This window comes from Oncorhynchus tshawytscha, linkage group LG09 (genome assembly GCF_018296145.1).
Source record: "Oncorhynchus tshawytscha isolate Ot180627B linkage group LG09, Otsh_v2.0, whole genome shotgun sequence".
Lineage (NCBI taxonomy): Eukaryota > Metazoa > Chordata > Actinopteri > Salmoniformes > Salmonidae > Oncorhynchus > Oncorhynchus tshawytscha.
Window position 1 is genome coordinate 60,313,031 of NC_056437.1, and position 72,089 is coordinate 60,385,119.

Below are 72,089 nucleotides of genomic sequence, written 5' to 3' on the forward strand. Positions count from 1 at the left end.
GCTGAGCAGCCAGCCTGTGTAATCAGATTTACACAGTGTGCTCCACAATGCACATAGAGGGCAAATGGCTGCTGCCTCCTCACAATTGCCTGTGCACCTGTGTATTTTCCTGCCATGTTTGAGGCACCATCGTAACTCTGCCCACGTAAGCCAGACATGGGCAAATTGAACCTCCACAACACATCAGTTGCCACTTTCGCAATGCCCTCTCCTGTTGTCTCCGGCACCCTGTTTAGCCCAATAAACTCCTCGTGAGGGACAAGGTCATGGTCAACATAACGCAGACAGACACTCTCCTGTTCCGCACCAGAGACATCATGAGTACAATCAACAATTACTGAAAATTGTACAATCGGAAGAGACCTAATCTCAGCTGCAATGCCTCGAATGACTGTATTGGCCATGATGTTTAGAATTTCATTCTGTGCTTTGGGGCCTGTGTACATTGTGGTACGCTCTATTAACCACTTCGGTAAAATGGGATCATCCTCTTCTGCCCTAAGTTTCAAAAGCTGGTATAAATTCCCACTGTCATCCATGTGGCCTCTAAAGGCTTGTCCCTGTCAAAATACATGCCGCACGGAACTAACCATTTTCATCAAGTAATTCCGTTTCTGTGGTGTTTGCTATAATCTTTGCTACCTGGTTAAATAAAGGTTAAATGCATTTTTTAAAGTTCCCTAGCAACAATTTAGCTTTTGCAACGAGACCATTAAATATATTTAAGACAATGGTAGAAGAGTGTAGTTCTGTCCAGTTTGGACTTCAGTTTATCGCTAACCTTATCACAGGGACTTTGAAGCACCACAGCTGCAAACGAAGCGGTCTACTGGTCAGGCTCCGGAGACGGGCACATCGCGCACCACTCCCTAGCATACTACTCGCCAATGTCCAGTCTCTTGACAACAAGGTTGATGAAATCCGAGCAAGGGTAGCATTCCAGAGAGACATCAGAGACTGTAACGTTCTTTGCTTCACGGAAACATGGCTCACTCGAGAGACGCTATCGGAGTCGGTGCAGCCAGCTGGTTTCTTCATGCATCGCGCTGACAGAAACAAGCATCTTTCTGATAAGAAGAGGGGTGGTGGGGGGGGGTATGCCTTATGATTAATGAGACGTGGTGTGATCATAACAACATACAGGAACTCAAGTCCTTCTGTTCACCTGACTTAGAATTCCTCACAATCAAATGTCGACCACATTATCTACCAAGAGAGTTCTCTTCGATTCTAATCACAGCCGTATACATTCCCCCCCAAGCATACACATCGATGACCCTGAACAAACTTTATTTGACTCTATGTCACGTCCTGACCTTAGCTCCTTTTTTATGTCTCTGTTTTAGTTTGGTCAGGGCGTGAGTTGGGGTGGGCATTCTATGTTTTTGTTCTCTGTTTTTCTGTGTTTGGCCTGGTATGGTTCCCAATCAGAGGCAGCTGTCTATCATTGTCTCTGATTGAGAACCATACTTAGGTAGCCTGTTCCCACCTGGTGTTTGTGGGTAGTTATTTTCTGTTTAGTGTATGTTGCACCTGACGGAGCTGTTTCGGTTGTGCCTTTTGTTACTTTGTATTTAGTGTTCATTTATATTTAATGAAATGCCGAACACGTACCACGCTGCACCTTGGTCTGATCCTTCCTACTCCTCCTCAGAAGAGGAGGAAAATCGTTACACTCTATGCAAACTGGAAACCACATATCCTGAGGCTGCAGGGCTGGTAAAACCCTGGATCATTGTTATTCTAACTTCTGCTACGCATATAAGGCCCTCCCACGCCCTCCTTTCGGAAGGCTGACCACGACTCCATTTTGTTGCTTCCAGCCTACAGACAGAAACTAAAACAGGAAGCTCCCGTGCTCAGGTCTGTTCAACGCTGGTCCGACCAATCTGATTCCACGCTTCAAGACTGCTTCGATCACGTGGATTGGGATATGTTCCGTATTGCGTCCAACAACAACATTGACGAATACGCTGATTCGGTGAGCGAGTTCATTAGAAAATGCATCGGCGATGTCGTACCCACAGCAACTATTAAAACATTCCCAAACCAGAAACCGTGGATTGATGGAAACATTCGCACGAACCGCTGCTTTTAACCAGGGCAAGGTTATGCCCAGGAATCCACCGGAAAGAGCGGTCACGACAATGCAGACAAAAATTCCAAATTATATCCATAATGTCCACAGAAACATGTCAAACGTTTTTTATAATCAATCCTCAGGGTGTTTTTCAAATATCTATTCGATAATATATCAACCGGGACAGTTGGCTTTTCACTAGGACAGGGAGTAACAATGGCCGCCTTTCTCTTTTGCGCACAACTCACTCTGAGAGCCCCCACCTATCCACTTACGCAATGTGGTCGTTCGCGCTCATTCTTCAAAATAAAAGCCTGAAACTATGTCTAAAGGCTGTTGACACCTAAGGGAAGCCATAGAAAAAGGAATCTAGTTGATATCCCTTTAAATGGGCAATAGGGATGCATAAGAACAGAGAGATTTCAAAAACAGGGGCACTTCCTGATTGGATTTTCCTTAGGTTTTAGCCTGCAATATCAAATATATATAACAATATTATTATTATCATAATATTTATTATTATTATTATGTTACAGGTGAGACATACCCAGAAATGTCAACGTCTTGTCAAGTACTCAAATCTGTACAACAGCCCCATATAATCACGTACAGTAGCTCCAACTTACAAGAATGTGTTTACAAGGCAGTGATGAAAACAGTTTATGAGCGCTAATTCAAACAGACAATGATATATATATCTGTTACAATTACAGTTTAAAATGTGTTGTTACAAAATCACTTCTCATTGTGTACATTTCAAGGTTTCACAAACATAAAACAACTATCTAGTTAATGTTTCTCAGACTAACACAATGTTGAGTTTCCTATTGACTAAATAACGATCATTAAGACAAAACACAAAGAGTTGTAATATAATCTGTGTACATGTCATTCTATACTGAAAACAGGTACATTCTGAAAGATGTTGATGTGATAACACATTTTTTATTAATGTCTCAATTTAGGAAAAAAGGCTAAATAATGAAAAATAACTGAATAATATAATACATAATATGCAATTATCTATTGACTTTTTTATTTGTAAATCATTATTACAACATAAATGAAACCTAGAGTTTGGCTTTTATAGTGAATGAAAAAAAGTTGTATATGTATTAGGTTGTGAAGATCTTAGATTACTTGTAAAAAAAAACAACTCAATGTTGAACTAAATCAAAATATGTATTTGTGTTATAAACTCTGAAGAACATGTCTACAACTCACAAATATTATTAAAAAAGTGTAAGAAATTGAAAGACAGTATATGTACCCCATCTCAATATTCACAAGAGACATATTCTGAACTAATGCTACTTTCACATAACAAAATACAATGGCAGTGTCAGTGTATGCATCCTTAAATGCTGTGGGGACTGTGTTATATCTTGTACATGTCCCCCCCCCCCCATAGATATGCCTTAACATCCTAGATACTAGTACATTAGTAGTACATAACAGTGTACTAGTGAAGTACTACAGTACGAACCTGTCTTGACAGCCTCGTTTGGAACTATAAAGCTTCTTGTTTATTGTCGGAACGAGCCTTCTGGATTTGTGTTGTACCGTATATAAAACATCCGTGACTCTTTGATTCACCAAAGGTTGACCAGCACAGCCCAGTGCGGGCTATTCCACCTCACCGCACTGGCCTGGCTACGGGGAGCATTCAGCCAGGTAGGGTTGGGCAGGCTCGGTGCTCCAGACCTCCAGTGCGCTTTCACGGTCCGGTCTATCCGGTGCCACCTCCACGCACCAGCCCTCCGGTGGCAGCCCCCCACACCAGGCTGTCTCTCCGTCTCCTCCCTACAGGTGCTCCCGCCTGTACAGCGCTGCCAGAGTCTTCCTCCTGCTCAGAGTTGCCAGAGTCTCGAGTCTGTCCTGAGCTGCCAGAGTCTCGAGTCTGTCCTGAGCTGCCAGAGTCTCCCGTCTGTCCTGAGCTGCCAGAGTCTCCCGTCTGTCCTGAGCTGCCAGAGCCGTCCGTCAGCCAGGAGCTGCCAGAGCCGTCCGTCAGTCAGGAGCTGCCAGAATTGCCCGTCACTCCGGAGCTGCCGGGATCGCCCTTCACTCCGGAGCTGCTGGAATCTCCCGTCCATTTGGGACCCATTGCTAGGGTCCCCAGTCCGAGGTCGGCAGCGAGTTTCGCCGCTCGAAAGAGGCCACAGAGGTGGGTGAGGAGGCGGACAAAGACTGTGGTGGAGTGGGGTCCACATCCCGCGCCAGAGCCGCCACCGCGGACAGACACCCACCCAGACCCTCCCCTATAGGTTCAGGTTTTGCGGCCGGTGCCCGCACCTTTGGGGGGGGTACTGTCACGTTCTGACCTTAGTCCCTTTGATTTGTCTTTGTTTTAGTATGGTCAGGGCGTGAGTTGGGTGGGTTGTCTATGTTCCGTTTCCTATGTTGTGTTTGCGTTTGGCCTGGTATGGTTCTCAATCAGAGGCAGGTGTCGTTAGTTGTCTCTGATTGAGAATCATACTTAGGTAGCCTTTTCCCACTTGTGTTTCGTGGGTGTTTATTTTCCGTGTCAGTGTTGTGTTCCACACGGAAGTGTTTCGGTTTTGTTTTTTCATGTTGTCGTTTATTGTTTTGTTCAGTGTTCTGTATTCTTATTAAAAACCAAGATGAACACTTACCACGCTGCGTATTGGTCCGATCCTTGCTACTCCTCCTCAGAAGAGGAAGAGGAAAACCGTTACATCCATTATTTTGCAGAAAACCTTTATTGACCTTAAATTATTATTGAATATGTGTAAAACTAAGTATATGTTGTTTTCTAGAGTGCACACAAATATTGTAATGATTGAAGTGTATGTGCGTACCTAGTATGGTGTATCAGTATAGACGTTAAGTTTACTTTTTAAAACATCGTACACCTGGCGATCGTGTCAGCGTGCATTGCGCCCGGCCTGCCACAGGAGTCGCTAGAGCGTGATGGGACAAGAACATCCCTGCAGGCCAAACCCTCCCCTAAAAAGGACAGCACTGGGCCAATTGTGGATAACTTCAAGGCACGCTTTGATGACTTCACTGTTGGAAGAGAACTGCTGCTGCTCATCCATAAACCCCTTCTTGGTCACAAATGTGAGAAAGTTGTCAGGAGAAGCAAAACAGATCTTCAGATGGGTAGATGTTGCGTCACTGAAATTGTATATAACATGTTTTCTAAGTCGTAGACGACTACGTTTGTTACTATGCTGTACCAAAGCGCCGAAAAAGGAAGATATCCATCCGGACCTTTGCCACCTAGGAAATTTGTGTCACTGGACCCTCTCAATTAGTAGTTGAGTATCGCTGCACTACACTGTCTGTCCCTGCATGTCTGATAACCTATCCAGTGCATAGCCTACAGACCTCACTGTCAGACTGTTTTTGATATTTGTCTCAGAAGAGCATACATATTTTAAATATTCGTCCATGCACATTTATGTCCATGAATTTGCCCTTTGATATTACAATGTCCTTGAACGTGTTCGTAATTCTAACATTTGATTATTGTTGTTGTATTGTCAAGGATTGTTTAGTGGCACAAAATGAACACAGTTATTAATCATTTCTCTGTCACTGATTTAAAACAAAGCATTTCTCCACTTCTATATCCCTTAGATTTACTGTATGTTGAAAGCTACGTGTTACTGATGCTTAAAAGCTCATCTTTCATGCATTATGTGTTAGCCTAGTCATTTTACATCTAATGGAATGCTTGATAAGATATCACTTAAGATCTGCACAGGCTCGGTATGAAGGTCCTTTTGAGTTTAAGGGTTTTGTTTTACCAGTAAACGACTATATTATTGGGTAGACGTTTGCTACTGGTATTTTCTTCCTCCTTTTATTATTCTGATCTCAAAACTCTGTGTCCCGAAATGAAGACATCCGTTTGATTTCCATTATTGTTACGGAGCACAAAAAACATCAATATCGAACAGATGAAGTTTGCTACTTTTGTCAGTAGTTTATTACATTACATGATGATGCACATAAGCAACATGATAATAATGATAAGATGATATAGAAATCCTAATTAACATAAAGCTCTGAGTCTACACACTATGAAACTCGCTTTGTATAATATCTAAGATTCTAATATAAGATGGTAAAATAAAACCTAATGCTACACATGAAGCACTGCACACAAACTCTCATTGTACAATATATGGAGAGGAAATGTACATGTGGAGCAAGATTTCTACCTACGTGTTCTGTTGGAGACAATGTAAAGCAGAGTTTACAGTATGCAGTGAATAAGAGGTATCTTATTTTTCAGTTTCTATTCCAGGTGGGTATAGAGGTCTGCCTGGGGGCAACACCAGCAGAGCAGGCTGTGAAATATGAGCTGGTCTCCAAGCACTCCTCCGTGAGCTTAAGGCACACAAAGCAGAACTCTTTATTGCACCTTGGACAGAGAATATTCTTACAACCAGTCTTGTCGTGTTCCACCCGTTGGCCACAGGTGGGACAGGCGCGAATGGAGGGGCAGTCGGTGACACCTGCCACCTGAGGGAGAGACGTGGTTTCACAGTTCTTCAGCAGGTCCAGGTCCTGGTTGATACAGCCATTGTTGTCACAGCGGTCAGAGCGTGGCGCGGGACCTTTCCACTGCTTCAGGCACTGCCAGCAGAACTCATACCTCTGACCTTTGTCTGCAGTGCACACTGTGCAGAGGACACTGAGGTTGGTGAGGTCCTCTCTCTCTACAAAGGTTTCGCAGACAGGGCACTGTTATAAAAGAGGGTAGGGTAAGAGGGGGAGATTAGTAAATGCTATTACTGTCTGCATGCAGAGATTCATGATCATATAGCTGAATAAAACATGTGCAATTACTTTTTTTGGATAACACAGTAAAGAATCTCTGACCAAACCTATGTACTGTAGTTAAAACTTCTTATGGCTGAGGGGCCGTATTGAGTAGCTTAGATGAATAAGGTGCCCAAAGTAAACGGCCTGCTCCTCAGTCTCAGTTGCTAATATATGCATATTATTATTAGTATTGGATAGAAAACACTTTGAAGTTTCTAAAACTGTTTGAATGATGTCTGTGAGTATAACAGAACTCATATGGCAGGCAACAACCTGAGGCGAAATCAAAACAGGAAGTGAGAAATCTGAGGTTGGTATGTACTCAACACAGTTCCTATTGAAATCCACTTGAGATATTAATGAAGTTGCACTTCCTAGGGCTTCCACTAGATGTAAACCGTCTATAGAAATTTGAATGAGGCTTCTACTGCGTTGTGGGACTGAATGACAGCAGAATGAATCAGGTGTCTGGCAGTCAGCCATTTTCTGGTCACGCGCATTTCACATGATAGCGACCTGCGTTCCATGGATCCTGAAGACACAAAGGAATACTCCAGTTGGAACTTTATTGAAGATTAATGATTAAAACATCCTAATGATTGATTCAGTACTTAGTTTGAAATGTTTCTTCAACCTGTAATATAACTTTTTGAAGTTTTTGTCCGACGTAACGCTGACCAGAACGAGCGTTTGGATATGTATACCAAACGCGCTAACAAAAGTAGCTAATTGGACATAAATAACGGACATTATCGAACAAATCAAGCATTTATTGTGGACCTGGGATTCCTTGGAGTGCATTCTGATGAAGATCATCAAAGGTAAGGGAATATTTAGCATGTAATTTATGGTTTATGTTGACTACAACATGGTGGCTATTTTGACTTGATTGTTCTGAGCGCCGTCTCCGATTATTGCATGGTTTGCGTTTTCTGTAAAGTTATTTTGAAATCTGACGCATCGGTTGCATTAAGGACAGGTATATCTATAATTATATGTGTATAACTTGTATTATCAACTACATTTATGATGAGTATTTCTGTTGAATCGATGTGGCTCTGCAAAATCACTGGATGTTTTTGGAACTAGTGAATGTAACGCGCCAATGTAAACTCCGATTTTTTTATATAAATATGAACTTTATCAAACAAAGCATGCATGTATTGTGTAACATGAAGTCCTATGAGTGTCATCTGATGAAGATGATCAAGGGTTAGTGATTCATTTTATCTCTATTTGTGCTTTTTGTGACTCCTCTCTTTGGCTGGGAAAATGGCTGTGTTTTTCTGTGGCTTGGTGGTGACCTAACATAATCGCTTGTGGTGCTTTCGCCGTAAATCATATTTGAAATCGGACACTGTGGTGGGATTAACAATAAGAAAACCTTTAAAACGATATAAGATACATTTATGTTTGAGGAACTTTAATTATGAGATTTCTGTTGTTTTGAATTTGGCACCCTGCACTTTCACTGGCTGTTGTCATATCATCCCGTGAACGGGATTGCAGCCCAAAGAGGTTTTAAGAGGTGATCTGTCCCCACCCACCTGTTCATAGCTCTGTAGTTGTATGTATATTATGCCTTATTATTACTGCCACTCCATTAAAGCCATTAGATGCAGTTTATCACAGTGCACTGCACTTTATTACGCGCAAAAAGTTTAGTACTCATCACTGCATTCTCTACCAGAAAGTTGGTTGGCCCACTGATACATTGGTTGATACATTGCTATATTTTCATTTATAAAGCCCTTTTACAAAATGTCCCAATGTACCTAACATCTTTACTAAACTTTAGACATACGTGTTACCACACCCGGTCTCTGGGATGGTTAACGCTGTAAATTCCTTTGGTCTCAACTGAGTTAGGTAAATCAGCCTTTAGTTTTCTTGCACCTTATTTGTGGAACAATTTTCTAAATGTCCTTACCACACAAACGTGAGATGTCTGAGTTTGGTGTGGAGCCTGAAGTCAGAGATTGCTGAGTTTTGGAAAATGAAAGGAACATATGTGGATTTCCCTCAACTGCAAGATAAAGAATGGTTGGCTGATTTTGCCTTCACCATGGACATCATGGCCCTCATGAATGAACTGGATTCCAAACTACAAGGGAAGGGCCTTTTTACACATCAGATGTACAGCCTTGTCAAAGCCTTCAAGGGAAAATTATTCCTCCTGACCCGCCAAGTAGAAGCCCACAATCTCACCCACCTTTCTACACTACTAGTCTGTTCCTTATCAGATGACCAGCGGGAGAAGTATACATCACTGCTGTGTGCTTTGAACGGTGAGTTTCCTCGTCGTTTTGAGGATTTCAAAGTGTTGGAAAATGACATGCTTTAAGTTTCATCTCCTTTCACCTTCAATGTGGATAACGCTCCACTGACCTGCAACTTGAGCTTATCGATCTTCTGCAGTGATTGGAGAACTATTCAAAACAATGTCACTGACGAGGTTCTATGCATCTCTCGATGAACAAAACTTTCCCATGATTAGGAGTCATGCTCAGATGATGTTTGTACTGTTTGGGTCAACCTATGTATGTGAACAGACATTTCCAGTGATGAAATATAATAAGTCAAGGCAAAGATCATCTCTTACTGACTCTTACCTCTCAGCAGTCCTGTGCATAGCGACGTCAGAAACTATACCTGGCTTCACTGCTCTAGTCAATGCCCATCAGAGACTTCACTCCTCACACTTGAGTTGTTTAAATGTAATGTTGAGCTCTCTCTCTTTCTTGTGTTTTTGCGCATACCCGTTGACGAGTTCTGTCCGTGGTGCTGAATGCACAGTGTACTTTTCACTCAGTGTAGTTCATTGCATGTTTAATAATGAAAATACCTACCAAAAGGAGAACATGGATGGGGTTTATTTCTGTGCATGTCAAAAAAGGAAAATAAGTGGCATATCTGGATGTGATTTACAGTAGATATATCTGTCAACATAGTCATACACATGATGTATAATCCCGTAATATGATTCTGGCCCGCAATGGCCAAAATATATTGTAATGTGGCCCTCCATGGAGAAGAATTGCCCAGGCCTGTTCTAGGTTCAGAAAGCTGATTGAGGACATTATTACTGATGAATGTCTTTCTTTCTTTCTGCTTGCATTATGTATTTATATTGATGTGTGTATTTTCTGTCATTTATGTAATTCAGGGCTCATCTGTAAAAAGAGACCTTGGTCTCAGTATGACTCCCTGATAAAATATAGGTATAATAAATAAAATAATAATAATAATCTATACAGAAGTTTTAAAAAAAAAGCTTGCAAATAAATCATTTGAACAATGAGACATGCACTCACTGATTTGTATTCACAGTATGTGGCAGCAGCCAAAGCTGCCATGGTCTTCTCGAAGTGCTCCATCTCCTCAGTGGTCAGAACAGCCAGCCTACGTACCTCCTGGTAAGACCACTCAGCACCACACTTCACAAAGGTGCCATCCTCAAGTGCAGGGCACAAAAACTTGAACTGACTCTAGGAGGACAAAGAAGAAAAGTTTTCAAGGAAAATGGATGGACATTGGATATCAAAATAGTGCAATATATTTAATATGCATGATGTAATTCATATTAAAATATATCATTTGTTCGATTAATATGGTTAGTTCAGCTCTATGTCCACCTATTTAATATTAATTTATGATAAATGATAGGCCCTATATACCCACTGATTCTTAAAGGTGCAGTGCATGTATTTTTTATTATTATAATTCCACACTATGAGGTCATAAGGACACTTATGCTACTTATCTAAACAATGGAAGGTACACAATCCATGGCTACAAAGCTAGCTGGCTAGTTAGCTGTAGCTACTTTGTAAGCTAGCTTGACATACTAGAAAGTAATATGAACAAGTTAAGGCAAAAGGTAACTACACGAAACGTGGTTTATTATGTTCTGAAGCAATTTGGCTAACTTGTCTTGATTGTAGAAAATGAAGATGTTTTATGCAAAGGCGCCCTGACATGGAAAGTTTGAAGGTTGGAGAGAGACAGCTATAGTGTTACTAGAGACATTGGTTATGTAATTCTTTTCCAAACATGTGCCTTATTCCAGAGGAAGATTTGCATGGGGTTCATTTTTCTAAACTGCCCCCTGTAATTTAATATATATTTTTTAAATTCAATTGAGTCTATGATGGAAACCTGGTGGTTTTTATTCTAGGCGCGAAGATATTTTAACATCATGTCTAGACGATAAAAGGCTACAAGGATTACTCATGCTTGGCTGCCAAATGTATAGGTGTCTCCATTGGTCTAATATTTAAATTGAGGAAATGTGATTATAATCATTATTTTACCTATCCATGTCAGACATCCCACCTAATGAAAAGGCCCCACATCTTGCTGATGTGAACCGCTGGGCAGAGCACTTGCACTTGGCATGCGTTTATGGGTGAGAAAGTGAACCTGCCATTCCAAAAATGAGAATGTCCAACTTCAATTAATTGGTACAAAACGTGTGTCAGACAAAAGCATTTATGCATTGCACAGGTGGTGGTTGCCTAAATTCACTGTAGTAGGTTTGGCCTAATATATACGGAGTATACAAAACATTAAGGACACATGCTCTTTCCATGACATAGAGTACGTTTACATGCACCGAAGTGGAGGTCGGCTCATTTAAGATGAGGGGAGACGATAAAATGTTTTATGAGCATGGCCTTATTTCTATTACAGCATATTGGATGACTGTCATTCATAGTCCATTAACCTAGCTCAATGTAACATCGACAGGTTTAGGCTACTACCTGATACTCAAAATGTTCCCTGTACCCATCATGAGGTTGTTACAACCTAGCCAATTGAATGAAAGTTTACAACACAGGTCGAGAGAAATTTGAGGAATCAAGGTGACAGACATTAGCCCTATTCGGACAGGGTAACTTTTAATGGGGGAGCTCAGGTAATGTAATTATGTGCACGAGCACAAATGACCACATTTGTCATTTTAGTCCCATCTGAATCTGCCATGTCAGTCATCCCTGCGTTTTGAGGGATATTACAGAGTTTAACAGGTGCTGCACCCAGTTGGGGTAAGAACATGGGACCAAATTGACACTTAAAACAAAGCGCTATGCACATAGCCTACAGATGAAAGATCTGTTTTGTTACATATCAACAGTCCTAGTGCCGTACTTCTCTCTTAAAAAGATGAAGTGGACGATATTGTGCCAATGAATTGATAAATTGCGAAATATGTCAGTTCATTAAATGTCTGCATAGATTACAGTTCATGATTCTCATTGATATGCATTCTTATTTTGACTTTCTCAACTGAAGGCCATTAGGTCAACATTAGGCTATCCCTAGACACTTGGAATACCTTCACGCCTAGAAGAGCCTCCAGGCTTCCGTCATAACGGTCAATTTTGAATGATGGAAAAAAAATGATAACAGGGGCAGTTTAGTAAAACTAATCCCATCCGAATCTTGGTAAAACTGACATACTCTGGTAATTACATAAGCGAAGTTCTATAGTAATACTAGTCCGGTGCGAATAGGGCTATTGACATATTCAATATCGCCTTGCACAAGTTTGCCTGCATCTAGCTGATCTAGGGTGTAATCATTAGTCCAAAAGTTGCAAATTATAGTTTCTATTGGACAAACTCAGGTATGTTTATCCCTGTTTCGTTCCGTTTGCTTCCATTTAAGAAACGTTTTTCAACAGAATCGGCAGAATGAATACGTCCCCGATCACAAGCAAACACAGTTCACTTTCATAGTAACCATATACAAACAGCATGATAATTTTGCTCGTTGTATAATTCCTTCTTGCAGCTACACACTCTCCTCCTCTCACCTTTCCCTTCACTTGGGGACTTCAGTGCACAACACATGGGTCTGTGACCAGGCAAAAAAAACTTTCCAAGCTAAACCTTCGTATCATAACCGCTAACCGCTACACACAGCCTACATTGTTGTCACCATATTAGCTAACGTCAAGTCAACATAGCTACTAGAACTAACGCGTTAGTAAACATGCTACAATCATGTAGTACAGTGTACAGTTAGCAAGCAGTATAGTAGTTACACCGGTGGGCTCCAGTGACAATAAATAAATGAAACCAAAAGCTTTTGAATGATTAGGACACTTGAACACCTTAATTGGCATTTCAGCGGTGTATTTGATCTGCGCATGTGGTAGTGCCAGCCGAGCAAGCCTCCCACTTTATAGCGAATAAAGGGAATTCAGAACAACTGAATGTATGTGGGTTTTAGAAGTAGTTTTCACATACAAACTTTATATGTTCGAACTCAGAATCAAATATGCTTCCCAAAAATAACATGGTAGCTGAGGTAGAACGTTTTTTTGATTGCTGATTTTCTGCGTTTATCAGTGCCATTAGGCAGCTCGATTTAAGATGTGTCTTTGTAAACCGGATTATTAGGGAAACCGTTATTCTTGCAAAGCATGTAAACGTTGTAATCTAACTATTATATTAATCTGACTATCCACAATGATCGCATTATTGTGTGCATGTAACCATACTCATAGACTGACCAGGTGAATCCAGGTGAAAGCTATGATCCCTTATTGAGGTCATGTGACGACCCTCCTACTCTGTCTGCAGTATTCTGTCTTTGTTCTTGTTTCCTTATTAGGATGCCGGTGGGCGGAGTTGGGAGAGTCGTCAGCTTCATGGGAAACACCTGGGCCAGGTGTCTCCCAGGATAAATAGACCTCTTCCCCATTCATGGAAGAGACTTTTGCCATGCAGACACCTTTGTAGATTGTGTTGTGGTTCTTGGTGGCCTTTTGTTTGTTTGCTTTGGCACCTTTCAACACCCTGCATTATCACATTCATGCATGCAAAACACTCACTTACACTACTGATTACTGATTACACACACCATTGTATATTTTCCTTAGTTGCTTTAGTTAATAAATATATATTTTGTTACTCCTTATCTCCACGTTGTCTCCCTTTGTTACGGGCTTTGAGCCGGTTTGTGACAGTCACTTATTAAATCCTCTTTAATCAGTGTAGATGAAGGGGAGGTGACAGGTTAAATAAGGATTTTTAGGCCTTGAGATTGTGTATGTGTGCCAAGACAAAAGATTCTAGTGTCTTTGAATAGGGTATGGTAGTAGGTGCCAGGCACACCGGTTTGTGCCAAGAACTGCAATGCCGCTGGGTTTTTCATGCTTAATCGTTTGCCGTATGTATCAAGAATGGTCCACCACCCAAAGGACATCCAACCAACTTTACACAACCATGGGAAGCATTGGAGTCAACATGGGCCAACATCCCTGTGTAACACTTTTAACACCTTGTAGAGTTCATGCCTTAAAGAATTGAGGCTGCTCTAAGGGAAAAGGGGGTACAACTCAATATTAGGAAGGTGTTCCTAATGTTTTGTACACTCATTATATGAGCTTAGTTCAACTGTCATACCCAATGCTGATGCTATGCTTGGGCCATTGAGAGACTTTGAAGCCACCGGTTGGGAATATTGCCACTCCCAAGTAGGAGCAGTCCTCCATAGGAATTAACGGAATCCTACAGTATTTAAATTAAATGCTGTAGGACAAATGACATGTATTTAAGTTTTTTTCCCCCAATAAAATTAGTACCAAAAATATATACTTTAAGGAAAATGTTTTTAGATATATTTTTATTTTTTTGTTAAACTCACATAATATAATTAAAAAGTATGCATTAAGGTGTCTGTAATAAAATAAACGTGTCAAAAACACATGTAAACAATAATAAATGCATTTCTGTAGTTTCCTAAATATTTTTTACAATTCAGGAGGAGTATCAAGGTGGCTGCAAGGTGGCTTCAACACAGTTCCCCCTGTCAGTCATCCAGGGTTTATACACATCATTGGTCATACCCCATCAGAACCCCACATTTACGCTTGATTTACTCTAATGTTTGTGAACAAAGTAAATGTAAATAAACACTGTACAACCTCAGAACATGGTTAAAACTATAATTCTGATATCATGGTCAGTCCTTTCATCCATAGCTCTGTTTATGAATTTGGGAAAGGTTTCATTTCTCCAGCCCAACCCATCAGCTTTTTACCGAAACAGTGGAGGGTGCCTGCTTTGTTGTTATTTCAAATGCAGATTGCCCCTTTAAGGAATAGCGAGTAGGCCTACCTGGTCCAGTAGGCTGCGACACCATCCGGTCAGTGACTCCGGGGTTACCGCATGACCACAGGACATCTCTGCCTTCAGAGTCTCAGTGTCATCATCTAGGGCTGAGAACAAAACGAGGAAATGTAACAATGAGAAACTCTGAAAAACATGTTCAGTGGTTGAAAAAATACCCAAGTGTCATACTTAAGTAAAAGTAAAGATACCTTAATAGAAAATGACTCGAGTAAAAGTGAAAGTCACCCAGTAAAATACAACTTGAGTAAAAGTCAAAAAGTATTTGGTTTTAAATATAATTAAAGTATCAAAAGTAAATGTAATTGCTCAAATATACTTAAGTAGTCAAACGTTAAAGTAGAAATCATTTCTAATTCCTTATATTAATTAAGCAAACCAGATGGCACGATTTACTTGTGGCACACGCCAACACTCAGACATAATTTACAAACGAAACATTTGTGTTTAGTGAGTCCGCCAGATCAAAGGCTAGTGAGTCCGCCAGATCAGATGCAGTAGGGATGACCAGGGATGTTATCTTGATAAGTGCGTGAATTGGGCCATTATCCTGTCCTGCATTCAAAATGCAACGAGTAGCTACTTCTGGGTGTCAGGGAAAACGTATGGAGTAAAAAGTACATTATCTTTAAGAATGTAGTGGAGTAAAAGTAAAAGATGTTAAAAAAATATAAATAGTCAAGTAAAGTACAGATACCACAAACTACTTAAGTAGTACTTTAAAGTATTTTTACCTACGCACATTACACCACTGACTATTTTCCTCCAGGAACGAAGAGGACATTGACTAGTTGGGGCTAAGTAATAATGAATACCACATTTTTTCTTCTTTTATTTTACCTGGATAATGTTGGTTTATTGATTAAATGGATTGCTTACGATCTAAATCGTCCTGTCGGTTGACGAACTTGAGCGTGGTGTCTCCGGGGTCATATTGCTTTTCTCCCTCCTGCTGTTGGGTTGTCATCGTGTTGCTCTCTATCTTCACTGTCTTGTACAGTAATCCTACTTCTTCACACTCACCCGGGGGACGATGATATAACCACCGGAGGCAGGTGTGCTCTCCCTTGAATGAATGCGTTGCCTGGACCGCGTTCACGGAATAAAATTTCCCGCCGTGAGTAACTCTAAGCCCTTGTTTATCCCTTGGACTTGTTATTCAACACCAGAAGCTTTCACTTTCAAGTTTCAAGAAGACACGTGATATACGGTAAATGACGTTGACTGCATTCATTTGAGGATGTTCTCATAACATTTGCAGCGTTGTAATGCAGATAAACCTGTATCAGCTGGCGGATCTCAGTCACCACATGTATTGAGTCAAACGTGTTTATTGTTCATTTAGTTTGATGGAATTCCCCTGAGATCCCAAGTCACTGTACCTACTTTCAGTTTAATTTCTGTACTCAAAAGTTAGGTCTGTTTATTATTTGTCATGTGCTTCTGAGAAGGAGGAGCATTTTGCCTTCCTTATTCTCTCACATACAAACAGTTACACCAATTGACAGAAAAACTCGGACACCTGAGCAGCTCACGCACATTCATAACCATGGGAAAGATCTACCAGGTCATCGTGATTGGATTCAGAGGGGAGAAAATGGTAATAGACGTGAGCAATACGGAAGAACAAATGAACAGTATGACAGTACTGCAACTGAAAAATAAAATTTCTGAAAGACTCCCGGGGAACTCAGGTAGAGAGATATTCATTCCACAGTGGAATGATTAATCATCAATCATTATGAGAGTTTAATTAAATGTAATTCGATTATTAACTAAATTAAGTATTGAATTTAATTTCGGGGGTAATGGTTGAGCAGTGATTAAGGAAATTCTATTAGTTATCAACTGTATTGACTAAAACATCTGACCTTTTTAGGGGACAATCTGGAGACCCTGCGACTGATCTTCACAAACAAGCAGCTGGAGGACTCATCCGTGCTCTCCTCATATGGGATCCAGAACCAGTCTGTCATTCAGCTAGTGATGAGGGTGCCTGGGGGATGGACACATTGACGATTGGAGAGAAGAGAGAATCTCTGCCTGCATTTTGATGTCTTTTTAATACTGTAGTCTTGTTATATTAATCTCACTGCCAATCCCATTGCCAAACCACAGGAAGGAACTGATGTTGATAAATGTATGGGCTCTTTTTTAAACAAAATATAAACAACATGTGGCCAGAAAGCATTTAGTTTATTCTCTGAACCTGCTACCAGAACTTCTCAATTCATTTTTATTTTATCTGTGACTTCACTGTATGGAAGTCTTCAACAACAACAATATTCAACAATAAATGAATGTTCTCCCAATTCTGGACTCTCTCTCTGACTCATTCATTTGGAAAAATAACAGTTACAGTATCCATATTTAAATATTTTGGTTGACTATTTATTCATTTATTTTCGTCCATGCAGAGAATTAATGCAGAAACATAAAGTTGTCAGTGTGTCCAATAGTGATTAGAAACACTAGGTGGGCCGCCTGAAACCTTACTATAATGATTCAATATACGATTATACATTGCATTATCTGATCAACTCATGCATTTAAAGTTATATTCTTCAAGAATCATAGAGCCAAGCCTATATATCTTAAATTAAGTCCAAACATGTATGTATCTATCGAAGATTGCCCCTTTAACGATAAAGTTTCGTTTGATGTGATTGAAAAACAATTCAACGTTTAATTATTTTCTGAGTGTGCCTTCACAAGGACAACTTTGCTAAAAAGCAATATTTAAAAAAGGCGTTCATATTTGTTATATTGTGATACTAATAGGAATAGCAGAAATCGAAAGTGAAGCCGGTTCAACGTCGTTGTTTTTCTTTAGAGGTGACAACTCGAAGGGACGCTTTTCGGCTACAAGAATACACGAATAAATCGGTACATTTGGATTGAATTATATGTATAGTCTAGCCTACATTCGATTTTCTTGTATTGCTCTATTAACTAAACAAACTAGAAACACTTTTGGATAACTCAACTGACAAATAGAAATGTTGCATTTGATTTGATAATCCCATTGCATTCTTTCATTAGCCTATCAATGCAAGTGGAAACATTCTGGTGTTGGAAATCTTGAGAGCAATTCATTTTTTATCAAATCTTACATTTCCAGGTCATTAAGTGGGTGTTCTATGGCGTTTATTTGGACTGAGAAAACTACTGTAAACAATGGAGCTGAACATTTCAACAAGACACTACCGAGGCTCAAAAGCATACTTCCCACCCCAGGACCAGGTATGTGATTTACTGTATGTACAGTACAACACAATGCAGCTATATCTGTATCTTATCATTTGAGCACTAATTGACAACGTTATTCCTTTCAGAACACCATGGCCTGTATAATCAAGGGGCAACGTGTTATTTGAACAGTGTGCTGCAGGTCCTCTTCATGACTAAAGAATTCAGAGAGGCTGTTGAAAGGTTTTCCATTCTTACTCTGTGTGCCAAGGATACTGTATCTCCGTGAAAGTATTAGAAATAGATTGAGTCTTACCAGAGCCATGTATCTAACTAAATACATGTCTCTGAGTCATACTATTGAAACATTATCATCACACAGTACACTGAGATTAATACTAAACATCTTATATACTGTATATCTTAACAAAATCAGTCTTTTTTTTACAGTAATAGGCCTCCTCAAGAAGAAGACACTGTTGATCTTCAGCTGAAAAAGTTGTTTACAACTTTACGTGAAATTGAAACTAACACAAAGGGCATCTCATCAATACTAGGCATTGATGATGGTGAGTTGAGCTTTCTTAGCTGCTAAATAATACATTTAAAAATTCTGCAACTTTGTTAGATGTACAGCTTGTGATGTTATGTAGTATTAAGTATAGTGTTTGTAGTTATTTGTAGTAGAAGACCCTTCATTGTCTTCGTCCCCCCTCCCTCCCCCCCAGTATACAAGCAATGTGATGCGGCTGAGTATTTTGAGAAGATTTTAGGCATGGTCAATCCTGAAGTGTCAAAGGTAGGCTACTGCATTTATTTACCTCATCTTGGGCAAAACCTGATAGCTAACCATGCAATGTTTATAAGTTATGATATGACAAGACTGACAATAGTTTGTCTCCAGATCTTCAAAGGACAATTGAGGCACATCACTACCTGTTTAGGAAAACATGTGATGAGTGATGGATTTGGTCCATTTTGGACACTGCCCCTCTCAATAGCAGATCCCTCTGACTCTTACAAAACCTACAGTGTGGTAGGAAAAATATATCTTAACCTAAAGCAAAAAACATTGTTTTATGATGGCAAATATGATCATGACAGGGCTAACCAACACTTTAAATGCCATAGCCTACGTTATTGTTATTCAATATTAGCATAATTGTCGTGGGAATGCATTATGTCGTAATTTGGCATGTGTGTAGGCTTACTCTACTTTTTGTCTCAGTTTTCATGATCATGGTATTGTAGTTAATATTATAAGTTGATATAATATGACATTAAAAACTAATTCATGGATAGAATATCAAGTTGTTGGAGAAAGATAACATTTTTTGTTTCTGTGTTTTCAGAAAGACGGCTTTAAGGAGTTCTTCAAGTCTTCATCTGTCACAGGGGAAAACCAGATGTACTGTGATGAATGTGAAAAGAAATTAGATGCAACCATTGTGAGTAGTGACATTTAGAATCTCATTTAGTATACCAAATGAAAGATAATATATATATATATATATATATATATATATATATATATATATATATATATATATATATATATATATATATATATATATATATATATATATGTCCTTCTCATTGAAATCATATCTAAGAAGCGGTAGTTCTGGGCACTATTAATATGCTTCCTGTTCTTAAGTTTAGTTTTCATGTCTTTTACTTTCAGTTTTGTACACCAACTTCAAACAGAAAATACAATATTTTTGGTAATGGAAAAAATACAGTATTTCACAGTAGTTTAGGTGGTACAATTATTCTCTACGCTATACGTGCTTATTTTGAAACATAAACTGAAATTAGGCAACCTATTCGAATTTTAGCAACCAGGAAATGGCGGAGCATTTCTGCTTAGTGCAGCTTTAATTATTGCACCAAAGGCTTCTCAAAAATGGATGTCAAGCTTTTCACTGAAGAAGATATTGTATTACAATGCCTCCCTCTGTCACCTATAGGAATGCAAGATGGAATATCACCCAGAAATTCTTACTCTGCTCCTCAAGCGGTTTGAATTTGACTACTACAGCATGTCATATGTCAAAATCAACTGCTGCGTGGATGTTCCTCACACACTACAAACAGAGGTAGACTACTTACAAAACCTTTATTCAACAGGTTCTGTTCTCATACAAGTCTACATTTAGGGCTTCGCAATGTAGCCATACTAAATTAAACGGATAATTCTGTTGTACTGTATATTGCCTTTACTTTATTGCCCATCAGAAAAATAAAATATTTAGTGATGTCTGTTTTTACATCTGTAGTTCAGTTAATGGCATGTATTTTGATTTATCTGAACAGAAATGTGAATATGAACTCTATGCGATTGTGGACCATTTCGGAAGTCTTGGATGTGGACACTACACTGCTAAGATCAAGTCCTTTGAAGATCATAACTGGTATGAGTTCAATGACTCATACGTTACAAAGGTAGGCAATGTTATTTTATTTATTTAATTGAATACAGCCTATACCATCATTTTTCTAATATCATAAATTGTATTTGCCATTTTATTTGGTTCTGTGAGTGAATCAGTGGCGACCCGCTGTTCAGGGCAGGTGGCATTAATACGTGTCAGATGTCAGTTTGCAAACAATGTAAAAACAAAAAATCGTTGAGTTAATAAAGCCGCATACAAACATGGTCTATTTTTTTTCTTTCTTGAGGAAGGCAGCTCCAAAATGTAGGTGTTTCAGCCTAGCTAAGTGATTTCTGTGGTGGTGGGGCAGCCAGCGGAAAATACGGAGCGTAGGGGTTGGTAATGTTCTCTAGCTGTGCCGTGATTGGCTCAGTGTTACTCAGTGTCCACTCAAGGGGACACTATGTCACTGCAAATTCTACAGGGAGAGCTAGAAAATTCAAGCCCCTTGGGTGCTGCCATGGAGTTATATTAGAACTGCCCATCCAAGAAGGCTCAAGGTCATTGGCCACTGGTAAAAGGACGTCATATCATGTTTTATCTACCGTAGCTTTGATTAGACTGATTATGTCAACATCATATTTTCAAAATCTTAGCTTGCAAGATTGGCAAGCAGTCATCATTATGAATCATGTTGACAATCTACTGGCACATCCTTTTCAATCCTTGTCATTTGAAGAGAAATTAAGGATAAAACGTCTTTGGACATAAACATTTCACAACAACACGGAAATCGCAAATTCAACAATGAATGGTTTGGCATCTCAAAGCAATCCCTATTTTACTTCCCCTGCCTGCTATTCAGTGGGGAGGGTGTGTGGTCCAAGTCTGGGTTCAAGAATTTAAAACATCTGTCTCTCTCAAAACATGAGAATTGTGCATCACATATAGACAATGCTGTTAAACTCGGATTGCTGGGGAAATCAAACTGTGGCTCAGCTAGACACCGCATATAGATGAGCTATCAACCTTCACAACCAACAACAGGAGAATAGGTACGTGCTTGCCAGAATTATAGCATGCATTAAATTGTGTGGCAGTTGTGAGGCAGCACTGCAGGGCCTGTTTGTACAACTGTTCTGCCTTAGTGGCGTATATGTAGCCTATGGCCTGTTTTAGAGAAATGTCATCATTGAATATTGTAACAGCTTTCATTGTCTGCCTACGTGCCTCCATTGTAAGAGCTTTACTTGTCTTCTTATGTGCCCCCGTTAATTTAGCCTACTGTTGGGACTTAGTGTACAGGGAGAATACTGTAAGAACGGCCCATGTTCTGAATTATGTCGCAGTCCATTTCAAAAGTGCTGGAGGAATAGGCGGCATATAGACTACTTCCATCTCAGCTCGCTCATGTCTTAATCGAAATTACAGCTTGCCTCTTAAGCACTTATCGTTCTGTCCGCCATAGTTTGTATATCTGCATTGTTATATTGCTTACATTAGGTCTATCTCATTAGTATCTTATTCATAATTTTAGGCAATGTTAGAATTATGCATTTAATTGTTTTGCTTACTTTGTGTGTTATAATTAGCTCAGGTGCTTTTCTCCACGAGGAGGGGATAGTATATAATGTTGTTGGGTCTGTAAGTTACAGACCCAACAACAGTATATTATAGTATCCCCTTCTCGTAACCATGTTTGCCAGTGACAGTCTCTTCTCATTCAAATACTTTTGTTCAACAAAAAGTTCAGTAATAGACCCTTGTAATTCCAGTTGATATTGTGAGGGTTGTTTTGTTTGCGCAATGCGCTGTCAGTGCATCTGTATATTGCCTATAATAGTGGATCCTTGTAGTTGAATTGTCCTTCCTTTTTAGACCACGTAGGCCAAATAAAATACTTCAAATGGTAGGCTAACCGCTGAGTTTGTGTCTCTCTCTCACTTTCTTTTTCCGTTGTGACTTAAAGAAGAGTAAAGTTAAGGCCTCAACATCTTGCTGAATTTATCTGAACTAACATCTATCTGAACTTCTGTTGCTGTCCATTTTGAAAGTGCTGAATGAATAGGCCTACCTCGTCGCAGCTCGTTTGCTTGCACTTGCTTATACTTACAGCTAAGTGTTGATTATAAAAGAACAAACATCATGAATTTACTGAACATGAATGTAATAATGTTGGTGTATGGTTCAAACTCATGTTGACATTCATTATTATTGAAGGATAACGCGGTTCTTATCCAGTTACACAAATCCACAAGGAGTCAGTGGAAACCATATTTATTACCTCTTCGGGCTAGGGGGTGGTATTTTCACATCCGGATGAAATGCATGCCCAAAGTAAACTGCCTGCTACTCAGGCCCAGAAGCTAGGATATGCATACAATTTGGATAGAAAACACTCTAAAGTTTCTAAAATTGTTAAAATTATGTCTGTGAGTATAACAAAACTTATGTGGCAGGCGAAACCCCGAGGACAAACCATCCAGGATTTTTTGTTGTTGAGGTGACAGTGTTTTCAATGAGTTTTCTATGTGGATCTAGATTTCTAAGGCACTTGCTTGCAGTTCCTATCGCTTCCACTTGATGTCAACAGTCTTTAGAAATTGGTTGATGTTTTTCCTTTGAGAAATGAAGAAGTAGCCATTTCCTATCTGGGTGGATAGCCAAGTGTACTGTTGTGGTTGGGGCGCATGACCTGAAAGCTCGCTCCACTTTGTTTTTATCCGCTATTGAAACCAGTTTATCCCGTCTTAAATTTGATCGATTATTTACGTTAAAAAATACCTAAAGTTGTATTAGGAAAGTTGTTTAAAATGTTTGGACCAAGATTACAGGTAACTTATTAGACATTTTGTAGTCATGTTGCGCGAGTTGGAACCGGTGTTTTTCTGAATCAAATGCGCCAAATAAATGGACATTTTGGAGATATAACGACAGAATTTACTGAACAAAAGGACCATTTGTGATGTTTATGGGACATATTGGAGTGCCAACAGAAGAAGATCTTCAAAGGTAAGGCATTAATTATATCGTTATTTCTGAGTTTTGTGTCGCGCCTGGCGGGTTGAAATATGATTGTCATGTGTATGTTTGATGGGGTGCTGTCCTCAGATAATAGCATGGTTTGCTTTTGCCTTAAAGCCTTTTTGAAATCTGACACGGTGGCTGGATTAACAAGAAGTAAAGCTTTCATTTGGTGTATTGCACTTGTGATTGTATGAAAGTTAAATATTTCAAATATTAAAAATTAAAAATTTGCGCTCTGCAATTTCACTGGCTGTGGTCGAAACGTTCCACTAGCGGAACCCATAGCCGTAACTGTAAGCAAGTCAGCCATAAGCTCCACTGTTGGGACAGCTTGATGTAGACCCTAACAGTTTCTGGTCACCGTTATAGTGCATTTTATGCATTTTTAGAGTTATGCAGTGGTTTCGCTGGCCTGCATCTAAACAAATTGGTTGTTTTGCCCACCAAGATTGACATGATAAAATCACCGCTGGAGTGAATCAGACAAGGGTTATCACTTCAAGAACAGATATGATTATAGTTCATATTTGCATATATTTGGTGGGGAATCACCAAAAATGCCATGCTACTCCGTCAGAATCTTATCTAAGGCCATTGGAAATGTATTCTATTTATTTAATTTTGACGCATTGCTGCTCCTCCCTTACAGGTCCAACCAGCTCCACTGATTGACAGGTATGTTGTTTTTCACGTGTGTTTGTGTTTCCAGTTATGTATCCAAAGTTTATCGCCAAATGTATGAACCAGAACATTAACAGGCGTTCCAGTTAGTAATTAAATACGTATGATAACAAATGATTCTCTCTCTAGTTCTTGGAGTGCTTATCTACTGGTGTACAGGAAATGTAAGTTCATTTATGAACTATTTATGAACTGTGCTCTTTTGATCAATTGCCTTGAAACTGTATCACTGATGTCTTTCATTTTGCTTCCCCCGCAAAGCACATGCTTCAGATCGTGAGAACCATGGAACCAACCAAGTTCACGGTTCACTCCGAGAGGATGGGGTTACAGAGGTTGGAGAGCATGTTCAAATAAAGACAAGTGGAGATGATCATCACGGTGTTGATGGAAATAAAGGACAGGGACAACATGTTGCGGTCAGAAGAAAGGAAAATGTAGGAAAGGCAGATACAGGAAGAGATGATGATTTGATAGAGAGAAGACAGGAGATAGATGCACACAGGAGAGAGGATGTGGATGGAACAAGACGGTATGATGTTGTTTTGATAACAGAGAAACAGCAGACTCCAGAGATATGTCGGAAATTAGGCAAATTCCGTGTGTTTCATCATGACTATATTTTGCCCATCAGGTATTCATCATTGAAAGAAGAGGAAAATGCTGTGGAGAAAATAGAACAGGATGATGTAGTGAGAAGGGTAGATAAGGACAGAGAGGGTGTCATGGTAAAGGGAGAAACGCATCTCGGTGAGACAAAGACAAGTCTGACCAAGTACGGAGAGTCTTCCAGCTCTACAAATAGGTGTGAGACCATCCCATCACACCAAGAGTTCAATGAACTCAGAAGGAAAGAAATGCAAAGAAGAAAGGACGAAAAGGATGCCAATTACAGTCAGTTCCTTGCTAACGTTCAGGACAACAAGCTGAGAGAGGTTCTTGAGAGGCAGAAGAAGAACAAGGCTCACTGTGGTTTCAGGCGCTTCTGGGGTGTCCGTGGCAAGTACACCAAGGCCATTGGTCGCAGTGGTCGCGTCCTTGGTATGTCTAAGAAGAAGTAAACTATGTCCCAACTCCCCATGTGTCAATAAATGCCACAGTTCACACACAAAAACGATGCAAGAAGAATGAAAAGAGAAGTGTAGAAGAGATGGAGCTTTTGGGTAAAGACAAGAAAAGAAGAAAGAGAAACTTCAGGGAAGGAGAGGAGGGAATGGAAAAGAAGTGAGATGGCTAAATTTGAAGTTTCTGTTTTGTCCAATTTGAAAACTGGAAGAGGAATGTATGGAATATGGAATATATTCTGATTTTGGGTACAATTCTGCCTTTAACCCTGTGTTATCTTTTTATATATGTTTAACAACTAACTTTAACTAAAGTCCTGTTATTAGCCTCTTTTATGTTCAACTTCGTTCATCACTTTACTCAGATGAATTTCTTGTCCAAGTGTTTACAAAGTACTATATATTAAAGATGCTTTGTATGTAGAGAAGAACTTAGTCCTGATCTTAATTCTTGAAATACTTCACAAGAGGTTTAGAGATCATCCTTAGTCTGACATTTTAAAACGCAAAATATTATTCTTGCATTTTAGTAGACACTTCATTTTTCTCACCCCCTTTTTTTGCTCCCAATTTCAATTATGAACTCGTCTCATCGCTGCAACGCCTCAACGGGCTCGGGAGAGGCGAAGTCATGTATCCTCCGAAATATGACCCACCTAACCGCACTTTTTAACACCCATCAGCTTAACCCGGAGCCAGCCGCACCAATGTGTCTGAGGAAACACCGTTCAACTTGCGACCGGGGCAAAGGAAAGCAACCCCGGCCAAAGCCTCCCCTAACCCGAACGACGCTGGGCCAATTGTGCGCTGTCCTATGGAACTCCCGGCCACAGCCGGTTGTGTCACATGAACCCGGCGGGTCTGTAGTAACTCCTCTAGTGCAGCGAAGCAGTGCCTTAGATCACTGCACCATTCAGGAGGCCCTTTAGTAGACACTTTTGTCCAGTGCAATTAGGGTTAAGTGCTTGCAACCTTTCGGTAACTGGCCCAGCACTAGGCTAACTGCCACCATACATCTTTAAATAAGCATATAGAAACTGTACTTTTGCAGGTTGTCAAATCACAGCCTCACAGCGCAGGTTTAAAGACAGATGATTTTTTAGGTATCATTAATATTCTCCCTCGGCAGACGGGTTGCGTCCCACACAATGCTCCGTCATAAACTAGTGCTGTTGCCTAGGTCTGTTTTTTTCGAGACGATATCATTGATAACAACTTTAATACTTTAGTACTGGGTGGAGTACTGCGTACAGAGACCAAGGTACACTGACCTGGGATATCAGCTGAATTCCAGTAAATATCACTATGGCAATGGATGACAAAATGGAAATACAAACAAACAAATGAATCAAAAATATAGTTGTCATTTTGTCTGGCTGTAAAGGTAAAATCTCAAAAGGAAAAGCCATAGAGAAAGATAAAATGTATTAAAGTATCATAAATGGAAATTGCTGACAAGTACCACCTTAAAAGGGGCAATCTGCAGTTCCTACATCAATGCCATCCTGTCTGATGTTCAGACTCTGCTTGCAGATGTAAGAGAAGAAATCTGTGCCGCCCTGCCAAATTCACTGTTGCCCCAAGCAGAGGAAACTGCAGTTCTGAACCACATCAGAAAGCGTGAAGACTTCTGCCCCCAAGTATGCTGGCAAGAGCATCCTGTCTGGTGCAGAGATCAACAAGGCCTATGTTGTCATCACTGCCGTGTCTCACCACCTTGGCCTGGATGAGGGCAAGGTTTTTGGCAGTCTGGCGAGGTACTCTTCCATGCAAGGGCTTTGGGATAGAGATGCAATATAGCAGTCGTGCCAACATATCTCATCAGCCACCTGGTGGAAGGGACTTTGTGGATCTGAGGCTCAACATCAGATGCCTCAGAGCGCAACTGGTCCTTGTTTGGGAACACACACCAAAGCACGTAACAGGCTTACCAATACAAGGGTTAAAAATTGGTGGCCATCCGGGAAAATTTGAGGCTTTTTGAGCCTGACAACGAGCCATCCTCAACAAGGTCGGAAAGTGACAGTGAAGATGAGGCCTCAGAGTCTGATGTTCAAGAGGTGGGCATTGAGGAGGTCCAGGGAGAAGACATGGAAGCCTGAGAGGAAGACAACCAAAGCTTTAGTTTCTAGACTATCATTTTACAGATGTATGTTGAAAACGTTTTTGGGAGATGCGATGGATCATTGGGGATCATTCAATATTCCCTTTCTTTTGTTGTTCAGTGAAATCATCCCATGTGAAGAATCAAGTCAAGTTTAATTCGTAATTATTTAATCTTTTCTATTGGAAGGGTTTAATCATTTGCAATTATTTCTATTTATGATAAGGTTAAAGGTTTGTGTTTCTGTCTCCATATGATATGGTAAATATATCCAATGCAAAAAACATCTACATTTAAATGGTATTTAATATTAATTCCCATATATTCCCATTAATTCCCATATATTCCCGTTAATTCCCACGAAAGGTTTCCACCTCTGAATATTCCCCAAAATGTGCAACTCTAATGACAAGCAAATAATGATAGACACACAATACAAATACATGATTATGTATTCCTTATTTATAACCTATTTATAACCTATTACAAAAACAAAGAAAAATAACGTTCCTCATTGAGGCATGCTGGGGCAATAGTGGCCAAGCAATCTATCCAATATGTCTCTCTTTGGAGAAGTCATATATCCCTATCTCTTACCCTAAGTGGCGCCTTCACAAGGCAAGTATGCGTGTTTGTGTGTGTGTTTTGTGTGCAGGTGTATGCTCTCACACAGCATATTTTTGTGAAACGTGTATGCAAGTGAACTCTACCCATCCTTTTCTGACCATCTCCCTGTTCTCTCAGAACATCTCCCTCTCCGTCAGTGATTCTGTGGTGGGGTGTAGTTACAGACACAGGTGTACTGGACTGAACAGCTACCAGGTACAGGTATCTGGCTCAGATTGGATGGACTGCCCAATTGGAGGCGCCATTGAGGTAACTTTGAGTTTGATGAGCTTGGATCACTATATGATCCAAGCGAAGTAAACAACCTTTTTTATCGTGATTGTACTCATTTGTTCATTCTTTTTTTCTTTCGTTCACTCATTCATTCACCCAGGTGACAGGATACAAGGGTTTAGTGTCCTGACAAGAGGTTGTGTCATTACCCTGACATTGATCCCGCCATCAACAACCTGGCATCTCACTCTCCAGCTGCTTCCACGACAGGCCCAGTGACATCTGAGAGTTTTTCTCAATAGAAACTTAATTAAAATTGTAATGACTACATTGTAAATGGATAAGTCTTTTAGAAGCCTGCCTACCTTAAGCTTGAGACACATTTTATCCAGTTTCCATGTAATACTGCATTCCATTCCATACATACAGTAACATGCCATTTGATTTGCGCCCTGATCTGAAATACCGGTTTTGACATGACAATGAACACAACAGGAGAGTTGGCTAAACACACAAACAGATCTAGTAGCAGGCTAGCCTACCACTGTTCTGTAATGCCCAATTGGTAAGTGTAAAGTATAAAGAGGCCCACATACCAGGTCTCTTATAAAAAGAGGTCTTCTGACCTCAATGGGAATTTAACTGGATTAATAAAGGTTAAATCCTTGAAAAAAACATAAATTATACATAATTCTGATCCATTGGGAATATAATTGACACTCTTATCATTTCTCTCCCTCTGTGATTTACTTTTTAAAAATTTTATTTTTTTATTCTTTATTTAACTATGCAAGTCAGTTAAGAACAAATTCTTGTTTACAATAACGGCCTTTCCCCAGACAAACCCGGACGACGCTGGGCCAATTGTGTGCTGCCCTATGGGACTCCCAATCACATCCGGATATGATGCAGCTTTGATTCCTTGGTACATTAGAACTCGAACCCTGACACGAGCCTGACCTTTGACCCCAGCCCCTCCTTCTCCAGTGCCAGGGGTCAGTACAGACCTGTACTGTGGTTGCAGTCCTGTAGATCAGTGCTGCTGTCTGTCTCCTGGCTGCCCTGATGGTGGCCTACAGGAGGTATCACTCCTCCAGAGTCAGGGTGCATGCTGACCAAAGTGAATCAAGTGACTGCTGATGGAAACTGGGACCCTATTATGGCCCTGAGAGTTTATAGCCAGAGCTTCATTTTATATTCAGTTGTTTGAATAAACAAAATATACATTGTTGTTTTGCTTCTGTTATTTTTTATTATCTTTGAAAGACGTATCATCAGCTCTTCCAGTTTGTGCTTTGGCAGTGAGATTACAGTACAATACTGAAAACAGTTTTACATAAAAATACATCATGAATACAGACAGTAAAGTAGTAGAGATTCTCTCTCCTGCCTATTCTTCAATCCCTCCATCCCCCAGGCAACCTCATCACCAGCTGACTGACAGAGTGGTGCTGGATCCCATAACAGGAGAGCAGGCATGAGTCTTCCAGCTTGGGACTGTGTCCTGTCTTTTGTCCTGCGTCCTGTTTTGTGTGTTTTTGTGTTTGAATGTTGTAAACTCCCAAGTCTTACTAGTAAACATATATATTTTAACTGTCTGTGTGGTGGCATGGGGTCCTTAGAACCTTCTTTTGACAATTTCTCAGCAAATGTATTTTTCAGCTGCGATACTGTTGTACTGTTCATCTGCTCTTCTATATTGATCACGTTGATTACAATTTTCTCTTTTATCTGTACTCATGGCACGACAAAACCTATTCCCCTCAGAAGACTGAAAAGGTTCTACAGCTGCACCATCGAGAGCATCCTGTACATCACTGGGGCCAAGCTTCCTACCATCCAGGGCCTATATATCAGGCGGTGTCAGAAGAAGGCTCTAAAAATGGTCAAATACTCCAGCCACCCTAGTCGTAGACTGTTCTCTCTTCTTCCGCACGGCAAGCAGTACAGGAGTGCCAAGTCTAGGTCCAAGAGGCTTCTAAACAACTTCTACCTCCAAGGAAATCTAATCAATTGGCTACCCGGACTATTTGCATTGCCCACCAGATGCATGGGCCAATATTGGACAGGAGTCAGGAGTCACATGGTCATATCTTTACAAACAATAGGTAGCCCGATTCAGACTCCTTTTTTAAAGTGTTATTAGTACTTCTCAGTAGTTGGTATTCAGATTTACTATATGCAGGTGATTAACAGGATTTTCAGGTGTGTGCAACACATTTTGCATGAATTGCTAAGTCCCTATTAGCATTTTTCCTCAGTAATTCCTTTTTTTTTAAATTTAAAATTTACCCCTTTTTCTCCCCAATTTTGTGGTGTCCAATTGTTTAGTAGCTACTATCTTGTCTCATCGCTACAACTCCTGTACGGGCTTGGGAGAGACAAAGGTTGAAAGTCATGCGTCCTCTGATACACAACCCAACCAAGCTGCACTACACAGCATGCATCCAACCCGGAAGCACCAATGTGTCAGAGGAAACACTGTGCAACCTTGGTTAGCGCACACTGCACCCGGCCCGCCACAGGAGTCGCTGGTGCGCGATGAGACAACGATTTCCCTACCGGCCGAAACACTAGGCCAATTGTGCGTTGCCCCACGGACCTCCCGGTCACGGCCAATTACGACAGAGCCTGGGCGTGAACCCAGAGTCTCTGGTGGCACAGCTGGCACTACAGTACAGCGCCCTTAACCACTGCGCCACCCGGGAGGCCTTCCTCAGTAATTCTGTTATATCAGAACTCAACCCCTAACCTGAACCTGAACTTACTTACCCCTCCAGTAATGGGTGTCAGTACCAAACCCACTGTGGCTGCAGTCCTGGGGGTCACTTCTGCTGTCTGTCTCCTGGCTGCCCTGACGTTCACCTACAGGATGCACAGTGTCTCCAGAGTCAGGGTGCAATCTGCCCCTAAGGCCCCCAGTGTCCTGCAGTTGCAGTTGACCAAATGTGATTAGAATGACTGCTGATGGAAACTGGGAGTCTTATGGCTTTAAACCATGCATATTTAGTTGTTTGAGTGAAAATGTTCATAAGATCTATGTTCGTCTAAACTCTAATTGTGTTGGGACAGGTGAAAAGAGAATAAACAAAATATACATTGTTGTTGTTGTTTTTCAGTTGTTTTTAAAGACGCACTACAACAATTTTGGAACTTTTCCTGTTGAAAAACAATAACCCACTTATAAATACAGTAATGTACATACCACTTAAGGGTAAAAAAGCATGTTTGAGCAGAATATTGTTTTTTAGACACAAGTGCAAACTTCATGGAGTTGGTCTAACAGTGTCCTCTGATGTCATCGGCCTTCCCACTTGCTTGAGGAACAATAGAGAACAAAACAGGAAAGCCTGGCAGCTCCTGAGTGGTGCAGTGGTTTAAGGGACTAGAGGTGTTACTATGGTCCCGGGTTCATATCCCGGACTGTGCCACAACTGGCAGTGGTCGGGAGTCCCATAAGACGGCGCATAATTGATCCAGTGTAATACAGGTTAGGGAAGGGTTTCTCCAAATAGGCTTTATTTGGCTCATCGCACTTTAGTGACTTCTTGTGGCAGGCCAGGTGCCTGCAGTCTGACCTCAAATACCAGTTGAACGGTGTTTCCTCCAACACATTGGTGCAGCTGGCTTCCGGGTAAAAAAAACAACTAAAAACAGGAAAGCCCACCAACCTCCTCTTATGCCATGTCAGAGGTGAGATGTGCCTTTTGTTAAGTAAATCATGTGATGAATGAGTTGAAAATGACGGGAGTAGACTTTACTTTATTTTTGAGAGATATGTTTATCAACAGCTATTCCAGTTTGTGCTTTGACAGTGAGATTATAGTACATCTGTTTACAGTACAATAGTGAATACAGTGCATCTGTTAAAAATACAAATACATCATAAATACAGGCAGTAAAGTAGTGGAGATTCTCTCTTCTGCCCATTCTTCATTCCCTCCATCCCCCAGGCACCCTCAGCACAATCTGAATGACAGACTGACTCTGGATCCCATAAGAGGAGAGCAGGCATGGGTCCTCCAGCTGCTTATCTGTGAAGATCAACCTCATGGTCTCTGGATCGCCCCCTTCATAAAGAAGTCAGAGGTCAGGGTAGAGATCTCATTAAAATGAGGTACAATAACAAAGGATTTCAAAAGGTGTGCAATAACATTACAATTTCTATCACTATAACATACAAGTAGATTGTTACTATTATTTTGTGCCGTCATGTGTAGTAGTTCGCAGTCAATGCAGTTGTAGTTTACTTTTTTGCTGTACAAGCATGACATTAATTTAATGTCTTACACACTGATTGAACCAGTGGCGGTCAGTGGCATTTAAGATGAGGGAGGCAGATTTTTGGGGGGATAGGCATGGCCTTATTTATATTACAGCATATTGGATGACTGTCATTCATATTCCATTCACTCAGTTCAATGTAACAGTGATAGTTTAGGCTAATACATGACACTCAAATTTTCCCTATACCTATCATGAGGTTGCTACAACCTAGCCTATGAATGAAAGTTTACAACGTAGGTAAGTGCACACAGGTCGAGAGAAAAATTTGAGGTGACAGACAGTGACACATTCAATACCGCCTTGCACACGCTTGCCTGCATCTAGCTGATCTAGAGTGTAATCATTAGTCCAACAGTTGCAAACGGACAAATTCAGGTATGTATATCCCCATTTTGTTCCATTTAAGAAATGTTTTCAACAGAATCGGCGGAATGAATACACCCCTGATCACAGGTAAACACAGTTCACTTTCATAGCAGCCACGTTCTATTCCTTCTCGCATCTATGCGCTCTCCTCCTTTCACCTTTTCCCGTCACTTGTGGACTTCAATGCACAACACATCAGATGTACAGTGCCTTGCAAAAGTATTCACCCCCTTGGCATTTTTCCTATTTTGTTGCATTACAACCTGTAATTCAAATGTATTTTTATTTGGATTTCATGTAATGCACATACGCAAATAGTCCAAATTGGTGAAGTGAAATTTAAAAAATGACTTGTTTCAAAACAACAACAAAAAAAACGGAAAAGTGGTGTGTGCATATGTCTTCATCCCGTTTACTATGAAGCCCCTAAATAAGATCTGATGCAACCAAATACCTTCAGAAGTCACATAATTAGTTAAATAAAGTCCACCTGTGTGCAATCTAAGTGCCACATGATCTCAGTATACAGTATATATACACCTGTTCAGAAATGCCCCAGAGTCTGCAATGCCACTAAGTAAGGGGCACCACCAAGCAAGAGGCACCATGAATCAAGCGGCACTCCAAACAGGTCAGGGACAAAGTTGTGTAGAAGTACACATCAGGGTTGATTTATAAAAAAATATCTGAAACTTTGAACATCCCAGGGAGCACCATTTAAAAACATTGTTAAAAAATTTAAAGAATATGGCACCACAACAAACCTGTCAAGAGAGGGCTGCCCACCAAAACTCATAGACCAGGCAAGGAGGGTATTTATCAGAGAGGCAACAAAGAGACCAAAGATAACCCAGAGGAGCTGCAAAGAGCAGCAGAGATTTTAGTATCTGTTATGATGGATAGTCATAGCCAGCTAGCTAACATAGTATCCCTCTGTTTGAGCAGGGTGTTTGAGTAGGCTAAACTAAGTAGCTGCATTTGCTTAGTAAATTATTTTTTCTCCAAATGAAATCTCTTCATTTTGGAAGAAATGTATTTGTTCAAAACTGTTCAACTATTGTCTCTGAGTCAGTCAACTACTCACTACATTGTATGCAGTGCTAGCTAGCTGTAGCTAAGGCTGTGCGGTATACCGTATTTTACGATATACCGGTGTTGATGCACAGACCGGTTTATGTTTTTACTTTACATTCTATAACGGTATTTCAATGTTTGGTTTGTTAAATGTAACACACTGTGTGTAACGTCAATTTGTATAATTTGCTTCATTACTTGAGTTATCTCTCTCCGCTCTCTCCCTCCCCATGCCGCTTTCCACACAGACCTAGCCATGCCCGTCACTCAAAAAAACGTGTTAATCAAAATATATTTTACATTTGAGATTCTTCAAAGTAGCCTTTGCCTTGATGACAGCTTTGCACACTCTTGGCATTCTCTCAACCAGCTTCTTAAAGTAGTCACCTGGAATGTATTTCAATTAACAGGTGTGCCTTGTACAGGAGCGAATCAGTTGTGTTCTGACAAGGTAGGGGTGGTATGTAGAAGATCACCCTATTTGGTAAAATACCAAGTCCATATTATGGCAAGAACAGCTCAAATAAGCAATGAGAAATGACAGTCCATCATTACTTTAAGACATGAAGATCAGTCAATACAGAACATTTTAAGAACTTTGAAAGTTTCTTCAAGTGTAGTCGCAAAAACCATCAAGCGCTATGATAAAACTGGCTCTCATGAGGACCGCCACAGGAAAGGAAGACTCAGAGTTACCTCTGCTACAGAGGATAAGTTCATTAGAGTTACCAGCCTCAGAAATTGCAGCCCAAATAAATGCTTCACAGAGTTCAAGTAACAGACACATCTCAACATCAACTATTCAGAGGAGACTGCTTGAATCAGGCCTTCATGGTCAAATTGCTCCAAAGAAACCACTACTAAAGGACACCAACAATAAGAAGAGACTTGCTTGGGCCAAGAAACACGAGCAATGGACATTAGAAAGGTGGAAATCTGTCCTGGTCTGATGAGTCCAAATTTGAGATTTTTGTTTCCAACCGCCGTGTCTTTGTGAGACGCAGAATAGGTGAACCGGATGATCTCCGCATGTGTGGTTCCCACTGTGAAGCATGGAGGAGGTGGTGTGATGGTGTGGGGGTGCTTTGCTAGTGACACTGATTTATTTAGAATTCAAGTCACACTTAACCAGCATGGCTACACAGCACTCTGCAGCGAAAACACCATCCCATCTAGTTTGCGCTTAGTGGGACTATCATTTGTTTTGCAAAAGGACAATGACCAAACACACCTTCAGGCTGTGTAAGGGCTATTTGACCAAGAAGGAGAGTGATGGAGTGCTGCATAAGATGACCTGGCCTCCACAATCACCCGACCTTAGCCCAATTGAGATGGTTTGAGATCATTTGGACCGCAGAGTGAAGGAAAAGCAGCCAACAAGTGCTCAGCATCTGTGGGAACTCCTTCAAGACTGTTGGAAAGCATTCCAGGTGAAGCTGGTTGAGAGAATGCCAAGAGTGTGCAAAGCTGTCATCAAGGCAGAGTGGCTACTTTGAAGAATCTTAAATATATTTAGATTTGTTTAACACTTTTGGTTACTACATATGTTATTTCATAGTTTTGATGTCTTCACTATAATTCTACAATGGAGAAAAAAGTAAAAATAAAGAAAAATCCTTGAATGAGTAGGTGTGTCCAAACTTTTGTATGGTACTGTACATCTGCATGTATTTTTGTACCACAGTATCTTTTAAATCAAAGAGGAATACACAAAGCAAGAATACAGTGGCAAGAAAAAAATATGTGAACCCTTTGGAATTACCTTGATTTCTGCATAAATTGGTCATAAAATGTCATCTGATCTTCGTCTAAGTCACAACAATAGACAAACACAGTGTGCTTAAACTAAGAACACACAAACCATTATACGTCTTCATGTCTTTATTGAACACACTGTGTAAACATTCATAATGCAGGGTGGGAAAAGTATGTGAAACCTTGGATTAAATATCTGGTTGACCCTCCTTTGGCAGCAATAACCTCAAACAAATGTTTTCTGTAGTTGCGGATCAGACCTACACAACAGTCAGGAGGAATTTTGGACCATTCCTCTTTACAAAACTGTTTCAGTTCAGCAATATTCTTGGGATGCCTGAATATATATATATATTTGTAAAGAGGAATGGTCCTATCTCTCTCTCTCTCTCTCTCTCTCTCTCTCTCTCTCTCGCTCTCTCTCGCTCTCTCTGTCTCTCTCTCTCACACACACACACACACACACACACACACACACACACACACACACACACACACAGAAATTTTTCCGTCAATGATAGCAAGCTATCCAGGTCCTGAGGCAGCAAAGCAGCCCCGAACCATGATGCTCCCTCCACCATACTTTACAGTTGGGATGAGGTTTTGATGTTGGTGTGCTGTGCCTTTTTTTCTCCACACATAGTGTTCTGTGTTCCTTCCAAACAAGTAAACTTTAATTTAATAAATCTTCTTAGGGCTAGGCCTTTTTTCTCAATTTCTGACTGAATGGCGTGCCCAAAGTAAACTGCCTGTTGCTCAGGCCCTGAAGCCAGGATATGCATATAATTGGTACCATTGGAAAGAAAGCACTTTGAAGTTTGTAGAAATGTTAAAATAATGTAGGAGAATATAACACAATAGATATGGTAGGAGAAAATCTAAAGAAAAAACAATCTGAATTTTATTTTGTTGAGAGAGACCATCCTCTTAGAAAGGCAAGTAAAAGGTCCCTGGAGGCAATTCCTATCGCTTCCACAGGGTGACAGCAGTCTATGTTCAAGGTTTCAGGCTTGTAACTTCAAAAACAAATAAGAAATATCAGTTTTAATACAGGGACACTTGGAAATTTGTGTTTGTGCGCGCCATGAAGACAAGACACACTTGCTAAAATCGGTTTCCTATTGAACATACTTCTTTCCGTAAGAAATATTATAGTTTGATTACATTTTAGGGTATCTGTGGAGTCAATAGAAACGTATTTTGACTTGTTGAAACAAAGTTTAGGGGTAGCTTTTCAGATTCCTTTCTCTCCACGCAAGATCTCACCCCGTGGGGTCAAAATGATCACAAGAACAGTGAGCAAAAATCCCAGAACCACACGGGGGGACCTAGTGAATGACCTGCAGAGAGCTGGGACCAAAGTAACAAAGCCTACCATCAGTAACACACTACGCCACCAGGGACTCAAATCCTGCAGTGCCAGATGTGTCCCCCTGCTTAAGCCAGTACATGTCCAGGCCTGTATGGAGTTTGCTAGAGAGCATTTGGATGATCCAGAAGAAGATTGGGAGAATGTCATATGGTCAGATGAAACCAAAATATAACTTTTTGGTAAAAACTCAACTCGTTGTGTTTGGAGGACAAAGAATGCTGAATTGCATCCAAAGAACACCATACCTACTGTGAAGCATGGGGGTGGAAAATCATGCTTTGAGGCTGTTTTTCTGCAAAGGGACCAGGAGGACTTGTACTTCCGGCGCCGACAGAGATGGCCGCCTCGCTTCGCGTTCCTAGGAAACTATGCAGTTTTTTGTTTTTTTACGTGTTATTTCTTACACTAGTACCCCAGGTCATCTTAGGTTTCTTTACATACAGCCGAGAAGAACTACTGAATATAAGATCAGCGTCAACTCACCATCAGTACGACCAAGAATATGTTTTTCGCGATGCGGATCCTGTGTTCTGCCTTACAACCAGTGTAACCGAGTGGATCACATGCAGCGACCAAAAAAAAAAAAACGACTCAGAAAAAGAGGGAAACGAAGCGGTCTTCTGGTCAGACTCCGGAGACGGGCACATCGTGCACCACTCCCTAGCATTCTTCTTGCCAATGTCCAGTCTCTTGACAACAAGGTTGATGAAATCCGAGCAAGGGTAGCATTCCAGAGGGACATCAGAGACTGTAACGTTCTTTGCTTCACGGAAACATGGCTAACTGGAGAGACGCAATCCGAAGCGGTGCAGCCAGCGGGTTTCTCCACGCATCGCGCCGACAGAAACAAACATCTTTCTGGTAAGAAGACGGGCGGGGGCGTATGTCTTATGGCCAACGTGACATGGTGTGATGAAAGAAACATACAGGAACTCAAATCCTTCTGTTCACCTGATTTAGAATTCCTCACAATCAAATGTAGACCGCATTATCTACCAAGAGAATTCTCTTCGATTATAATCACAGCCGTATATATCCCCCAAGCAGACACATCGATGGCTCTGAACGAACTTTATTTAACTCTCTGCAAACTGGAAACGATTTATCCGGAGGCTGCATTCATTGTAGCTGGGGATTTTAACAAGGCTAATCTGAAAACAAGACTCCCTAAATTTTATCAGCATATCGATTGCGCAACCAGGGGTGGAAAGACCCTGGATCATTGTTACTCTAACTTCCCGACGCATATAAGGCCCTGCCCCGCCCCCTTTCGGAAAAGCTGACCACGACTCCATTTTGTTGATCCCTGCCTACAGACAGAAACTAAAACAAGAAGCTCCCACGCTGAGGTCTGTCCAACGCTGGTCCGACCAAGCTGACTCCACACTGCAAGACTGCTTCCATCACGTGGACTGGGAGATGTTTCGTATTGCGTCAGACAACAACATTGACGAATACGCTGATACGGTGTGCGAGTTCATTAGAACGTGCGTTGAAGATGTCGTTCCCATAGCAACGATTAAAACATTCCCTAACCAGAAACCGTGGATTGATGGCAGCATTCGTGTGAAACTGAAGGCACGAACCACTGCTTTTAATCAGGGCAAGGTGTCTGGTAACATGACTGAATACAAACAGTGCAGCTATTCCCTCCGCAAGGCTATCAAACAAGCTAAGCGCCAGTACAGAGACAAAGTAGAATCTCAATTCAACGGCTCAGACACAAGAGGTATGTGGCAGGGTCTACAGTCAATCACGGACTACAGGAAGAAACCCAGCCCAGTCACGGACCAGGATGTCTTGCTCCCAGGCAGACTAAATAACTTTTTGCCCGCTTTGAGGACAATACAGTGCCACTGACACGGCCTGCAACGGAAACATGCGGTCTCTCCTTCACTGCAGCCGAAGTAAGTAAGACATTTAAACGTGTTAACCCTCGCAAGGCTGCAGGCCCAGACGGCATCCCCAGCCGCGCCCTCAGAGCATGCGCAGACCAGCTGGCCGGTGTGTTTACGGACATATTCAATCAATCCCTATACCAGTCTGCTGTTCCCACATGCTTCAAGAGGGCCACCATTGTTCCTGTTCCCAAGAAAGCTAAGGTAACTGAGCTAAACGACTACCGCCCGTAGCACTCACATCCGTCATCATGAAGTGCTTTGAGAGACTAGTCAAGGACCATATCACCTCCACCCTACCTGACACCCTTGACCCACTCCAATTTGCTTACCGCCCAAATAGGTCCACAGACGATGCAATCTCAACCACACTGCACACTGCCCTAACCCATCTGGACAAGAGGAATACCTATGTGAGAATGCTGTTCATCGACTACAGCTCGGCATTCAACACCATAGTACCCTCCAAGCTCGTCATCAAGCTCGAGACCCTGGGTCTCGACCCCGCCCTGTGCAACTGGGTACTGGACTTCCTGACGGGCCGCCCCCAGGTGGTGAGGGTAGGCAACAACATCTCCTCCCCGCTGATCCTCAACACTGGGGCCCCACAAGGGTGCGTTCTGAGCCCTCTCCTGTACTCCCTGTTCACCCACGACTGCGTGGCCATGCACGCCTCCAACTCAATCATCAAGTTTGCGGACGACACAACAGTGGTAGGCTTGATTACCAACAACGACGAGACGGCCTACAGGGAGGAGGTGAGGGCCCTCGGAGTGTGGTGTCAGGAAAATAACCTCACACTCAACGTCAACAAAACTAAGGAGATGATTGTGGACTTCAGGAAACAGCAGAGGGAACACCCCCATCCACATCGATGGAACAGTAGTGGAGAGGGTAGCAAGTTTTAAGTTCCTCGGCATACACATCACAGACAAACTGAATTGGTCCACTCACACAGACAGCATCGTGAGGAAGGCGCAGCAGCGCCTCTTCAACCTCAGGAGGCTGAAGAAATTCGGCTTGTCACCAAAAGCACTCACAAACTTCTACAGATGCACAATCGAGAGCATCCTGGCGGGCTGTATCACCGCCTGGTATGGCAACTGCACCGCCCTCAACCGTAAGGCTCTCCAGAGGGTAGTGAGGTCTGCACAACGCATCACCGGGGCAAACTACCTGCCCTCCAGGACACCTACACCACCCGATGCTACAGGAAGGCCATAAAGATCATCAAGGACATCAACCACCCGAGCCACTGCCTGTTCACCCCGCTGCCATCCAGAAGGCGAGGTCAGTACAGGTGCATCAAAGCTGGGACCGAGAGACTGAAAAACAGCTTCTATCTCAAGGCCATCAGACTGTTAAACAGCCACCACTAACATTGAGTGGCTACTGCCAACACACTGTCAATGACACTGACTCTACTCCAGCCACTTTAATCATGGGAATTGATGGGAAATGATGTAAATATATCACTAGCCACTTTAAACAATGCTACCTTATATAATGTTACTTACCCTACATTGTTCATCTCATATGCATACGTTGATACTGTACTCTATATCATCGACTGCATCCTTATGTAATACATGTATCACTAGCCACTTTAACTATGCCACTTGGTTTACATACTTATCTCATATGTATATACTGTACTCGATATCATCTACTGTATCTTGCCTATGCTGCTCTGTACCATCACTCATTCATATATCCTTATGTACATATTCTTTATCCCCTTACACTGTGTATAAGACAGTAGTTTTTTTTTGGAATTGTTAGTTAGATTACTTGCTCGTTATTACTGCATTGTCGGAACTAGAAGCACAAGCATTTCGCTACACTCGCATTAACATCTGCTAACCATGTGTATGTGACAAATAAAATTTGATTTGATTTGATTTGATTTACAGTGAAATGCTTACATACAAGCCCTTAACCAACAATGCCGTTTTAAGAAAATACCCCCCCCGAAAAGTAAGAGAAAAGAATAACAAATAATTAAAGAGCAGCAGTAAATAACAAAAACAGGGCTATATACAGGGGTCAATGTGCAGGGCCACCGGTGTCGAGGTAATTATGTACATGCAGGTAGGGTTATTAAAGTGACTATGCATAGATTACAATCGAGAGTAGTGCAGCGTAAAAGGGGGGGGGGGTGCAAATAGTCTGGGTAGCCATTTGATTAGATGTTCAGGAGTCTTATGGCTTGGGGTCGAAGCTGTTTAGAAGCCTCTAGGACCGACGTGCATCGGAGCCAGTGTAGTACGGTTCGATCTTCGTCCTTTATTGACGCTTTGCCTGTTTGATGGTTAATTGGAGGGCATAGGGGATTTCTTATAAGCTTCCGGGTTAGAGTCCCGCTCCTTGAAAGCGGCAGTGCGGATGTTGTCTGTAATCCATGGCTTCTGGTTGGGGTATGTACTAGAGGTCGACCGATTATGATTTTTCAACGCCGATACCGATTATTGGAGGACCAAAAAGACGATACCGATTAAATCGGCAGATTTTTATATATATATATATATATTTGTAATAATGACAATTACAACAATTATTACAATTATTACAATTACTACAATTATTACAATTATTACAATTACTGAATGAACATTTTTATTTTAACTTAATATAATACATAAATAAAATCAATTTAATCTCAAATAAATAATGAAACATGTTCAATTTGGTTTAAATAATGCAAAAACACAGTGTTGGAGAAGAAAGTAAAAGTGCAATATGTGCAATGTAAAAAAGCTACCGTTTAAGTTCCTTGCTCAGAACATGAGAACATATGAAATCCTGACTAACTGGTGTCTGTATGTAGCCTCGCTACTGTTATTTTTCACTGTCTTTTAAATGTTGTTTTTATTTCTTTACTTACTTTATTATGTAAAATTCTGTCAAATTTATTACAGTCTTTGTTAGGAAGAAAGGGTCTTCACCCAGTTCGCAACGAGCCAGGCGGCCCAAACTGCTGCATATACCCTGACTCTGCTTGCACTGAACGCAAGAGAAGTGACACAATTTCCCTAGTTAATATTGTCTTCTAATATTAATTTATTTTAACTAAATATGCAGGTTTAAAAATATATATACTTGTGTATTGATTTTAAGAAAGGCATTGATGTTTATGGTTAGGTACATTGGTGCAACGACAGTGCTTTTTTTCACGAATGCGCTTGTTAAATCCTCACCCATTTGGCGAAGTAGGCTGTGATTCGATGATAAAGTAACAGGCACCGCATTGATTATATTCAACGCAGGACAAGCTAGTTAAACTTGTAATATCATCAACCATGTGTAGTTAACTAGTGATTATGTTAAGATTCATTGTTTTTTATAACATAAGTTTAATGCTAGCCAGCAACTTACCTTGACTCCTTGCTACACTCGCGTAACAGGTGGTCAGCCTGCCATGCAGTCTCCTCGTGGAGTGCAATAATTGGCCAAAAATACTGATTACTGATTGTTATGAAAACTTGAAATTGTCCTTAACTTGAAATCTGCCCTAATTAATCGGCCATACCGATTAAACGGTCAACCTCTAGTATGTAAGTACAGTCCTCGATGCACTTACTGATAAAGCCAGTGACTGATGTGGTGTACTCCTCAATGCCATCGGAAGAATCCCAGATCACCGTCTGTGCAAGCAAAACAGTCCTGTAGTTTAGCATCTGCTTCATCAGATTCATTCATTGACCACTTTTTTGTAGACCGAGTCACTGGTGCCCACTGCTTTAATTTTTGCTTGTAAGCAGGAATCAGGAGGATAGAGTTAGTCAGATTTGCTGTGTGTGGAGTAAAGGTGGTCTAGAATTTTTTTCCCTCTGGGTGCACATTTAACATGTTGATAGAATTTCAGTAAAACTGATTTAATTTCCCTGCATTAAAGTCACCGGCCACTAGGAGCGCCGCCTCTGGATGAGCATTTTCCTGTTTGCTCATGGCGGAATACAACTAATTTAGTGCGGTTTTAGTGCCAACCTCGCTCTGTACTCATATGGCAGGCAAAAACCTGAGAAAAAAATCCAACCAGGAAGTGGGAAAACTGAGGTTTGTAGTTTTTCAACTCATTCCCTATCAAAAACGCAGTGTCTATGGGGTCATATTGCACTTCCTAAGGCTTCCACCAGATGTCACCAGTCTTTAGAACCTTGTTTGATGCTTCTATTGTGAAGTGGTGGTGAATAAGGGCTGTTTGAGCCAGGTGTCTGGCAGAGTGCCACGAGCTCGTGACGCGCCTTCACGTGAGAGTTAGCTTGCCTTCCATTGCATTTCTACAGACAAAAGGAATTATCCGGTTGGAACATTATTGAAGATTTATGATAAAAACATCCTAAAGATTGATTCTATACTTCGTTTGACATGTTTCTACGAACTGTAATATAACTTTTAGTCTGAACTTTCGCATGGACTTGCGAAATGCACGAACAACAAGGAGGTATTTGGGCATAAATGAGGGGCTTTATCAAACAAATCAAACATTTATTGTGGAACTGGAATTCCTGGGAGTGCATTCTGATGAAGATCAAAGGTAAGTGAATATTTATAATGCTATTTCTGACTACTGTAGACTGCACAACATGGCGGATATTTGTTTGGCTGTTTTGTTGTCTCAACGCTGTACTCAGATTATTGCATGGTGTGCTTTTTCGGAAGTTTATCTAAAGTTCCATGCATAACACTTGTATTTTCATCAACATTTATGATGAGTATTTCTGTAAATTGATGTGGCCATCTGCAAAATCACCGAATGTTTTGGAACTACTGAACGTAACGCGCCAGTGTAAACTCAGATGTTTTTATATAAATATGAACTTTATCAAACAAAACATACATGTATTGTGTAACATGAAGTCCTATGAGTGTCATCTGAAGAAGATCATCAAAGGTTAGTGATTCATTTGATCTCCATTTGTGCTTTTTGTGACTCTTCTCTTTGGCTAGAAAAATGGCTGTGTTTTCTGTGACTTGGCTCTAACCTAACATAATTGTTTGTGGTGCTTTCGCCGTAAAGCCTTTTTGAAATCGGACACTGTGGCTGGATTAACGAGAAGTTTATCTTTAAAATGGCTTTCACTGGCTGTTGTTGAGGTGGCACGCTACCGTCCTGAATATCCCAGAGAGGTTAATGTCCCGTTGGTAGGATATACGTGCCTTCAGTTCATCCTATTTATTTTCCAGCGATTGAATGTTAGCTAGCAGGATGAAAGGCAAGGGCAGATTAGCCACCCGTTGCCGGATCCCCGCAAAGCACCCTGATCTTTTGCCTCGAAATCTCCATTTCCTTCTCCAGTGAATCACGGGGATCGGGGCCTGGTTGGGTGTCTGCAGTATATCCCTTGCGTCCGACTCATTGAAGAAGAACTCCTCTTCCAATTTGAGGTGAATAATGTCCAGAAGCTCTTTTCGGTCATAAGAGATGGTAGCAGCAACATTATGTACAAAACAAATTACGAACAATGCAAAAAAACAAACAAAATTGCATGATTGGTTAAGAGCCGATAAGATGGCAGCCCTACCCTCCTGGTGCCATTTGTGGATTCAAATCTGAAATCTAAAAACAAATCTGATACCAATCAAATGTTACAGTTGTTTCAGTAACCGCATTAACAAAAATAACTTTGTACAAACAACTGACATTTTGACACCTTTCCCAGAACTTAGACAAAAACTTGGGAGACTGGAGTCAGAACAGAATCATCTTCTCCCGATCAAAAATCACAGCTGTTTTAGTAACTGCATCAACTACTTTTCGTGTCCACTTTTAGAAACTGACATTTTTACCACTTACCCAGAACTTTAGATAAAAAGGTATAAAGTGTGAAAAGGGTACAGGTAGCCTAGCGGTTAAGAGCGGTGGGACAGTAACTGAAAAGTTGCTGTGCTGTGGAAGTCGATTAAGGTAGCTCCCTGCACCTCAGATGGGTTGGGTTAAATGTAGAAGAAACATTTTCATTGAATTTATTCTGTTGTGCAAATAACTAGATATCCCCCTTTCCCTTATCTTGGTCTACTATTATGCCATTTAAACATGAAATCCGAACAGAATTATCCACTACCAATCAAGTGGTACAGCTGTTTAAGTAACCGCATCACATAATTTAGCCAATTTACCACTGTTGAATTAACTGCCATGGAACTTTTCAGAACTTTTGAATTATAACAATGGGGGAGCACATAAGACACTCCAATCCACTAATCTAACCTACCACTGTTCATCTACATGTAGTTATCGTTTACCTTTAGTACTGGTCTGCACAATAGTAAACCTCCATCCAGCTGGCAGCGCTGATGTGCAATTCTGTGCTCGCCACATACTAGAATCTAGGAATTTTCAAAAATTCCTCGACTAGAACACGGAAGTAGAAATCATATCAAACTTTCTTTGTGTGGAGTAAAGAAAGACATACTGACTAAACTGAACAGGCTACACAAATCTCTTTCAACCGAAAGGTTGAATGAAAGGTTTAAAGGCGACTGCTGCAGAGATTTTTGGGGCAGTGAAGATTACCAGGAGGAAAATTCAGTGTGTTGTGAAAGCATATTTACATTTTGATGGTCTACAAAAAAAAATCCAGAATTTGTATTTGAAATAATGAAACTAAGATATATGTTATGCTCTGTTGACTGTGTGTCCCCTTGAGGGCAGAACTGCTGAGGGAAGGATGTGCCCTTCTCTGGCCTCTTCCCACTTACAGTATCTCCCTTCAGTCCAGGGAGGAATTCATGAACATGCTGCTGTTGTTCAGACTTCCCACTTATGCCTCCTTATCTTCTGTACTCTATTATTACAGTTTACAAATTCTGTGGTGGTAGTCTGAATGTAGTAATTTGTGATATCTTCAACTATGACAGACAAAATGAGAAAAAAAATCCAGAAAATCACATTGTAGGATTTTTTTTGAAATTTATTTGCAAATTATGGTGGAAAATAAGTATTTGGTCAATAACAAAAGTTTCTCAATACTTTGTTATATACCCTTTGTTGGCAATGACAGAGGTCAAATCTTTTCTGTAAGTCTTCACAAGGTTTTCACACACTGTTGCTGGTATTTTGGCCCATTCCTCCATGCAGATCTCCTCTAGAGCTGTGATGTTTTGGGGCTGTTGCTGGGCAACATGGACATTCAACTCCCTCCAAAGATTTTCTATGGGGTTGAGATCTGGAGACTGGCTAGGCCACTCCAGGACCTTGAAATGCTTCTTACGAAGCCACTCCTTCGTTGCCCGGGTGGTGTGTTTGGGATCATTGTCATGCTGAAAGACCCAGCCACGTTTCATCTTCAATGCCCTTGCTGATGGAAGGAGGTTTTCACTCAAAATCTCACGATACATGGACCCATTCATTCTTTCCTTTACACGGATCAGTCGTCTTGGTCCCTTTGCAGAAAAACAGCCCCAAAGCATGATGTTTCCACCCCCATGCTTCACAGTAGGCATGGTGTTGCAACTCAGCATTCTTTGTCCTCCAAACACGACGAGTTGAGTTTTTACCAAAAAGTTATATTTTGGTTCCATCTGACCATATGACATTCTCCCAATCTTCTTCTGGATCATCAAAATGCTCTCTAGCAAACTTCAGATGGGCCTGGACATGTACTGGCTTAAGCAGGGGGACACGTCTGGCACTGCAGGATTTGAGTCCCTGGCGGCGTAGTGTGTTACTGATGGTAGGCTTTGTTACTTTGGTCCCAGCTCTCTGCAGGTCATTCACTAGGTCCCCCCATGTGGTTCTTCGATTTTTGCTCACCGTTCTTGTGATAATTTTGACCCCACAGGGTGAGATCTTACGTGTAGCCCCAGATCGAGGGAGATTATCAGTGGTCTTGTATGTCTTCCATTTCCTAATAATTGCTCCCACAGTTGATTTCTTCAAACCAAGCTGCTTACCTATTGCAGATTCAGTCTTCCCAGCCTGGTGCAGGTCTACAATTTTGTTTCGGGTGTCCTTTGACAGCTCTTTGGTCTTGGCCATAGTGGAGTTTGGAGTGTGACTGTTTGAGGTTGTGGACAGGTGTCTTTTATACTGATAACAAGTTCAAACAGGTGCCATTAATACAGGTAACAAAGTGGAGGACAGAGGAGCCTCTTAAAGAAGAAGTTACAGGTCTGTGAGAGCCAGAAATCTTGCTTGTTTGTAGGTGACCAAATACTTATTTTCCACCATAATTTGCAAATAAATTCATAAAAAATCCTACAATGTGATTTTCTGGATTTTTTTCCCCTCATTTTGTCTGTCATAGTTGAAGTGTACCTATGATGAAAATTACAGGCCTCTCATCTTTTTAAGTGGGAGAACTTGCACAATTGGTGGCTGACTAAATACTTTTTTTGCCCCACTGTATGTGAACTTAACTGCTCCACACTCCAAAGTAATAATGTTGACATAGTAGTCTATCAAAGTCATCAGACCATATATTTTAATTCATACCATGGCATTGTTGTATACTCGTTTCTGACTGGCTTGAAGCCTTCTAGAGCATGCCTTATATTTCCCTATAATGCACAATATACAGAGCATTCGGAAAGTATTCAGACCGCTTTACTCAATACTTTGTTGACACTTTTGGTATTTTTGTTTTTTATTTTTAAGAAACGTGGAAAAATTCTAAAAACCTGTTTTTGCTTTGTCATTACGGAGGGTTGTGGGTAGTTTGATGAGGGGGGGGAACAATTTAATCAATTTTAGAATAAGGCTGTAATGTAAAAAAAACGTGGAAAAAGTCAAGGGGTCTGAATACTTTCTGAATGCGTGTATTTTAACCCAATAAAAGATTAAATTGAAGACATTTAAGCTGCCTATCAATCATTGTTTTTACGACCAATGGCAAGCCAAAAAGATGCGCTCTTGCAACAGCTGCGTAGTGCAGATCGCAGCCAATGGAATACAAGTTTGTGGGACTTTTATTGCTCAATCTAGTTTGTGTTGAAAAAGATGTCCATAGGCCTAATGGACACATGTTCAAACTCACATACTTTTGATACCAAGGTGTCACAAACAGAAACAGAAACAGAAACAATTGGCCAATAGCAAATACAGCATATGCGATACATTTTTCTTGTTCCATATTTCCAAGTCCTAGGGCTATTAAATTAATTGGAATGACTGGAAATCGGAGACTTTTTTAAACGTAAGGATATAGCCTAATCATATTAAGATCATCTTTGGTGTTAATGTAGAATGCCATGGGTTAGAATAAGCCTACATAACCAACCCATAAAGTAAATGCAAAAATCCATTTATGGCCAGCTATGTAAACTCTAACATTGCTTTATCCTGCCATAGATGTCCTACAATTGTTAATACTCATTTTTGTCTTCTAATCCCTCTTAAGGGTAAAGTAATTTGATTACGTTACTGAGTTGGGGTAATCTAACATTTACGTTGCTGTTTATTTTAGTAACTGTAACAGATTACTTTTAGAGATTAACCTACCCTACCCTGCTTATGAGGAAAAGTGTAGTCATCTTGGTGTAGTTACTGCATTTGTGATTAAATATGTGACCTAACTGTCCCACAGTCCATAGCTGGGGTAATAACTAAATTATCACACTTGAATTCAGCTGTTGAGAGTTGACTGTTAACTTAAGACCAACTTGTACTTGCATCATTACAATTTCAAGATGTATTCATTATTACATTTCTTGTTTTGACTCAGCCCTGGATGATGACCTTGTGTCTCTAAGGGCGGAGATGTCCTGTGGCCATGCAGTCACCCCACAGTCCCTGACCGGATGGTGCCGCAGTCTACTGGACCAGGTACTCACAATTCATCAGTTAATCAATTACAGTTTTTCATGTTGACACTTGTCATATACACTCAGTGTACAAAACATTATGAACACCTGCTCTTTCCATGACATAGACTGACCAAGTGAAAGCTATGATCCCTTGATAAATCCATTTCAATCAGTGTCAATGAAGGGGATGAGACAGGTTAAAGAAGGTTATTTAAGCCTTGAGACAATTGAGACATGGCATGTGTATGTGTGCCATTCAGATGCTGAATGGGCGAGAAAACATATTTAAGTGCCTTTGAACAGGGTATGGTAGTAGATACCAGGCACACTGGCTTGTGTCAAGAACTGCAACGCTGCTGGGTTTTTCATGCTCAACAGTTTCCCGTGTGTATCAAGAATGGTCCACCACCCAAAGGATACCCAGCCAACTTGACACAACTGTGGGAAGCGTTGGAGTCAACATGGGCCAGCATACCTGTGGAACACTTTCGACAACTTGTGGAGTCCATGCCCCAAAGAATTGAGGTTGTTCTGAGGGCAAAAGGGGGAACAACTCAATATTATGAAGGTCCCTATTGTTTTGTACACTCAGTGTAAATGTGGACAAAAAAACACAGTAAATACTGTCATGACGTTGGCCTGTGGGTAAGGTTTATGACCCCCCCATAAAGACCTTTCTCCCTTCCCTCTCTCTCTTGACTCTACTGAAGGACTCTTGAATAGCCTTTGTTAAACATAGAGAGTCTGGGAACATCAAACGGTGGGGGAAAGGAACCATATTTCGGTAATCCAACCAGTGGAGAATATGCGTTGGTACTTAATGAATATGATGTCAGTTCGGTTGTCATCTGATACATTATGACTGATGACAGGATGACATAAACTGTATCTGGGAAAGTCTACACATTCTAGTTATCAGATTCACATGGAATTGTTGTGCAATTTAAATGTTTAAATATTAAACTATTTGTGAAAAGATTAAATGTAATCTCAGCTTCCAAATGAGAGAATTGGGTTTTCATAAGGTTAGAGCTCTGCTCAATCAGTGGCCCGCCCCTGTGAAGAGACATTGGTTATAATCTATGAAACACACTCTTCTCTCCCTCCACTATATAAGCTCTTGACGAAAATGTAAACTTTTGTTCCGAGTACGCGAGCCCTGCAGCCTCTGCGTTAAAAGGGTGAATAACTTTCTGTTCCGGGTACATTAGGGCGACGGTCCGATGTCAGAAGGATTCAGATAATTAACTGTTCCTGGTACGTTAGGGTGACGGTCCGATGTCAGAAGGATTCAGATAATAAGCTGTTCCGAGGACGTGAGGATGATGGTTCCACGTTAAAAGGACTAGCATGTCAACTACAGAACTAATCCAACCTCAGTGTGAGCTTTGGTTGCAAATGGTAGGAACTTTGAACTCTTATTCACTACAGAAGTGATACCTCCTAGCCAAGCCATTGAGTTGGCAGCAACTGCTGTAAACGTGGGCTAGGAAAGGACGGACAAAGGATCTCTTCTAACAACCAACACGACACTGCTAAGTATCCAATTTACCACCAGAGACACTCTTAAAGGGACAAGGAGGATCTCTGTTGGGCAACACGGCCAGCATCTACGACCAACCTACCGAAGCGCAGCTCAGAGTAAATATTTATTGCATTCTCCTTTTTCAAATGGGCGGTAATTTAGAATGCATAAGATACTGTATTTATGATAGCATAGCTTCTCCCTTTGTTCCTCAGTCTTCCCGCTCTTTCACTCAAACCCAACCCCCTCCCTTTGTGTAACCAGCCGTCATATCTGTTCCGTCCGCCAGGGACGTTTTCCTTTATGACATAATTTGTAATCAATCCATTCGGTGTGTATGTAATTCTGTGTGATTAGTTGGGTATTTAGAAAATAAATAATTAAACCCAATTTTGTATTGCTGATTCAACTTTTTAGTCAGGGTTCGTGAAGATTTTACAAGAATTTTACAAGAATTTACAACTTTCAGATGACACTGAAATAAGGTGACTATTAATATTGACTACTATTGATGTAAAATATTACTAGGTCTTTAAGAGTTTATTCGGAAGATAACAGCTCTATAACCACTCTTTCGTGGTGCCGTGACTTTCTAGTTAATTACATTTACATGATTAGCTTAATCAGGTAATATTAATTACAGAGATAGGATTTTATAGAATAGCATTTCATATCACTTAATCCAGAAAAGCCAAAGACACAACATTATTGGAGCCCCCGTGCGAGGAATTTAAAATAGGATGACGCTTTCATTTTGATTCAGCCCATATAAAATTGACAAGCAGATTACATAATATACCAAGTTTATTATACACATTATTAGAGTTGTAGACAGGAAATATTGGTGTGTGTGTGCTCTGGAGAAATGCCTCCGTGTTCTGCTCTGACGTAGTGAATGGGTAGCGTAAGTGAATACATTTCTGTACTAGGGCTGATAAAGCTATCTGAGAAATAGAGCGTTTGGCCAAACGCAGGGCTATTTCTGCCTCGCGCGTTTCAGACTCGTGTAGGCTCGGTCATTATTAATTTCTCGAGCGATGACAAAGAGCCAGCCGATTGAAATTGAGGAGATATTAGCTTGACCAGCGATCAGTATCTCTCTGTTTCTCGCGTTTCCACACGAGTAGACCAAGGTGCATTCCATTGTTTGCCACGCGTTCCGGTTAAAACATCGTCAAAATAACGCCGAAAAGGGTTTGAACATAATATGTTATGAGTAAAACCTTTCCCTTGCCAAGGGAATCCAATGTTGTGCATTTCTCAGGCATGAAGTAGAATTAGCTTGCACAAGATGTTAAGCTAACAAAGGGAAAACAGACATTTTGTCTTGTGCCACATTGTAATTCCTCAAGTCCCGCCTTGGGTCCCGCCCTGGGTACTTCCGCTTGATTTCAGCGTGTGCCAGCAGGGACCTCTGAAGAGTCACCAGTACTTTCCTTCAATAAGAATTAGTCAGGTGATACTCAAGTCGTTACATCAATATCATAAGTCTTATTCAATTGAACTAATAAGTGAAATTGCCAGATTTACATTTTCAAGTGGATCTTTTAAATAATATCCAAATTGATGAGTTTTCTCAAAAGTTACCTGTAAACTTTGCCAAAACATTTCAAACTACTTTTGTAATACAACTTTAGGTATTTTTTTAAATGTAAATAATCGATAAAATTTAAGACGGGATGATCTGTGTTCAATACAGGAGGAAAACAAACTGTAGCTAGCTTTCTGGTTACGCGCCTCTATTTAACAGTACACTTGAAGTGACCCTCGTTCTGAACAGTGCTACTTCTTCATTACACAAAGGAACAACCTCAACCAATTTCTAAAGACTGTTGACATCCAGTGGAAGCGGAGTACCTCCATCATGAGGTTAGCTCCTTCATGGATAACATAGCTATGAAGTAGACTTATTCATACCTGCTGCCACTACAATACTGGAAGACAGCGACTGGTAGTAAAAGCACTACAGACTCCCAGACACCAATTCTGACTGACCTCCATGCATTGACCTGAAAATTACCTGACTATGTCAGACTCATTCTGAACAAGTTGGTTTCCTACCCTTGACATGTGCGCTTGCGTAAGCATAAACGCACATGCACAACGGAACATCCAATTAGGATTTATGCTAGGATCACTTAAGGGTCTGAGCAAAATACCAGCCTTAGTAAAGTTTAACATTTATTTTGAGGCCTTTAACTCTACAGCTACAGCACTCACCAGTTTTCTTCTCAGAAGTCCATACGTCATCCCTGTAGACTTCCCAAAACTAGTGCCTTACAGCTGTAGACTTATCATATAGTTATCAACTTAGGAGAGTACCCTAAGCAACACCCCGCAAATTAGGAAAGCCCTAGATATGACATTAGACAATGCTATGAAAGGGTCATTTTGCCAAGACCATGGACATAGATAGAATACAGTCCAATTAGATGATTAAGGGGGCAAAACTATATTTTGTTTTGTTTATGGTTTCATTTAATTTGGTTTCATTTTCTTCGGAACTTAGAAAGTGATAGAGCCATAAACAACTTCCCCATACAACCATCAGTTAGGGCCACAACGCCGCTCATTTGGGAGGAAATGTAATGATATATTTCATGAGTGTGTGTGCGTGCGTTGTTAACATCTGCCTAAGTTACTGCCCAGATCTTCCAGTCTGGACGACCAGACGACGGGTCCGGAACGACGATCCCAATCTGGACATCCGCTGCCCAGCTTTGGAGCGGACTACTTCATTTGCAGACACCCTACCCGGGTCGACCACCAGAGGGGGGACTGCAACAGCGATCACCAACTGGACATCTGCTGCCCAGCCTTGGAGCGGACTTCTTCGTTCACAGAAACCCTACCCGGGTCGACCACCAGATGGGGACCACATCGATGGTCCACAACCAGGACAACCCATGGTCATTTTTATGTTGGTTTGCAACATGCAGGTTAATCGCCAGATGGAACCCAACATGGGGGGACTGTCATGACGTTGGCCTGTGGGTAAGGTTTATGACCCCCCCATGAAGACCTTTCTCCCTTCCCTCTCTCTCTTGACTCTACTGAAGGACTATTGAATAGCCTTTGTTAAACATAGAGAGTCTGGGAACATCAAACGGTGGGGGAAAAGGAACCATATTTCGGTAATCCAATCAGTGGAGAATATGCGTTGGTACTTAATGAATATGATGTCAGTTCGGTTGTCATCTGAGACATTGACTGATGACAGGACGACATAAACTATATCTGGAAAAGTTATCAGATTCACATGGAATTGTTGTGCAATTTAAATGTTTAAATATGAAACTATTTGTGAAAAGATTAAATGTAATCTTAGCTTCCAAATGAGAGAATTGGGTTTTCATAAGGTTAGAGCTCTGCTCAATCAGTGGCCCGCCCCTGTGAAAAGACATTGGTTAAAAACTATGAAACACACCCTTCTCTCCCTCCACTATATAAGCCCTTGACGAAAATGTATCCTCCTGTTCCGAGTACGCAGGGCCTGCGTTAAAAGGGCGAATAACTTTCTGTTCCGGGTACATTAGGGCGACGATCCGATGTCAGAAGGATTCAGATAATAAGCTGTTCGGACCGAGATCATCCTTGTCCCTTTAAGAGTGTACATTAGGGCGATGGTCCGATGTCAGAAGGATTCAGATAATAAGCTGTTCCGGGTACATTAGGGCGACGGTCCGATGTCAGAAGGATTCAGATAATAAGCTGTTCCGAGGACTTGAGGATGACGGTTCCACGTTAAAAGGACTAGCATGTCAACTACAGAACTAAGCCAACCTCAGTGTGAGCTTTGGTTGCGAATGGTATGAACTTTGAACTCTTATTCACTACAGAAGTGATACCTGCTAGCCATTAAGTTAGCAGCGACTGCTGTCAACGTGGGCTAGGAAAGAACGGACAAAGGATCTCTTCTAACAAACGACAAACGTCTTTGACACTGCCAAGTATCCAGTTTACCACGAGACACTCTTAAAGGGACAAGAATGGTCTCTGTTGGGCAACACGGCCAGCATCTACGACCAACCTACCGAAGCGCAGCTCAGAGTAAATATTTATTGCATTCTCCTTTTTCAAATGGGCGGTAATTTAGAATGCATAAGATACTGTCTTCCCGCTCTTTCACTCAAACCCAACCCCCTCCCTTTGTGTAACCAGCCGTCATACAGTATCTGTTCCGTCCGCCAGGGACGTTTTCCTTTGTGACACAATTTGTAATCAAGGTATGGTCCATTGGGTGTATATGTAATTCTGTGTGATTAGTTGGGTATTTAGTAAATAAATAATTAAACCCAATTTTGTATTGCTGATTCAACTTGTTAGCCAGGGTTCGTGAAGATAACCAATACTTTACAACTTTCAGATGAGACTGAAATAAGGAGACGATTAATATTGACTGCTATTGATGTAAAATATTACTAGATATTAACCATGCTTAGGCAAACATATGCATTTTTTTTTATTGTGGCACAGCGTCAGTGAGATTTGAATTTATGATTTTCAGTTCCTAATCCATGGGATTAAACCACTGCACCACCAGGATGGAACAAGCATGCCACTTGTTTTAACTCGTACAAAAGCTATTCAAACATACCCCATTTCAAAGGAAACAAGCACTCATTAACATCAGATGTGGCCAATTAGTGGGTGTGGCCAATTAGTGGGTGCGGCCAGCACACTTAACAAGATATATAGAGGAAAGAGAGTTTTGTTGATGCTGAGAATGGAATGTACACTACATATACAAAAGTATGTGGACACCCCTTCAAATAAGTGGATTTGGCTATTTCAGCCACACCCTTTGCTGAAAGGTGTATAAAATCGAACACACAGTCATGAAATCTCCATAGACAAACATTGGCTGTAGAATGGCCTTACTGAAGAGCTCAGTGACGTGGCAACTTGGCATCGTCAAATGATGCCACCTTTCCAACAAGTCAGCTTGTCAAATTTCTGCCCTGCTAGGGCTGCCCCGGTCAACTGTAAGTGCTGTTATTGTGAAGTGTTAACGTCTAGGAGCAACAACTCCTAGTGGTAGGCCACACAAGCTCACAGAACGGTACCAATGAGTGCTGAAGTGCGTAAAAATCGTCAGTCCTCGGTTGTAACACTCACTACCGAGTTCCAAACTGCCTCTGGAAGCAACGTTAGAACAAAAACTATTTGTCGGGAGCTTCATGAAATGGATATCCATGGCGGAGCAGCCGCAGACAAGCCTAAGATCACCATGCTTAATGCCAAGAGTCGGATGGAGTGGTGTAAAGCTTGCAGCCAATCGACTCTGGAGCAGTGGAAACGCGTTCTCTGGAGTGATGAATCACGCCTCACTATCTGGCAGTCCGACTGATGAATCTGGGTTTGGCGGATGCCAGGAGAACGCTACCTGCCCCAATGCATAGTGCCAACTGTACATTTTGGTGGAAGAGGAATAATCGTCTAGGGCTGTTTGTCATTGTTCACGATAGGCCCCTTAGTTCCAGTGAAGGGAAATCTTAAGGCTACAGCATACAATGACATTCAATCAATCAAATGTATTTATATAGCCCTTCTTACATCAGCTGAGTACAAAGTGCTGTACAGAAACCCAGCCTAAAACCCCAAACAGCAAGCAATGCAGGTGAGACAAGGCCGAGTATAGCCCACAACGATCTCCCCCACGGCACAACCCAAGGGGGGGCGCCAACCCGGACAGGAAGATCATGTCAGTGACTCACCCCACTCAAGTGACGCATGGAAGAGCACCAGTAAGCCAGTGACTCAGTCTCTGTAAATGGTTAGAGGGAGAGAATCCCAGTGGAGAGAAGAGAACTGGCCAGGCAGAGACAGCAAAGGTAGTTCGTTGCTCCAGTGCCTTTCCGTTCACCTTCCCACTCCTGGGCCAGACTACACTCAATCATAGGACCTAATGAAGAGATGAGTCTTCAATATAGACTTAAAGGTTTAGACAGAGTCTACGTCTCTCACATGGGTAGGCAGACCATTCCATAAAAATGGAGCTCAATAGGAGAAAGACCTGCCTCCAGCTGTTTGCTTATAAATTCTAGGGACAGTAAGGAGGCCTGCGTCTTGTGACCGTAGCGGACGTGTAGGTACGTACAGCAGGACCAAATCGGAAAGATGGGTAGGAGCAAGCCCATGTAATGCTTTGTAGGTTAGCAGTAAAACCTTGAAATCAGCCCTTGCCTTAACAGGAAGCCAGTGTAGGGAGGCTAGCACTGGAGTAGTATGATCACATTTTTGGGTTCTAGTCAAGATTCTAGCAGCCGTGTTTAGCACTAACTGAAGTTTATTTAGTGCTTTGTTCGGGTAGCCGGAAAGTAGAGCATTGCAGGAGTCTAATCTAGAAGTGACAAAAGCATGGATAAACTTTCTGCATCATTTTTGGACAGAAAGTTTCAGATTTTTGCAATGTTACGTAGATGGAAAAAAGCTGTCCTTGAAACAGTCTTGATATGTTCGTCAAAAGAGAGATCAGGGTCCAGAGTAACGCCGAGGTCCTTTGCAGTTTTATTTGAGACGACTGTACAGCCATCAAGATTAATGGTCAGATTCAACAGAAGATCTCTTTGTTTCTTTGGACCTAGAACAAGCATCTCTGTTTTGTCCGAGTTTAAAAGTAGAACATTTGCCGCCATCCACTTCCTTATGTCTGAAACACAGACTTCCAGGGAGGGCAATTTTGGGGCTTCACCATGTTTCATTGAAATGTACAGCTGTGTGTCATCCGCATAGCAGTGAAAGTTAACATTATGTTTCCGAATGACATCACCAAGAGGTCAAATATATGGTGAAAACAATAGGGTCCTAAAACGGAACCTTGAGGAACACCGACATTTACGGTTGATTTGTCAAAGGACAAAGACAAACTGATATCTTTCTGACAGATAAGATCTAAACCAGGCCAGAACTTGTTCGTGTAGACCAATTTGGGTTTCCAATCTCTCCAAAAGAATGTGGTGATCGATGGTATCAAAAGCAGCACTAAGGTCTAGGAGTACGAGGAAAGATGCGGAGCCTCGGTCTGACGCCATTAAAAGGTCATTTACCACCTTCACAAGTGCAGTCTCAGTGCTATGATGGGGTCTAAAACCAGACTGAAGCGTTTCGTATACATTGTTTGTCTCCAGGAAGGCAGTGAGTTGCTGCACAACAGCTTTTAATTTTTTTTCTGAGAGAAATGGGAGATTCGATATAGTCCGATAGTTTTTTATATTTCCTGGGTCAAGGTTTGGCTTTTTCAAGAGAGGCTTTATTACTGCCACTTTTAGTGAGTTTGGTACACATCTGGTGGATAGAGAGCTGTTAATTATGTTCAACATAGGAGGGCCAAGCACAGGAAGCAGTTCTTTCAGTAGTTTAGTTGGAATAGGGTCCCGTATGCAGCTTGAAGGTTTTGAGGCCATGATTATTTTCATCAATGTGTCATAGTACTATAAAACTTGAGTGTCTCCAGGTCCTGGCAGAGTTGTGCAGACTCAGGACAACTGAGCATTGGAGGAATACGCAGATTTAAAGAGGAGTCCGTAATTTGCTTTCTAATGATCATGATCTTTTCCTCAAAGAAGTTCATGAATTTATCACTGCTGAAGTGAAAGCCATCCTCTCTTGGGGAATGCTGATTTTTTTGTAAGCTTTGCGACAGTATAAAAAATACATTTTGTTTTGTACTTATTTTCCTCAATTAAGTTGGAAAAAAAGGATGATCGAGCAGCAGTGAGGGCTCTTCGATACTGCACGGTACTGTCTTTCTAAGCTAGTCGGAAGACTTCCAGTTTGGTAGAGCGCCCTTTCCGTTCCAATTTTCTGGAAGATTCTAGATGATTCTGTGCTAATTTGGGGAAGGCCCTTTCCTGTTTCAGCATGACAATGCCCCCATGCACAAAGAGAGGTTCATACAGAAATAGTTTGTTGAGATTGGCGTGGAAGAACTTGACTGGCCTGCTTAGAGCCCTGACCTCAACCTCATCGAACACCTTTGGGATGAACTGAACACCAACTGAGAGCCAGGCCTAATCACCCAACATGAGTGCCCTACCTCACCAATACTCTTGTGGCTAAATGGAAGCAAGTCACCACAGCAATGTTCCAACATCTAGTGGGGCGGGGACTTCATATTAATGCCCATGATTTGAGATGTTTGACGAGCAGGTGTCCACATACTTTCGGTCATGTACTGTATGTCTTTAAACTGACAGCATTAATTACTTTGCAGATATGAAACAGACTGACAATCATAATATCACTCAAAAATATTAATTTCCCAACTTTATAAGAGGCTTTAGAAATAGGTTATATTTGAATTCCATGATGTACAGTAAGGCTTTGTTGGCAGAATAGATGGATGCAGTTCAATGCATTTTATATATAATTCACAAATACATTTCTTGGTAGTCCAAAAAACTATTTCTAACATGGCTAATAGGCTAGCGTACGTGTCAAACAAGGTTCTGGGGCCGATTAAGACACACAAGCGAGTCAACAGTTGACTCATTGTAACAATCGTCGTTGGGAGAAAGAGAGGAGGACCAATGCGCAGCGTGGTAAGTGTCCATATTTTTAATAAAATAACTGAACAAAACAATAAAACGACAAACGAACAGTCCTGTACGGTGATGAAAAAACACTGAACAGATAATAATCACACACAAAACACAGGTGGAAAAAGGCTACCTTTTTAATTCACCTTTATTTAACCAGGTAGGCTAGTTGAGAACAAGTTCTCATTTACAACTGCGACCTGGCCAAGATAAAGCATAGCAGTGTGAACAGACAACACAGAGTTACACATGGAGTAAACAATTAACAAGTCAATAGCACAGTAGAAAAAAAAAAGAAAAAAAAAGGGGGGAGTCTATATACATTGTGTGCAAAAGGCACTAAGTTTGATTCTCAATCAGAGACAACGAACGACACCTGCCTCTGATTGAGAACCATACCAGGCCAAACACAAACACAACATAGACTACCCACCCCAACTCACGCCCTGACCAAACTAAAACAAAGACATAACAAAGGAACTAAGGTCAGAACGTGACAGTCATCTACTTTATGAAATGACAGCCATATGCGCTCTCATCTATGAATTCAACGTCAATTGCACTCCTTTCATGTGTCCCGTTTACAGCGTGCAGCTATGGGAAAGTGTACTAAAATGTCACAGTCTGGCTTCGTTTAAAAAAAAGTCTGAATAACAAAAAAGAAAACGTGCCAGAAAACAACATGTAAAAGAGAAACGCCTATAACAGCAACATTTGAGCAGTAGCCTAGGCTGGCTACTCAGCTATAATACATTGAGTGCACCATACAGCAAGGCTGTACTCAACTGCACCGGTGATCCATGCAGTGTAAAACATGTAAATGTTACAATAAACCTATAGCTATGATTTTGTTATTTGGAGTTATTAAATACTTTTTTGATTAGGTTCGCAGTATATTATGCACATCTGCAAGCACAGCAGCAAAGAATTGACAAATACTATTTCTCTCTTTTGTTTTAATGTGATAAAATGGTCATTACAGCATCCTATGTAAATAAGTGGACATTATAAAGGGCCATATTTTTTAACAGGTGCACGCTTTTTTGTAAAAACAAAAAATATGGTATGTCTAACCCACAAATTCGTTGTGTTTTTTTCAATATGTGCGCTAATTGAGTTTGACACCCCTGGGTTATCGTATCTATTTATGTAACTAGCTATTTAACGTTAATTGGCATGATAAAAAACTAAGCCTAACATTAGCTAGCTAGCTTCTGGGAGGATGTCATGTCATTGTGGGCTCCCAACTGGCGCAGCGGTCTAAGGCACTGCATCTCAGTGCAAGGGGCAACACTACAGTCCCTGGTTAAAATCCAGGTTGAATCACATCCGGCTGTGATTGGAAATCCCATAGGGTGGCGCACAATTTGCCCATTGTAAATAAGAATTGATCCTTAACTGACTTGCCCAGTTAAATAAAAATACAAAATTGGATGAGTGACTGACTTTTTCCTCTCATTGTTTTTCGGTGGCTACAGCTAGACTGTTATCCCCAGTTAGCGTATCTCTTAGTTGTCAATAAATGTATTTTGACCTCGATCAAATGTGCTGGCAGGCAGGCAAGTTCTCATTCAGTTGTCAAAACGTGGGGACAAGCATGCAAGCTGCCTGCAGAAGGATAGGCAGGGTACTCCCCATGGGCAACCTCCTTGTTTACTTGTTTTTGGAACAGATTCCTTATGGAATGGTGCACAAATTACAGCACCCCTCTCCATCATTTCAGTGCAGTTAGTTGATGGCCAACTAACTACCTTAAGTTTGAGAGGGTTAGATTTTAGCTTATCTTGCTCTGGCTTGCATTAGTTGTTGATCGAGTTGATGTGCATAGGCAACTGAGAGAGATCCTACCTTTTCATGGTTGTTTGGTCAATAGGACTGTGAAGTTCCCAAATGTAAGAGGACTCCCGTGGTATTCAGGTGTGGCTTTTGGCGAATGTGTTGTAATGATCTAAAGTTGCGATGTTGCTACTGCTTCTGAACACACAGTCCAGTTCAAATTGAACGATGGCAGGCCCATGTGGCAAGTGGTTTATTTGCATAGAGTCCTACAGTAGCTCTGATTGGCTTACCAGTCTGAGTAGACTTCTACTTCATCTTCTTCTTTAATGATATTATGGCGGTCCGCAAACAAACGTTCAAGATGCGCTAACTGTGGATAACAGTCTACTGTGCTGGTGTGTGTGATCAATCAAAGTCTGCCTACTAAAACAAAAAAATCCCCCCCCCCCAATCCAACTTTAGGATAATTGAGCATGTCAACAACCATTTCGACAATAACATCTGTTACCCCCAATAACTATTTTGCCGTATCCACGATAACCTTTAACTTGGCATTACTGCTTTCCACAACCCGAGTCATGTTGGTAACCTTACCAATGAAAGCTATGAAGTTAACTTCATTCACTATCAAAGTGTCCTTTGATAGAGCACATTCATGATCGCAAGATTTCTGAACAGGTCTCGAAACCATGCCAGGACCAGCAGAAGCACCAGCCCCGGCAGTAGGTCCACTTAGTACAGGAGCAGCAATAGAAGCTTCATCAGTCCACACTGTAGTTCCACCAATCTGTTTTACAGCCACTGCATATGGTACAGTGCCTTTGGAAAAATTGTGTCGAGGCACAGATCTGGGGAAGGGTACCAAAAACTGTCTGTAGCATTGAAGGTCCCCAAGAACACAGTGGCCTCCATCATACTTAAATGGAAGAAGTTTGGAACCACCAAGACTCTTCCTAGAGTTGGCCGCCTGGCCAAACTGAGCAATTGGGGGAGATGGGCATTGGTCAGAGAGGTGACCAGAGTTCCTCTGTGGAGATGGGAGAACCTTTCAGAAGGACAACCATCTCTGCAGCACTCCACCAATCAGGCTTTTAGGGTAGAGTGGCCAGATGGAAGCAACTCCTCAGTAAAAGACACATGACAGCCCACTTGGAGTTTGCCAAAAGGCACCTAAAGACTCTCAGACCATAAGAAACAAGACTCCAAGATTGAACTCTTTGGGCTGAATGCCTGGCACCATCCTTACGGTGAAGCATGGTGGTGGCATTGTCATGCTGATTTTTCAGTGCAGGGACTGGGAGACTAGTCTGGATCGAGGGAAAGATGAACGGAACAAAGTACAGAGAGATCCTTGATGAAAACCTGCTCCAGAGCGCTCAGGACCTCAGACTGGGGTGAAAATACACCTTCTAACAGGACAACAACCCTAAGCACATAGTCAAAACAACTCAGGAATGCCTTCGGGACAAGTCTCTGAATGTCCTTGGGTGGCCCAGACAGAGCCCGGACTTCAACCCAATCGAACATCTCTGGAGAGACCTGAAAATAGCTGTGCAGCGACGGTCCCCATCCAACCTGACATAACTTGAGAGGATCTGCAGAGAAGAATGGGAGAAACTCCCCAAATACAGGTGTGCCAAGCTTGTAGCGTCATACCCAAAGAAGACTTGATGTTGTAACTGTTGCTAAATGTGCTTCTCTGCCAAAGGTGCTGAAATTCCGACAGAAGAGCGTTGTTTCTTAACCTTCTCTGAACTATTTGAGAACATTCCTAATGTCAAACCAGTTGGAGAACATTCCGAGAACATTACCAAAATTTAAGTTAAATGTAACCATATTTGAACCTTTAGGAAACGTTCTGTTAAAGAAATGAAAAAACAAAATGTTTATCATTTTTTTGTCATGTTCCTTAAATGTGCTGAGAATATTCCAAAGCCCATCAAATATCCTGCTCCATTCCCAGAAAGTTGTGGGAAGGTTGTATGCAAAATAACCATTGGACAACCACCCTCTCACCAAGCTCTAAGAAACACATGATTCTTAGAACGTTATGTGCTTGCTGAGCAACATCTAGTGTTGGTCAGTGATTATTCATAATGTGTTACTAGGCTCATACTGTATTATCATGTCAATGAATCTCTATGCATGCAAACAGCATTTTCCTTAAATACCCTGCCAATGTGTTTACAGCAGCAACATGATTTAATAACAGTGAATCTCCCCTTCTTTCCTCTTACCTTCTTACCCTACCCTTTTTTTTATAACAGTGCCCTGCCTGCAAAACCTTTGTAGAGAGACAGGAACTCTCCAACCTCAGTGTCCTCTGCACAGTGTGCGCTGCAGACAAAGGTCAGAGGTATGAGTTCTGCTGGCAGTGCCTAAAGCAGTGGAAAGGTCCAGCGCCACGCTCTGACCGCTGTGACAACGATGGCTGTATCAACCAGGACCTGGAACTGCTGAAGAACTGCAAAACCACGTCTCTCCCTCAGGTGGCAGGTGTCACCGACTGCCCCTCCATTCGCGCCTGTCCCACCTGTGGCCAACGGGTGGAACACGACAAGACTGGTTGTAAGAATATTCTCTGTCCAAGGTGCAATAAAGAGTTCTGCTTTGTGTGCCTTAAGCTCACGGAGGAGTGCTTGGAGACCAGCTCATATTTCATAGCCTGCTCTGCTGGTGTTGCCCCCAGGCAGACCTCTATACCCACCTGGAATAGAAACTAAGAGAAGAGATAACTATCATACCAGTCACGGTAGAACGCATACTGTAGAGTTACTGTAGACTGTTTATATCATGTCAAACACAACTTTTTGCACAATGCACAACTTGGTTTTCCTGTATTTTCTTTGTCTATTGATGATAACTTCCCCATACTTGTTCTTTGTCTGTTGATGATAACTTCCCCATACTTGTTCTTTGTCTGTTGATGATATTGTACACAGAAAATGTAATGTTTCAATTTTTTTTTTCTTCACCTGATTATTATAATTTTGCTACTATGCTTATTTATTAACCCATTTATGTCCTTAAACAATATCAAAATGCGCCACAGAAAAAAATGCGTTTCGTATAAACGCATGACAATTTGGTGTCATCGTAGTTACCACAAGTGTGTAGACTGGCCACATTAACATTTTAAGAGTGTCATTATCTATCATACTTTCAGTGTCAATAAAAGTTGGAAAATCATTCAAATGACTTCAGCATATGTCATTTGAAATACATTTCAGAATTGAATTGTTTGAAAACATAGAGTGTTGTTATTTGACATGTTCTAAGCTCAAACATGCAAAATATGTGATTAAACTCAGTCGTTTGTGAACTACAGATGTTTCTGTATCATACTAAATCTAGTCTGTGGACACATGGGGTATTGTTTTTGTTTTTTACAACATTTCAAAAATCAAGTCATGTGAATACATGATCGGATCTTTAAAAAAGTTATATATAGACCAATATACACTACAGTTCAAAGTTTGGGGTCACTTAGAAATGTCCTTGTTTTTGAAAGAAAAGCACATTTTTTGTCCATTAAAATAACATAAAATTTATCAGAAATACAGTGTAGACATTGTTAATGTTGTAAATGACTATTGTAGCTGGACATGGCAGACTTTTTTATGGAATATCTACAGAGGCGCACAGAGGCCCATTATCAGCAACCATCACTCCTGTGTTCCAATGGCACGTTGTGTTAGCTAATACAAGTTTATAATTTTAAAAGGCTAATTTATCATTAGAAAACCCTTTTGCAATTATGTTAGCACAGCTGAAAACTGTTGTTCTGATTAAAGAAGCAATACAACTGGCCTTCTTTAGACTACTTGAGTATCTGGAGCATCAGCATTTGTGGGTTTAATTACAGGCACAAAATGGCCAGAAACAAATAACTTCCTTCTGAAACTCGTCAGTCTATTCTTGTTCTGGGAAATGAAGGCTAGTCCATGCAAAAAATTGCCAAGAAACTGAAGATCTCGTACAACAATGTGTACTACTCCCTTCACAGAACAGCCCAAACGGGCTCTAACCAGAGTAGAACGAGGAGTGGGAGGCCCCGGTGCACAACTGAGCAAGAGGACAAGAACCTTAGTGTCTAGTTTGAGAAACAAACGATTCACAAGTCCTCAACTGGCATCATCATTAAATAGTACCCGCAAAACATCAGTCTCAACATCAACAATGAAGAGGCGACTCCAGGATGATGGTCTTCTATGAACTCTACACCTTGTAGAGTTCATGCCCAACAAATTGCGGTTATCTAAAGTATTCCACACACACACACTCATAGAGTATATTTAAGGAATAAAGCACGAGGGGGTGTGGTATAAGGCCAATATACTATGGCTAAGGGCTGTTCTTAAACTTGACGCAACACGGAGTGCCTGTATACAACCCTTAGCCGTGGTATACTGGACATATACCACCAACCACCGAGGTGCCTTATTGCTATTATAAACTGGTTACCAATGTAATTAGAGCAGTAAAAATACATGTTTTGTCATACCCATGGTATACCAAGGCTGTCAGCCAATCAACATTCAGGGCTTGAACCACCCAGTTTATAATATACAGTATAAGACAGGGATGGGCCACTGCAGCCCGCGGACACCCTTTTTAAAATATATATATATATAAAAAAATGTAACCTTTATTTAAATAGGCAAGTCAGTTAAGGACAAATTCTTATTTACAATGATGGCATACGGTAGACAGTACTTCCGGCGCCGACAGAGATGGCCGCCTCGCTTCGCGTTCCTAGGAAACTATGCAGTTTTTTGTTTTTTTACGTGTTATTTCTTACACTAGTACCCCAGGTCATCTTAGGTTTCTTTACATACAGCCGAGAAGAACTACTGAATATAAGATCAGCGTCAACTCACCATCAGTACGACCAAGAATATGTTTTTCGCGATGCGGATCCTGTGTTCTGCCTTACAACCAGTGTAACCGAGTGGATCACATGCAGCGACCAAAAAAAAAAACGACTCAGAAAAAGAGGGAAACGAAGCGGTCTTCTGGTCAGACTCCGGAGACGGGCACATCGTGCACCACTCCCTAGCATTCTTCTTGCCAATGTCCAGTCTCTTGACAACAAGGTTGATGAAATCCGAGCAAGGGTAGCATTCCAGAGGGACATCAGAGACTGTAACGTTCTTTGCTTCACGGAAACATGGCTAACTGGAGAGACGCAATCCGAAGCGGTGCAGCCAGCGGGTTTCTCCACGCATCGCGCCGACAGAAACAAACATCTTTCTGGTAAGAAGACGGGCGGGGGCGTATGTCTTATGGCCAACGTGACATGGTGTGATGAAAGAAACATACAGGAACTCAAATCCTTCTGTTCACCTGATTTAGAATTCCTCACAATCAAATGTAGACCGCATTATCTACCAAGAGAATTCTCTTCGATTATAATCACAGCCGTATATATCCCCCCAAGCAGACACATCGATGGCTCTGAACGAACTTTATTTAACTCTCTGCAAACTGGAAACGATTTATCCGGAGGCTGCATTCATTGTAGCTGGGGATTTTAACAAGGCTAATCTGAAAACAAGACTCCCTAAATTTTATCAGCATATCGATTGCGCAACCAGGGGTGGAAAGACCCTGGATCATTGTTACTCTAACTTCCGCGACGCATATAAGGCCCTGCCCCGCCCCCCCTTTCGGAAAAGCTGACCACGACTCCATTTTGTTGATCCCTGCCTACAGACAGAAACTAAAACAAGAAGCTCCCACGCTGAGGTCTGTCCAACGCTGGTCCGACCAAGCTGACTCCACACTCCAAGACTGCTTCCATCACGTGGACTGGGAGATGTTTCGTATTGCGTCAGACAACAACATTGACGAATACGCTGATACGGTGTGCGAGTTCATTAGAACGTGCGTTGAAGATGTCGTTCCCATAGCAACGATTAAAACATTCCCTAACCAGAAACCGTGGATTGATGGCAGCATTCGTGTGAAACTGAAGGCACGAACCACTGCTTTTAATCAGGGCAAGGTGTCTGGTAACATGACTGAATACAAACAGTGCAGCTATTCCCTCCGCAAGGCTATCAAACAAGCTAAGCGCCAGTACAGAGACAAAGTAGAATCTCAATTCAAAGGCTCAGACACAAGAGGTATGTGGCAGGGTCTACAGTCAATCACGGACTACAGGAAGAAACCCAGCCCAGTCACGGACCAGGATGTCTTGCTCCCAGGCAGACTAAATAACTTTTTGCCCGCTTTGAGGACAATACAGTGCCACTGACACGGCCTGCAACGGAAACATGCGGTCTCTCCTTCACTGCAGCCGAAGTGAGTAAGACATTTAAACGTGTTAACCCTCGCAAGGCTGCAGGCCCAGACGGCATCCCCAGCCGCGCCCTCAGAGCATGCGCAGACCAGCTGGCCGGTGTGTTTACGGACATATTCAATCAATCCCTATACCAGTCTGCTGTTCCCACATGCTTCAAGAGGGCCACCATTGTTCCTGTTCCCAAGAAAGCTAAGGTAACTGAGCTAAACGACTACCGCCCGTAGCACTCACATCCGTCATCATGAAGTGCTTTGAGAGACTAGTCAAGGACCATATCACCTCCACCCTACCTGACACCCTTGACCCACTCCAATTTGCTTACCGCCCAAATAGGTCCACAGACGATGCAATCTCAACCACACTGCACACTGCCCTAACCCATCTGGACAAGAGGAATACCTATGTGAGAATGCTGTTCATCGACTACAGCTCGGCATTCAACACCATAGTACCCTCCAAGCTCGTCATCAAGCTCGAGACCCTGGGTCTCGACCCCGCCCTGTGCAACTGGGTACTGGACTTCCTGACGGGCCGCCCCCAGGTGGTGAGGGTAGGCAACAACATCTCCTCCCCGCTGATCCTCAACACTGGGGCCCCACAAGGGTGCGTTCTGAGCCCTCTCCTGTACTCCCTGTTCACCCACGACTGCGTGGCCATGCACGCCTCCAACTCAATCATCAAGTTTGCGGACGACACAACAGTGGTAGGCTTGATTACCAACAACGACGAGACGGCCTACAGGGAGGAGGTGAGGGCCTCGGAGTGTGGTGTCAGGAAAATAACCTCACACTCAACGTCAACAAAACTAAGGAGATGATTGTGGACTTCAGGAAACAGCAGAGGGAACACCCCCATCCACATCGATGGAACAGTAGTGGAGAGGGTAGCAAGTTTTAAGTTCCTCGGCATACACATCACAGACAAACTGAATTGGTCCACTCACACAGACAGCATCGTGAGGAAGGCGCAGCAGCGCCTCTTCAACCTCAGGAGGCTGAAGAAATTCGGCTTGTCACCAAAAGCACTCACAAACTTCTACAGATGCACAATCGAGAGCATCCTGGCGGGCTGTATCACCGCCTGGTATGGCAACTGCACCGCCCTCAACCGTAAGGCTCTCCAGAGGGTAGTGAGGTCTGCACAACGCATCACCGGGGGCAAACTACCTGCCCTCCAGGACACCTACACCACCCGATGCTACAGGAAAGCCATAAAGATCATCAAGGACATCAACCACCCGAGCCACTGCCTGTTCACCCCGCTGCCATCCAGAAGGCGAGGTCAGTACAGGTGCATCAAAGCTGGGACCGAGAGACTGAAAAACAGCTTCTATCTCAAGGCCATCAGACTGTTAAACAGCCACCACTAACATTGAGTGGCTACTGCCAACACACTGTCAATGACACTGACTCTACTCCAGCCACTTTAATCATGGGAATTGATGGGAAATGATGTAAATGTATCGCTAGCCACTTTAAACAATGCTACCTTATATAATGTTACTTACCCTACATTGTTCATCTCATATGCATACGTTGATACTGTACTCTATATCATCGACTGCATCCTTATGTAATACATGTATCACTAGCCACTTTAACTATGCCACTTGGTTTACATACTTATCTCATATGTATATACTGTACTCGATATCATCTACTGTATCTTGCCTATGCTGCGCTGTACCATCACTCATTCATATATCCTTATGTACATATTCTTTATCCCCTTACACTGTGTATGACAGTAGTTTTTTTTGGAATTGTTAGTTAGATTACTTGCTCGTTATTACTGCATTGTCGGAACTAGAAGCACAAGCATTTCGCTGCACTCGCATTAACATCTGCTAACCATGTGTATGTGACAAATAAAATTTGATTTGATTTGATTTACTGGGGAACATTGGGTTAACTCCCTTGTTCAGGAGGAGAACAACAGATTTTTACCTTGTCAGCCAGGGCATTTGATCAAGCAACCTTTCGGTTACTGGCCCAACGCTCTAACCACTAGGCTACCCTTTCGAAGGCACACGGATCAATATATTTTTTTTTTGAATAATAACTCAGTCGCGGTGTCAACTTACTCTTGCAAATTAGAATAGCAGAATACACAAGGTGCAATTAAAACAATTGGTTGTGCATCAGCAGTTTTTCTCTTGTTATGTCAGTCACTGATAGTCAGTCAAATAACCATTGTCAGCTAACATTATGGATGTGGGTACGCAAACCTGCGAGCAACTGTGGACCCTCATGATGAGTTCAGATTTTTTGTGACCCCCACCCCCATTAAAGTCCATCCCTGGTACAAGCAAATCCAATGTAAGTCAATGAAGTGTGAGGCATGCCATAACATTCTCCCTCTTTCTGCCCTCTCTCACAAGCACATGTATATACAGTCTTCAGAAAGTATTCATACCCCTTGACTTATTCCTAATTTTGTTGTGTTACAGCCTGAATCCAACATTTATTTTTCTCACCCATCTACACTCAATAACCCTTAATGACAAAGTGAAATCTGTATAACCTCATTTCTACCAGCATGTGGCCTGTGCAACTAGAAGGATAAAAACTCTGGATCACCTTTACTCTACACACAGAGACGCATACAAAGCTCTCACCCGACCCTCAATTTGGAAAATTGGACCAGCACTCTATCCTCCTGATTCTTGCTTACCAGCAAAAACTCAAAGAGGAAGTACCAGTGACGTGCTCAATAGGGAAGGGGTCTTGATGAAGCAGATGCTAAGCTACTGGACTGTTTCGCTAGCACAGACTGGCATTAGTTCCAGGATTCATCTGATGACATTGAGGAGTTTACCACATCCCACAACGTTATCCCCACAGTGACCATACATACATATCCCAACCAGAAGCCATGGATTACAGGCAACATCTGCATTGAGCTAAAGGCTAGAGTTGACACTTTCAAGGAGCAGGACACTAATCCGGAAGCTTATAAAAAATCACGCTCTGCCCTCCAACAAACCATTAAACAGGCAAATCGTCAAAACAAGAATGAGATCGAATCCTACTACACCGGCTCTGAAGCTCGGCGGATGTGGCAGGGCTTGAAAACTATCATGATTACAAAGGGAAACCGAGCCGAGAGCTGCCCAGTGACGCGAGCCAACTAGACGAGCTAAATGCCTTCTATGCTCGCTTTTAGGCAAGCAACACTGAACCATGCGTGCCACATCACCAACAAACTAACATGGTCCAAACACACCAAGACAGTCGTGAAGAGGGCACAACTAAGCCTATTCCCCCTCAGGAGGCTGAAAAGATTTGGCGTGGGTCCTCAGATCCTCAAAAAGTTATACATCTGCACCATTCAGACCATCCTGACTGGTTGCATCACTGCCTGGTATGGCAACTGCTTCGCCTCCGACCGCAAGGCACTACAGAGGGTAGTGTGTACGGCCCAGTACATCACTGGGGACAAGCTTCCCTCTTTCTATAGCAGGAAGTGTCAGAGGAAGGTACCTAAAAATTGTCAAAGACTCCAGCCACACCAGTCATAGACTGTTCTCTCCACTACCGCACGCTGAAGAGGGTTAAACCAAGGCCTCATACCTTTTAAAGGGTTAATAAATTGTGTTAAGATAAACTGTCAGGTCTCCTCTTCTTGGAGACCTCTGTGTGTGTATTAACACCTGTTTTGAGTGTTGTGCCCTTCAGACATTATCACAAGGCGGAAACCGCCTATGTTCATACATACTCCTCCTGTCTGGGCCCCACCTGGCTATCTGGGGTTTTGAGAACACAACTGGTTTTCTGAGAACACCTTTTTTCTTGTGCTTGGCCTTCCACAGCTTCCTGTGCTTGGCCCTCCTATGTTGAACATAATAAACAGCTCTCTATCCACCAGATGTGCACTAAACTTACTAAAAGTTTTCACTATATATTTGACCTCTTGGGGATGTCATTCGAAAACATAATGTTTATGTTCAGTGCTATGCAGATAACACACAGCTGTACATTTCAATGAAACATGGTGAAGCCCCAAAATTTCCCTCGCTTGAAGCCTGTGTTTCAGACCTAAGGAAGTGGATGGCTGCAAACTTTCTTCTTTTAAACTCGGACAAAACAGAGATGCTTGTTCTAGGTCCCAAGAAACAAAGAGATCTTCTGTTGAATCTAACAATTATTCTTGATGGTTGTACAGTCGTCTCAAATAAAACTGCGAAGGACCTCGGCGTTACTCTGGACCCTGATCTCTCTTTTGACGAACATATCAAGACTGTTTCAAGGACAGCTTTTTTCCATCTACGTAACATTGCAAAAATCTGAAACTTTCTGTTCAAAAATGACGCAGAAAAATTAATCCATGCCTTTGTTACTTCTAGGTTAGACTACTGCAATGCTCTACTTTCCAGCTACCCGGATAAAGCACTAAATAAACTTCAGCTAAACACGGCTGCTAGAATCCTGACTAGAACCAAAACATTTGATCATATTACTCCCTCCCCCCTGGGGTGTTGCAGTGGCAGAGATCTTGTGGGCTATACTCAGCCTTGTCTCAGGATGGTAAGCTAGTGATGTGGGGGCTGTGCTTTGGCAAAGTGGGTGGGGTTATATCCTTCCTGTTTGGCCCTGTCTAGGGGTATCATCGGATGGGGCCACAGTGTCTCCTGACCCCTCCTGTCTCAGCCTCCAGTATCTATGCTGCAGTAGTTTATGTGTCGGGGGGCTAGGGTCAGGTTGTTGTATCTGGAGTACTTCTCCTGTCTTATCCGGTGTCCTGCGTGAATTCTCCGGTGTCCTTATCCGGTGTCCTCTCTAATTCTCTCTTTCTCTCTCTCGGATGAGGACCTAAGCCCTAGGACCATGCCTCAGGACGACCTGGCATGATGACTCCTTGCTGTCTCCAGTTCACCTGGCTGTGCTGCTGCTCCAGTTTCAACTGTTCTGCCTGCGGCTATAGAACCCTGACCTGTTCACCGGACGTGCTACCTGTCCCAGACCTGCTGTTTTCAACTCTCTAGAGACAGCAGGAGTGGTAGAGATACTCTTAATGATGGGCTATGAAAAGCCAACTGACATTTACTCCTGAGGTGCTGACTTGCTGCACCCTCGACAACTACTGTGATTATTATTATTATTTGACCATGCTGGTCATTTATGACCATTTGAACATATTGA

General features: G+C 41.6%; 4 protein-coding genes and 1 long non-coding RNA gene across 5 annotated transcripts; 4 read left to right on the forward strand and 1 right to left on the reverse strand.

Moving 5' to 3' along the window:
* Positions 1–6,007: 6,007 nt before the first annotated feature.
* On the reverse strand, positions 6,008–16,204 carry si:ch211-212k18.15 (probable E3 ubiquitin-protein ligase RNF144A-A). The gene is made up of 4 exons (XM_024373553.2): positions 15,898–16,204; positions 15,007–15,107; positions 10,192–10,365; positions 6,008–6,796 (listed from the first exon to the last, which is right to left on the reverse strand). The coding sequence occupies exons 1-4, from the start codon at positions 15,983–15,985 to the stop codon at positions 6,341–6,343; spliced, it is 819 nt and encodes a 272-aa protein (XP_024229321.1). The 5' UTR covers positions 15,986–16,204; the 3' UTR covers positions 6,008–6,340.
* Positions 16,205–16,440: 236 nt separating this feature from the next.
* zgc:194655 (uncharacterized protein LOC794380 homolog) lies at positions 16,441–17,330 on the forward strand. Its single transcript, XM_042327172.1, has 2 exons — positions 16,441–16,712; positions 16,898–17,330. Exons 1-2 carry the CDS (start codon positions 16,568–16,570, stop codon positions 17,032–17,034), a joined length of 282 nt encoding a protein of 93 aa, XP_042183106.1. The 5' UTR covers positions 16,441–16,567; the 3' UTR covers positions 17,035–17,330.
* Positions 17,331–17,802: 472 nt separating this feature from the next.
* Positions 17,803–27,380, forward strand: LOC112214641 (ubiquitin carboxyl-terminal hydrolase 26). Its single transcript, XM_042327168.1, has 12 exons — positions 17,803–17,904; positions 18,140–18,261; positions 18,354–18,450; positions 18,658–18,776; positions 18,936–19,006; positions 19,112–19,243; positions 19,560–19,655; positions 20,178–20,306; positions 20,524–20,652; positions 24,259–24,284; positions 24,420–24,454; positions 24,552–27,380. The coding sequence occupies exons 2-12, from the start codon at positions 18,159–18,161 to the stop codon at positions 25,349–25,351; spliced, it is 1,737 nt and encodes a 578-aa protein (XP_042183102.1). The 5' UTR covers positions 17,803–17,904; positions 18,140–18,158; the 3' UTR covers positions 25,352–27,380.
* A 103-nt stretch (positions 27,381–27,483) lies between these two features.
* On the forward strand, positions 27,484–29,529 carry LOC121847183. The gene is made up of 2 exons (XR_006084126.1): positions 27,484–28,334; positions 28,459–29,529. It is a non-coding gene; the product is annotated as an uncharacterized LOC121847183 (long non-coding RNA).
* Positions 29,530–61,330: 31,801 nt separating this feature from the next.
* On the forward strand, positions 61,331–63,924 carry LOC121847272 (probable E3 ubiquitin-protein ligase ARI8). The gene is made up of 2 exons (XM_042327861.1): positions 61,331–61,363; positions 62,909–63,924. The coding sequence occupies exons 1-2, from the start codon at positions 61,331–61,333 to the stop codon at positions 63,362–63,364; spliced, it is 489 nt and encodes a 162-aa protein (XP_042183795.1). The 3' UTR covers positions 63,365–63,924.
* Positions 63,925–72,089: the final 8,165 nt, after the last annotated feature.

Coding starts and splice junctions, on each gene's coding strand:
- si:ch211-212k18.15 (XM_024373553.2), bottom strand. CDS start 15,985: ATGACAACCCAACAGCAGGAGGGAGAAAAGCAATATGACCCCGGAGAC. Junction 15,108..15,897: donor CCGACAGGACGATTTAGATC/GTAAGCAATCCA, acceptor TTTTGTTCTCAG/CCCTAGATGATGACACTGAG. Junction 10,366..15,006: donor GTCGCAGCCTACTGGACCAG/GTAGGCCTACTC, acceptor TTGTCCTCCTAG/AGTCAGTTCAAGTTTTTGTG.
- LOC112214641 (XM_042327168.1), top strand. CDS start 18,159: ATGGCGTTTATTTGGACTGAGAAAACTACTGTAAACAATGGAGCTGAA. Junction 18,777..18,935: donor AATACTAGGCATTGATGATG/GTGAGTTGAGCT, acceptor CCTCCCCCCCAG/TATACAAGCAATGTGATGCG. Junction 20,307..20,523: donor CTCACACACTACAAACAGAG/GTAGACTACTTA, acceptor TTATCTGAACAG/AAATGTGAATATGAACTCTA.
- LOC121847272 (XM_042327861.1), top strand. CDS start 61,331: ATGCCAGGACCAGCAGAAGCACCAGCCCCGGCA. Junction 61,364..62,908: donor CAGAAGCACCAGCCCCGGCA/GTAGGTCCACTT, acceptor TTTTTATAACAG/TGCCCTGCCTGCAAAACCTT.
- zgc:194655 (XM_042327172.1), top strand. CDS start 16,568: ATGGGAAAGATCTACCAGGTCATCGTGATTGGATTCAGAGGGGAGAAA. Junction 16,713..16,897: donor AAGACTCCCGGGGAACTCAG/GTAGAGAGATAT, acceptor TGACCTTTTTAG/GGGACAATCTGGAGACCCTG.